This window comes from Pleurodeles waltl, chromosome 8 (genome assembly GCF_031143425.1).
Source record: "Pleurodeles waltl isolate 20211129_DDA chromosome 8, aPleWal1.hap1.20221129, whole genome shotgun sequence".
In the NCBI taxonomy this organism is placed as follows: Eukaryota; Metazoa; Chordata; class Amphibia; order Caudata; family Salamandridae; genus Pleurodeles; species Pleurodeles waltl.
Genome location: NC_090447.1, coordinates 365,375,655 through 365,447,743, shown reverse-complemented (window position 1 = coordinate 365,447,743; position 72,089 = coordinate 365,375,655). Strand labels below are relative to the sequence as shown.

The 72,089-nt window shown below is 46.3% G+C and overlaps 1 protein-coding gene across 1 annotated transcript; it reads right to left on the bottom strand.

The window, feature by feature from the left end:
* Positions 1 to 35,159: 35,159 nt before the first annotated feature.
* IRS2 (insulin receptor substrate 2) lies at positions 35,160 to 64,343 on the bottom strand. Its single transcript, XM_069204245.1, has 2 exons — positions 61,002 to 64,343; positions 35,160 to 37,389 (listed from the first exon to the last, which is right to left on the bottom strand). The coding sequence occupies exons 1-2, from the start codon at positions 64,007 to 64,009 to the stop codon at positions 37,338 to 37,340; spliced, it is 3,060 nt and encodes a 1,019-aa protein (XP_069060346.1). The 5' UTR covers positions 64,010 to 64,343; the 3' UTR covers positions 35,160 to 37,337.
* Positions 64,344 to 72,089: the final 7,746 nt, after the last annotated feature.

Genomic DNA, 72,089 nt, shown 5'->3' with positions numbered 1-72,089 from the left:
ATATGTGCAGTGATGTTTATAACATGACAGATCTTTGCCATTCAACGTAAGGATAAATGTAGCAGCAACTCTTGTATTACAGAAGATAGTGGAGGACTTTCTGGAAGATAGTGCTCATGCACCATTGTCAAAATAATAATCAGCATGGCAATCCATAAAAGGAATAATGAACTTGCTGCAAGATGATTGATATTACGTTATGGTACACAAATGTAGTTGCCACTTATCAGTAAAAGGTGAGCAGCCATCTAATATAACCACGGATTTCAGATGTTGGTGTTTCAGGAGCTGTGAAAGCAAAACAACTCCTGTTCCTTCATTATCAGGACCATCTTGTGACAATGTAATTGCTTGTCATGGAACATAATATTTTGCTTTTGAAGACTTGTAATGCAAGTGCAGTTGATGTTAACGTAGGTTCAAATGTTGAAATCGTTGCTGCGATAAATCACAATTCGATGGGAGTAAAGCTGGAGACTTAGCAGTCCCTCTGATTCAGAAGTCTCTCTCAACACAGCTGATATCTTCTCACGGTAGCTGCCTTGAAAAGGGAAGAGGTTAGTGGACAGAATCAGACACAATTGACTTCTTGATTTGCTTAATTGAAATCTTCCTGTTTCTTAGCACCAGGCAAATTTAAGCAGGATTACTGTGTGCGTGCCTTCTATCCCAATATATAGAACAGATTGTTTGTACAATAGTGCAAAAGGTGTTTTTAAGAATCCTTTCATGAGCCAACTGTCCCAGGTTGGAAAACCACATCAGCAGGTTTACCTTTGGAGTCGTAAAAACACTGCTTATTTATGACTTTTCCTCTGAAGTATTGGAGATTCTGCAACCAGATTAAATTTCTACCTTTCCAGAGAACAATACTTTGGGGACAAACAGGGGTACCCCAAATGGAGGTTTGTACAGTGTGTGTCCACCTAATACAAGATCGGCAGGACTTATAAAGGTCGTGGTAACATTCTGTGTTCCAACCCTCACAGCCCAGTCTTGTTTAAGCATATCATTGGCTTGCTTGATGATTCGGTTTGACTCAGAACAGAACGGATACGAGAATAGCTGGTAAACCCCCAGAGCGGATATCCCATCTGCAAATGTTTTTTGCAGCAAACACAATGCTCTTCTCTGAATGAAAGTTCTGCACTGCTAGCACCACTACTAGGCCCTTCCAGTCATTCATGACTATGTGAGCAGTGACAATATTTTGTGGCTTTTCCCACAGGAGTCTAGAACATAAAGTGATGGTGACCAATACGTATTTATTTTGGCAACGGGCAAAGGGCTGATGTGGTTAACTAATGTTGTCAAAGGCACAGGATCTGGTCTCATAGCAGAAGAGGAGTTCGTCTGTTGAAAAACAGTACACTGATATACATATTACTATGTAGCCTATGTTGCTGTAAAATTAAAATCGTAGCCCTACTGTCTACATGTGCATATGCTATTCCATTATGAGTTGCCTTTACGGGTTTGAACATAACTACCACATATGTAAGAGGTTTGTCCCATGTGCCTGCTATAAATTACATAGGAATATTTTCACCAGTTTAACTAAAAGAATGCTTGTTTGAGAATAACTCAGAGGGCTTCATCCTTTTTAATGTTGCCTACCACTCCTCCATGGTATCTCCATCGATCATGTATTGAGATCATGTTACAAGAGCAAATTAAAAGGTTTACATCATTAACCTACTGGTTAAATCTGCTGCATAGTTTCCTTTGGAATAAGTTCCTTCACCTTTGTGGGCCATTGCATGCTGTATGTGGACAACATTTGCTTTTCCTAAATGTTGACATCTTTTCCCAAACTGGTTTCCTTTTGATTTTGCTTTTGAATCTCTAAATCAGATGGGGGCCATGAACCTCAGCCATCTGTACAGTCAAATCATACAATGTTTCCGAGTGAGTTGGAGTGCTTTGAAGTTTCCATATTGAAAAATTCTCCACACTGTGACACTAGCAACTGAGTATTTTGCTTAGTGCTTACCACAAGCTATGCAGAGTTATCCATATCGAACACAAACATCCTCATTTAAAAGTAAAATGTAACAAGTATGTAGTCTTGCCTATTGACAGTATGAAAAGTCCTGCGTTTTGAGTGTGGGATCATACTTAAATTGTAGGACACTTAAATTCTGAGTCGAAGCCAACTGATCCCTATACAAGTGTAGGCATTTGCAAGGAAAATCCCTAACTAGGTTCCTCTTATTGGCCTGGATTTGCAAATATTTAACCTCTAATATGTTTCCTTGTAGGCCACATGTGACTGCTATATCATCAGATCTGGGAGTCATCAGACCCGGCATCTCTGCAGAGCTACAACTGGCGGGAGATCATTCCAAAACGTGGAACACTCTTCCACCCACCTGTGCCAGATCAAAGACCTCCTTACCTTCAGGAAACTTCCCAAGACCTGCCTGTTCGAGCAGTAGCAGCACCCCCACCACCTCCTCAGCGCCTTGAGACCCTCACGGGTGAGTAGTGCGCTTTACCAATTCCAGATTGATTGACTGATATAAAAGGTATTAGACACTCAGCATAATTTGGCAAGGAAGCCCTTCCATAATTTAAAAATCCCACTAGGGTATGTCATTTGCATATTGTACTCAAGGGTTTGCAAAGTGGCATACTTATTAGACCTGGGTGAAAATGTAATTACACCAGCGTAATCGGTGTAATTTTGTTAATTTTGCATGGTGAGCTTTATGTATAATTGCAGAGATTACACTGTTATGCCTTGTTACGTAAAGAGACAAGTTTGGGGAGAAATCATAATGCAAGATATAGAGAAACAACTCACCATGAATGCAAGCAGCTTCTCCCAATCAAGAGTGGCATTTCCTTTAACGTGGGGTGTCAACAAACATGCCATGTAGTTTTTGTACCCGAGTGTGCTGTGTGGGAAAGTTTTGATTGCCAAACTACAAATCCAAATGTGAGTGGAATCAATTCCAACTGACTGATACGTCCTTCAAAGTTGAGGGTTAACAATAATTTCATCTAGTTACCTGAGATGACCATTCATATAATTTTTTAGCATAAAAATGCAAACCCTAACATGAGCGGCATCGATACTAGCGTACGTTGCAGTTTCTTTAATGTGGATGGGCAACAAACATTTCAGATAGACTTTTCACCCTAGCAGACCGTACGGGTAATTTTTGAGCACCAAACTAAAAATCTAAATACAAGCAGCAGTGTTTTGAATGCAAGCAACCACAAATGTAATTCAAAATTACATTTTTGAGTTGATTTTTACCCAAATGGAACATACAAGTATTATTTTGGGGATGAAACTTTTTTTAAAAAATATGACGTCAGTGCCTTAAAGCTTGGAAGGCTATTGTATGTATAGTAGGAACTTCTTGTTCTTGACCTCAAGTCTTTTCCCTTTGCTTTGTTTAGCCCTTCATCATTTTGGTTTGGGATTTTAGAGGGAAAGTATCACTTTATGTATGTCTGCCACCTGTGCCACATTCACACCTTTGGAATCTTAACTTTTTGGAAAAAACAAGTAAGTTCAATGCAGCAATTTGGAAGAAATTTTGTGTCTGAATAAGGGAAGGCACCATTGTTTAGTTTATTTTTTTATTTTGTATCTTTGATTGTGGATCGCCTATAATCTGGAGTAGGGGCCCATGTGGAATTGACTTCACTAAGGGAAAATGGTTGCACATTTTTAGGTCGAGCACGCAAGCAGTCTGGCCTTTTGTATATGTGGGTTTTTAACCACACCCATCTCACGCCCATCACTATCACTAGTTAATGGGATTGCCTTTCGAATATCCCTTGTTATCATTGGTAAATGCTTTACATTTGTCCCTCCTTGGGGCAGTTTTGTTACTGCCCTGGCCAACAACCATGTTGCACGGCTAATTGCACTTTTGCTGATACTTTTGAATGTGAGCGATCTTCTTTTTCCTTTTGTGTCTCTCCTTCACACTCATGCTCATGGTGGCCGTGGGCTTTGAATCAGCTTGCTTATGTCAACTGTTTTACTTTTTATTTTCAATTTATGTGGCAAGAAAAGTCCAGTTAGCTCTAACTCGTGCAGACGCAAGAACCATTCCATTGCAAATGTTTGTTTGGATGGTGGGGGCCTGGGGTTAAATATAAGTTTTCTCAATTTTCTTATGTGTTTTTTGTGACTTTTGATCAGATGTGTTTATCATTTTACTACACCTTTACTTTACTGTTGGTGGCCTAGTCTTCCCTGCACCATATCTCGTGTGCATTTTGATGTATTTTTCACATTCTCAGTGCTGCTGTGCTACATGTGTTTCAGAAACATTTAGGGACCTGTGACTGTACTTGTATTGAATGATGTAAGTTATTTTATGTCTGCATGTGTCTGTTGGTGGTTAGGGTCCGTCTGTGTGTGTGTGGGGCATGTAGCTAAATATCTCCCTTTGTTCTCAGCTACGTACTTCCCCATGTGCTTGCACACCATTTGTTTGTAGTTAGTGTATGTGTGACATGGTTAATATTGTGTTTTACTTGTTTCCTTCAACTACTGAGAGTTTTGCAAGTCAAGCATTTTTAAAGTTAATTTAATTTTCTTTTTTAGAATAACTGATTTAATGGTGGTGCGTAAAGGGAAGTTCAGTGTGTGGACCCAGATTAATTTTGGTCTTTCTTAATTATCTGTGCAATCCGTACCCTGCAATTCTGCAAGACGTTTTGGGGGGGTACTGTAGGCAGAGCAGGGCAACTATGTTCTTTTCCTCCATGCCTCCTTCTTTGCTGACCATGCAGTGGTGGTAGGTTTGTGTAGCAAGCGTGTGTGTTTGCTAAAGCCTATCATCTTTTTTTTGTTCGCTGTGCCTCCATCTTTGTTTGTCATGTGCCGGTGGACATTTTGTGGGACCAGTGAGTGTGGTGGCCACTTAGTCTTTGTTCTCTAAGCCTCCTTCCATGCTGGTCATGTGGCAACCTCCATTTTGTGAAGTCAGTGAGTGTGTGTGTTTGGTGGCCATTTTTCCATCGTTTCCATGCCTTCTCCTTCAGTGGCCATGTGGTTGATGAGCTACCTAGCATAATGTTGTGCAGTGTGAGTTTCAATCCTTTAGTCTAGTTTTAAAAGCAATTTTCTAGAAACATTTATAGACCGGAGGCCTGTGACTTTGTTAATTTAAAAAAAAAAAAAATCTTGTGGCTGTTTGTAGTAGACAGTTATTGTTTTTACTAATTTATTTGACTTTGCACTACTCCCCTCTGCCTCTCATAAAGTCTAAATGGGCCTTGGAGGAGCAACATCAATTATTTAGCTCATGAATTCAATTTTTGTTTGCCCCCCATAGAGTCCCAAGGGCCCTGAAAGGTCAGCAGCAATTATTTGATTCACTTATTTCATTGTTACCTGTCCCCAACCTCTCATGGGCCTTGATGAGGCATCAGTAATTCTTTAACTTGTTTACTTTATTTTGCCTCACACCCATAGAGCCCCCATGGGCCTCAGAGAAGTAACAGCAATAACTGTATACATTTATTCAATGTCTGCCTGTCTCCCTTTGCCTCTCATAGAGTCCCCAACAGTCCTGAGTGGGCAGTGGCACCAAGTTACCTTTTCCTGTGTAAGGTGTAGCAAAGAAATAGTTGATGCATGGGTACACAACTGTTAAGCATTGATGATTACTTTTATTACAATAGCTAGACTGACCGTCTCACTGACTTAGTTTCATTTTGATTGGCTATTGTTGGACTTTTTTCCTTTTGCAGGGTCATCTCCAATCTTTTTTGCCTCCTAGTTTTTCTGAACTGTTTTTGTTGGCTTTTGAAATCTGGACACTTTACCGCTGCTAACCATAAAGTGCATATGCTCCCCGTGTAAATTGTATTGTGTAATTGGATTTCCATGATTGTCATATTTGATTTACTGGTAAGTCCCTAGTACAGTGCACTAGAGGTGCCCAGGGCCTGTAAATCAAATACTACTAGTGGGCCAGCAGCACTGGTTGTGCCACCCACATTGGTAGCCCTGTAAACAAGGCTCAGACCTTCCATTGCAGTGTCTGTGTGCGCAGTTTTAAACTGCCAATTCGACTTGGCAAGTGTACCCACTTGCCAGGCCTAAACCTTCCCTTTTCTTACATGTAAGACACCCCTAATCTAGGCCCTGAGTACCCCCATGGGCAGCGTGCAGCGTATGGTTAAGGTAGGATGTATACTAATGTGTTCTATATGTCCTGACAGTGAAATACCGTCAAATTTGTTTTTCACTGTTGCATGGCCTATCTCTTTCATAGGTTAACATGGGGGCTACCTTTAAATATGATTAAAGTGTAGATTCCCTTTGGGAGCAGTTGGAAATGTGGAGTTTGGGGTCTCTGAACTCACAATTTAAGGAAGTAGGAACAGTATCAGCCACTCCTCTACTCCCCATTTGTCTACCATCATTGTCATGGTTTTGACAGTTGCATCCTCCTCCTTTGAAATACATAACTGTTGATAGACATGTTTTCCTCAAACTGGCATTGAAGCCATTAGGAGGTCCAGTTTCAGTGGGTGGGCATCTCCTTTCTGAGGGCTTTCACAGGCCCTTTATTAGCTCACTGACTGATCCTCAACTGCTTCCAGGCTTTCAACGAATGACAAAAATTATTACAAATGCTTTAGCAGGTGACCATTATGTTGCTGACTACTGCTTCTTTTTTTAAGAAGTCCAGTGTGATTAGGTTTATGCAATGCACTAAATGCAGGACTTTGAAGTATCCTGTGTCAGCCAGACCTTTAAAAACATTAATACCATTGTCAGTGGCAACAAAATAAAAAACTGAGACCTCTGGGTTGAAACTATTCATATATTTCTGTATTACATTTGTCCAAGATATTTGCAGCTGTATGCATTACCTCCATGACAAATATCACAACTGTTGCATTCTGCTGCATGCCCCGGAACACATCAGCAGCAGTGAGACCAGCAATTAGCTGTCGCTTCACTCCGCATCTGTTGCTTGAAAACTTGTCCTCATGTCTGGTGCCAACATATTGCACCACTTGATTTCTCAACATTGGCACACCAATACAGGGAAAGACTGGCTTGGATTCTTCCATTATTGGGCAGAGGTCTCCAGTAAATCAATAAATGAAAGGAACAAGGAGGGAGAAGGTCAAATGCTAAGCATTTTTGCCGGCTTCCCACTGTATAAATTGACTTTTTATGGTTTCAGTGGTACTGGGATAGTTGATTGTTGTAACTGTCAGCATTGTGCTACCTGCTGTAGTAGTGGCATAGGGTGAGCAGGTAGGCTGCTTGGGCACCTTGAGGTGACAAATTGTATTTTTCCCGTGTGCCATTCTAAAGTTGCTGCAGGTGATCACTGCACACATGTTTGGCAGGCACAGAGCTATTTTGGCTGACACCCTCTATTTCTGCACCACTACCACCTTCTATGAGTTGAACAGCTTCTCACCATCATCAGCTATGTTATTGAGGTGTAGCATGCTGATTTTTAAGATCAGACAGTTGCCATCACTCCAGTGTTATAACGTCCACCTCATGTAACACAATAAATGTTTATTTTTTTCTACGTAAATTGAATATTCTGCAAAGTGCTCCTCGTTTGGCTTCAGTGTAAAGACCTCTCAATATGGGAAGCAGAGGTTTCTTATGATACTAAAGCCTGAAGAACTTTATGAGGTGGAGCAAAGCAGCTGTGTTAGCCTTTCTCTAGGGTGAACCTCAACTTCTGTAAGGGTGGTGGTTGCGGCAGGTTTTTGTGGTCTTCTTTCCTAGATGGAAGCAGGAGGTGTTAGTTGAACTATATGACTAAGAGCAGGTTCAATTTAGGTGAGCTGTACTTCCTTTGTGCCACTCTCACCTCTAACAATTATAATTATCTTTCTCACTTCTAATTCATGATTATAAAATGGAAGGTCAGCAAGAAGGAAATACCAAGAGCCAATTGATCCCATTGCTGTATCTGCTGCAAGATCATTTGCAAAAGGGGGACACACATTTACCACTGTCAGTGTGAAGTGCTTAATCCATTGCTTCAACACTAATTAGACTGCAAAAATAGAATTTGTCCTCCCAAGAGCACATCTGTACCACGAAACTGGAGCCATAGTACATAAAATGCCCCTTTTATGCCTTCACCATGTGTGCATGTCTGTTTACAAGATGTGGTTCATTGATAAAGTGAGTTATCTAGAAGAACTACTGCAAAATCAATGCCAGGGGAGAACTGAAGTGCAGCCTTCAACATCTAGAGAAGGCAGAGCTGTTGCCTCGCAATCTTTACAGTAGAAACCAACACTATCTCCGGCTACTAAAGCCATGTCAAGAACAGCTTCCAGTTAAATGGAAAACTCTGCAGTGAGTTGATTTCATATGTCAGAACTAAAGTCAAGTGCAGAGGTGCATGCATCACAGGCACAGCAAGTGGCAGCACCAATGACAATTCAGAAGACGGTTCAAGATTACCTTGATGACCCAACAAAGACCAAGATCAAGACTCATTGGCCTATTGGCATGGGAACAGTGGCCAGAACTCAGCAGGCTGACAATAAAATATTTATCACGTATCTTGTATTAGGTTAACCAGCCATTTCAGGATTACACAGAGGATGGGCAAGCCATTGAAAGCTCTAGCGAGGCTCAAGCCTGGCTCTGGCTCAGCTTGAGGGCCTGTTGGAATCATAACAAGCTGAGCTTTAATGTAGCTTCTAATTGCTGTCCTCCCTCTACCCAAGATGTGGCATTACAGCCAGAGCTGGTGACTTTGGAACTGGAGACCCAGGTTTGGGTTTTGGTGCATGCCCAACATGCTGTGGATCTGTGCAAATCATGGAATCTCCCTAGTACCTACAAAATAAATATGACCATGTGTAATGTAACTGGTGCTCCTGTAAATCTCTCTAATACATCTGTGTCTTCTTGAAACGTAAAAACAAATGAAAAATGCACATAGGAAAAAACAACGCACCAACATAAAAAGGGAAAGGCAAAAATTACCCATGCAGAGGATCATTTGTACAAAGTGAAACCAGAAAACCAGGATAAATGGTGGTTCCCCGCTTAGATTGTGTGATTTTAGGCAAATATATTATTTTCACAAAGCTCCATTTTTGAGTGATTGCACATGAAAGTAGTTTCAAATATGTGATTTCAGAATACAAGTTATGCAAAAATCTATTGTGTTTGATTTAGTAGACTATAATGTTGGTCTATATTAATCTAGGACATGTACAGGGTTTACATGGCAACTGTTTTGACTCTTTGTTCCCTTTTAATAAGTACTTCTCAGTGCAATGTTATAATGTGATGTATTAATCTCAAAGCTTCAACATATTAAAGAAATACACTTTTTGGTACATTGAAGAGGCTTTATCATATTTTACATGGTTGTTGTAGATCGCAAACATTTTCAGGGCTCAGCTCGTGTACAGGCTCTAAGAGACAAGCCAGACCCTTGGCTCGGCTCTCTGCATTAGTATGTTGGCTCATCCACCCCTAGGATTGGCCTAATCCATAATCAAGAATTAACAGATATCCGAGATAAATTGCAACCCCATCTATGCAATACTGTGAGAAAACTCCCTTTTTGCATGGTCACCCCCATTTTTTGCTGTTTTTTTAGACTTTGCAGACTATGGTACTGTTGTTCAGTTCCCAGTGTATCTGCTGTGACCTGTGGAATATGTACAAATTGGCTAATCCCCGATTAGCATATTTAACTCTCCTGTAAAACCATAGTATATAGTGTAGAGAATACACCAAGGCACAGAAAGTTAAATACCAGTTTTCGACTGCAGCACTTATTGCGCCATCAACTACTGTGACACAGAAAACAGTGTCAAGCCTACTAAAATAGACTGGCTACTGCAGTACAAAACCGCCACCCGACCGGTCAAAATAACCTTTTTTTGATGGGCACAAAATGTCACTTTTAATTACTGATATGTGACCTCATGACGGCCTTGTAGATTACAAGGTAGGGCGCATAGTATTTAAAAGTAGGATGTAGAACTGTAATGTTTATGAAACCCGACTGTGACAAGATTTCAAAAGCTAATTTCAGAAGTAGAGTTCCATTGGTGCTACAAGGAAACCCAGAGCACTGATTAAAATTTTTATTCTGCTGTCTTGGGTTTAGGACAAGCTAGAAAAATAGCTCACCCCTGTTTTTAAATATTTATTTAAATCCAATTCAATCAGGATGTTATTTTTTTAATAAATATTTTGGGAAAGTAACATTTAGAAAGTTACCCTCTCCGTGCCTGAATCAACTGGTGGCAAATTTGCATTAGCCTGCTACAACCTGCCTGCCAGTGCTTGTCCTTAATAAAGTGTGACTACTGATCCCAGATCACACAATGACCTGAGTGTGGGGAATGGGGATCTCTCTTTCTTCCTATTGTAGGGAAACTAGTTAGGGTGGACCCGGGAATTTCATTAGCTTGTAAAGGTGCCTTAACTTTTATTCAGTACATTTAAGGCGAGACCAGCAGAAGACAAACCTTTATTTCCTCACCCAAACAGGCTGACTCCAAACCCAGTGGAAGCAGACCACTATAGATGGGCACAGGCTCTGCACAATGGAGAAGAAAGGGTTACTCATTTTGGGTTTACTGCTGGAAACGTAGGTAGCGTTGCCCAGGGGAACTTTTATGGTTAGGAGTGAACGCAGGGAAAAGAAGAGAACTCCTAATGTCAGTTGGCTGACTTCCTGTTTTTCTACAAGGTCACCAGATCAAAGAAGCCTTTTGTGAAATTAACATTTTCCCACCAAAACCTACTGCTTCAGCAGTACCTTATCTAAAAACTACCTGGTTTTGAGAGAACGTCCTCTGATATAACAGTCAACCTTGTCCCACTGTAAGATTTCAGCTTCCATTCAGAGATTTTAGTTAAAAGGTAAAATCAGGATGAACTTGCCTTAGCGTACCTAACCCAGGCTCCATTGTGGTTGGCCTGAAATAGATTTTTGCACAACTTGTATTCTGAAATCGCATATTAAAATTTCTTATATCAGTTCACCTTATTAAATATTGGGCATTTTAGTGTCATTTTATTACATCTTAATTTAGTTTTACAAATAGGAGTGGAATTGTATTGTGTTGGTTTTGATTTATTTAAAATGCAATTGTTTTTCTAAATACTTTATACATTTTTGCTAAGTCAGTCTGCTCTGTGCCATAGCCTGTCTCCGGTTTAAATTACTGAAACCTTTGCCGAAATGTAGCACTTTGTGACATTATTACTTGTGGTGGACTATCAACCACCAAACTAATAATTCACTTGTTTACAAATACCAGACCCAAAAAGGTCAAAGAGAGCAGGCCCTGTTATTAACCCAAGAGCGAACCTCGTGTCAAGAACATTATAGACTAACATTAATAAAGCCAATAGGACTGGCCGTTTTTTCTAAACTAAAGTGCATTGATTTCACCGAGGTTACATAGCTTCATTTGAAGAAATGTTTTTAATCCCAGTACCTCCAAAACAATCTGAATCATGGTTACGGTTGCACAGATTAAATACTTACTAACAATATTTACTAGTATGACAAGATGAATGGGGTGAGCACATTATAAAAGATATGGAGAGAAATATACAATGTGGAATAAATGCTGGAGAGCCTTGTTTATTGATTTCTACAAGACGGAGGCTCTACTAAAGAGTATTTAGAGAGGGGGCAGCAATAAGGGCACTAAGAAGAAGCCACTAAAAAAACTGGTTAATTTAAAAAATTGGTTGAGTGGTCAAAGAAAATATGCAGATTCTTCCTCCAAAACCTGTCCTTGCCTCTGTACCTCTTTGCCTGGCAAACATAGCTGATGTGATGAAATTGAAGAAGGGTTATTTAACTCTAAGTTTCAGCAATTTAGTAAACAGCAGAGTACAAGAAGTACCATACGTACTGTGGCGCCTGCACACATTCCTTCCTATTTGGATGCACTTGCCAATAAGTACATATGTACTGTGCTGAGAGAGGTACATGGAGCGCCGCAGGAACATCGTGCTAGAATGAACCAATGAAGTCTATAAAGAATCTTTTTACCTTTGCCCAATTAAATTGCAGAATTATCTGCAGCATGGTTCATTCTTTCCTGCTTCACATTTACCCACAGCTTGGGCCAGGGACAGGATTCTCTGTTAGGCTGAAACCTTTTTACAGCTATTCAAAAAGTACTGAGTTTCTTTACCACATGAATGACACATATGCAATTAGTATGGCATTAAGGTGTATTTCAGAATGTTTTCTAAAATATTAGTTGCTTTTATATAAAATGTATAGTAAAATGTGCTGGAAAATGCCAGAGTCCATTTTTACAAAACATGTTAATGGCTATGATGCACTTGTAAAAAGAACAGATGATGGACAGAATGCTGAACAATACAAACATTCACCCCCCAGTCACAAAGATCTGGATTGAATCCATCGTTTTTTTGCCCACCACGCCACCCCAGTTTGGACCCAACCAAAGGCAAATCAGTCTTGACTCTGTTCCCCATGGGAACAGTCCTGCTCGAACTGCCAGGCCAGGTCCTTCCTGGACCAGAATCACGTTCAGATGTGGGTCCTGTGATCACTGTGCCACAGGATTCAAGCTAGCCTGGTTGATGAAGGGTGATACCCTGAAACCGGTCCCAGGATGCTTGCTCCTATCCAGGGAGGACCTGGCCAGGCAGTTAGGGCTGGAATGCCCCCATGGGGAACAGGGTCAAGACTGATTTGCATATGGCTGAGTCCAAATGGGGGTGGCATGATGAGCAAAAGAACAATGGATTTAACCCAGATCTGTGACTGGGGGTGAGTGAAATGTTTCAGCACTACGCTCATCATCCTTTTGTGTTGCTATGATACATGTGTAGTCTTTGCAGGAGAAGGGGACTCACTTGTTGTCCTTCCTTTATTTAAATTGAAATATTTAAATTGTATACAAATTATGAAACTAGGCAATGGTGGCCTTTTGAAGTTCCATGTCATAGTTACTCTCAACTGCTAACCTCATTGATGAAACAGGTGCCTATTCAAAAAGTCATGAGGGGAGATGGCGATCAGCTGTAATGTGCTATTTGGAGTCACTGCTTTGGATGAAGCAAAAGCAAACCTGCTCATCAAAGTAACTGCATGAGCACGGGAAACAACACACAAAAAACTGCATACCTACATGAACATGCCTCCAATTGTACCAATAAAACTATTTAAATAAACTGCCACTCAATTTAGTGGGAGGCATGGGTTGACTGTGGCATCCTTAGAATGATTCACCCGCTACAGGGCATGGAACTAAAATCATTAATGACCCTGCAAGAAGAACTTCAGATGGCCACACAACCACAATGGATATACTGCCTAACTAAAACTCTTGGAATAATCACACAACCTCTTTCACAATCAAGGGTCCATGATTACCTGCACCAATGAAGCTCAAACACAGGTTGTATCAGGACTGTATAAAACACCAATGAAGGAGCTTCATCTCCACTCCCTTAGGATTTACCTGTTGAAAGAATATTCTTATTCAGATTAGAACGAGATACTCGACACATAGTAGGGATCTATGGGAATTAAGACTCAAGTTTAGCTTTATCAAACGTCTCCATGCTCGGTATTGGTCCCACGAAAACTGCAACAAATCCACCCAACCCATACAGCTGTCTGTTGGAGATGTGGACATCAAGACGAGACTTACCATATGGTGCACTCATACACTTCTCTCAACACATTCTGACAGCAGGCGATCCACACCATGAGCACAATCGACGACCTGAACGTATAGTCAAATGCAGAACTGATCTTTCTTGACACTGTAAATGTAAGCGATATATAGTGCTACACATAGCATAGGAGCAATACAGCCCTGACTGTGGCACAATGGTAATCCTCAGAAGGAATCAGAGAACGTCCCATACACATACTGATTGAATACGAGACACGTCGGCACCAGTATCTCAGGACCAAATTATATACCATATGATGGACCAGAAAGGCATCTTTGAAAATATATGGCTCCCCTTTCTTTGGCTGACTCGAATGGCCATAGCAGTAGCTAGTGGTCTGGTCGAGGGTCACCATATCTTACCGTACGGGACAACCATGGTTTCTCTCTCTTTGGGTGTTAATCTTAGTTCATCTTAGATCATATTTTCTCTTGATCATGTAGAATGAAATCCTACTACATGGAAGCTAGTTGAGGCTAATCACAGGCTGTCAATTTTTCTTTATAGTTACCAGAGACATACATCTGTTTATTTATCTTGTAATTTAGGTTCACACATTTATATTGTTTCAATGTCAACATCTAAAACCAATAACAAATAATTGTTGGGTGAAATCATGGTTGGAGAGGTCAATGTTTTATTTTAAAGGTGTTTTGAGGATCAGTGCCTTGCATTGGCAAGTACATCTTAACATGACCTTGGCATGGATTGGGGAGAGAGACTTCTGAACAGCGAATGAGTTAATACCAGTAATGGTTAAGGTTTTCCCCAAAGGGTCACACCAGTAGAGCAGGTACAGGGACAAGAGTGAGAGTCTAAATGTGGGAAGCACAAAAAGAAAAGTCAGACACGGGGGGTAAGGCGGGGAGGAAAGAAAAAAAAAATCTGTCAGAGGCAAGGGAGGGATGCAATGTTCCTGGCAGAGAAAATGCAAATAATGTGGGTTTACCGCAACCTTACTGCAAAATATTTGACTACGTGGTACAAAAATAGGTTGCACACTTTGTAAACTGAAAAGTACATGCTTAATTTGCTCTTTTCTGGTCAATTAGAGACGCGAAGTCTGGGACACAAGACTGACGATGTTGCACCTTCCTGATCCTTTCTTAGCTTTAAACGAAGAGCTGCCGGGCCTACCGACTGTAAAAAAACATTTTTGTTTAAGTCTGAACGGTAGAGGTGAGGTGAGAATAAAGGGGCACAGTGATCTGGCTGCTGACCCGCTGCGGTGCGGCTACTGTTTAAATAATGATGTGATTGTGAAAAGTAGATGCTGGGCCAGGCCCAGCTGAGGATATGCAATATTTTAATTCTTGCACGGAACAGACCATAAAAACAAAGACAAAAAAGCAGAACTCTGCTGCCAAATGCTAGTCTGTGTTAGTCAAGTTGAGCTTTTGATAGCGAGTTAATATCTCACTGTCTGTGGCGTTACCATAGTTTAGCAGTGAATTAAAAACAAAACCATCGAAGGAGAATAGGCCGCACCCAGCTTAAAGAAAAACACAATGGTTAGTTAAAGTAGTCACAGGTCCAAGCAAGGTGTGGCATTAATTCAGAAACGAAAGAATGGCTGCTTATTTCATATCTGCTACTGAAAGTCAATTAAAGGAAATTTGAGGTGTATTGTAATTAAGAGGTTGCAGAGAATGTGCTTTGAGCTGCCTGGCCTTCTAATCTCCAGGCACAGAGAAAATCCAAACCTGTATCCCTTCTTCTATGTCCATGGTACCTTGAGCGTATTGGCCCAAATGTTAGGCGTGATGACAAATAAACGGACGGTTTGGTAGCCGTTAGCAGAAGCAATGGACACATGGTAGCCACGAGGTATAGCTATTACAGTTAAACTAGTAATAGTGTTGCTAAGAAGAAACGTTACGACAATCATGAGATTGACAAGCTTTTATTCGTAACGTGTGTGCGACCCCGATAACAGGACATCCGAAGCGCGTCTTCAACATCAACCGTCTCCCTCTTCAACTTCCCTTCGAACTCCTGTTACCTAGCGATGCTCGAGCCTAGTGTTAACACACACTGTGCGCGAGCATCGCAACACATCTTCCCCCTAACAAAAAGAAAATACAACAATAAAGGAAAAAAAATAAAATTTCAAACACAAAAACAATTTTACCCTCAAAGAATAATAAGTTCACATTCGTAGCTTTACGCAAAACAGACATAATCCTGAAATTTGCTTGGTGTCCTGACTAAACGACCACACCTGCTTGTTTTCCTTGCAGGCACACAAAAATGATTGTTAACAATAGGTACAATAGGCTGTACATTTGATTTATAATCAGGATCATAGGAAGGCGTATACTTCCAATCATCTAACCAGTCAAATTTGCATTCCTTGCGTTCTGGGCTGATAACTTTTCCTTCCTTCCCAACCAACCCAGAAATAACATTCCTACACATGGACAATGATGACATGTGCCAAACCTTACCATCACTTAATAATGCAGAATTACAAAAAATTCTATCTACTTTAAGGGGATCTGAAAATCGATTATTACCTTTTTTTAATGAAACCTGGTTTCTTAACTCTACCCACATCACCAACTTTTATGACTTGTTCTTTACATTTGTGTTTTGTGTCATAGTACATTTTACTTTGCTCTTGGGAACTTTTAATGTTGTGTTTAACTTGTTTAAGTGTCCAATCAGCCTTCTTATCTCCAGAGCTCCAACCCACATTATCTTCCCCAGTGGGAATTCTCCCTCTCATCAACACAAAGGGAGAATACCCTGTAGAAACACAAGGTCTCGTTCTGTATGACCATAAATTTGCATTAATTCACATCTCCAATCCAAATTTTTGTAATTTGCCATTTGGATGACACCCTTGATCACCCGATTGAATCTCTCCACAGCACCGTTCCCTGCCGGATGATATAAAGCCGTAGTATTATGTACAATACCTTTCCCCTGTACAAACTCTTTGAAAATGTGAGACATAAATTGAGGTCCATTGTCGCTTACTATACACTTAGGTAAACCCTCTTTCAGAAACACCTTGTCCAGGAAGTGCACAATTGAATCCACATCAGCCCTATTAACAATCTCAACCTCTGGCCATTTTGAAAAATGGTCAACCAAAACTAATAAATATTTTTGTTTATCATCATACATTATTGGCCCTGCAATATCTATGCCTATCCTTTCCCAAGGTCCATCTGGACACAGAATAGGATGGAGAGGTGGTCTTAATGTTACCTGAGTCTTGTCGGACGAATTACAGGCATAGCAATCTCTAACTTTCCTTTCAATGTCTGAGTCCAAACCTGGCCACCAATAAGTAAACCTAATTTTGTATTTGGTTTTACCAATGCCAAGATGTCCTTCGTGCCATATATCAATAATCCTATTTCTTATAGATGTGGGGGGAATAACCCTGCCATTCCTAAAAATTAGACCACCTTGCAGAGAGAGTTCATGTCTCAATTCCCAAAACACACGCATACTATGATCTAACAAATGTTTATTAGGCCATCCATTCGTGATATATCTGCTAACTACACCAAAGATGTCATCTTGAGGTTGAGCTTGTTCCCAGTCCTCTTTGGTAATACCTGGACAATCAGCTAACACATTGGCTACTGTAAAATTTTCAATATCAGTATCCTCATCACTCACAACAGGTAAAGGCATTCTGCTTAAAAAATCTGCCACCACATTTTTGACCTCAGGAACCTATTGTACACTGTAATTGAAATCTAAAAGTCTAACAGACAAACGAGCTATACGTGGTGATGCTGAAATTAACCCTTTTGTTGTCAACACTTTAGTGAGCAGCTTGTGGTCACATCTTAACAAAACATGAAAACCCCAAATGAACTGTCTGAAATGTTCCAAACCCCAAACACATGCAAGTGTCTCACGCTCGATCACAGAATACCTTTCCTCAGTCGGTGTAATCGAACGCGAGGCAAAAGCTATGGTCCATTCAACTCCCTTTTCATCGATTTGGGATAACGTTGCACCTATACCTTTAGAACTGGCATCCGTTGTGACAACATTTTGCAACATGTGGTCATAACCATGAAGTGGTGGGACATTAGCCACATCATTCTTTATTACTTCACATGCTTCATCGCATGCCTCACTCCAAACAAACTTAACATTAGTTTTAAGAAGTTGACGCAGAACATATGTTTTTTCTGAGAAATTGTGTACGAATTTGACATAAAATTTGGCCAATCCTAAGAAAGCTCGCAAATCATCTTTAGATTGAGGTCTAGGGGCACTTTTGACAGCATTAACTAATTCCAATTTGGGTTTAATACCAGCATCTGAAATTTCATGATTTTTCCTCACTGCGCAGAACAGCCTTTGCGCATCTTCCAGTGAGTTCAGCGCTTTTGACCATATCAATAACCTCTCGTAACTGTGCTTCCCCTCTAGACCAAAGTTTCTCTTGGATATGTGGATTGGCAGTGTGCATTATAATTTGGTCTCTAATGAGTTCGTCATGAAGATTACCAAACTTGCAAGACAAAGCCAAATTCTTGAGTGCAGCAACGTAATCATCAACAGATTCCTCAAATTGCTTCTTCCTATGATAAAATTGGTCAACAGCTACGCACACGGCAGGTCTAAAATACTCCGTAAGATCTTCAAGAGCATGACTAAAAACATCTCCTTGGTCAGGTGCTCTAATTTTTTTGTTAATACTGTTGTAAATTTTCAGGCCCTTTGCACCTAAACAGTGTAAAAGAATTTGCTTCTTCTTTTCTGGAGTAAGTTCTTCTTCATCTTCAAATGTAGAAATGTAATTTACAAAATATTCTCGCCATTCCTCCCATTTTAAAGTAGCTTCTCCATCTTTTGGCAAGAATGGCTCAGGAGCGCTAAGATTCCATGCATTTCCTGAAGCCATGACAAAAATATGATGAAACAAACTTTAAAACAAATATTTTCTTATTTCTGCAAAATTAGCAAGGAGAAAAATATTTATTCATCCAGCCTAGGTCACTAAGCAACTGCAAACCCTGTTTGAAAATGACTAAATAAAAAAATAAAAATAAAAAAACGTGCGCAGGCCTTTCGCACGAGCACGAAGAGACTTGGGGGGTCATTACAACATTGGCGGTATAAAGCACTTACCGCCGTGCAGAAGACCGCCAACCCACCGCCTTGGCAGCGGAATTCCGCCACAGCTATTATGACACACACCACGGAATCCGCCAAAATTCAGACAGCCACACAATCCCGCCACACCAAAGATCAGCGATAAACATGCGGAAACAAATCCTCCACCTCCACGCCAACAGAAACACGCCCATGCTATTACGACACACGAATCCACGCGGCGGTCTTGCAACCGCGGTATTCCATTGGCGGTACACACCGCCGCGCTCAAAATACACACACTCTTACAAAACACAGCCACATTGGACAATTACAAATACACACACCTGATACACATACACACACCACTCCCACACACCCAACTCAATATAAAACACACACCCACATCACCCACAAACCCCTACGACCCGAAATTAGAGAGAAGGTCAGAGAGAGACAGCACAGAATAGAGAACCCCATCACACAGAGGCCCACTACACCATCACCCACACAACATCCACGCACAAAACACCACATACCACTACACTCACCACAACCATCAACACATACACCACCTCACACATCACACACACCACCCCATGGCACGCCAAAGACACCCCCGCTTTTCCGAAGAAGAGCTCAGGGTCATGGTGGAGGAAATCGTACGGGTAGAGCCACAGCTATTTGGCTCACAGGTACAGCACACATCCATAGCCAGGAAGATGGAGCTATGGCAAAGAATAGTCGACAGGGTCAACGCTGTGGGACAGCATCCAAGAAATAGGGAGGACATCAGGAAGAGGTGGAACGACCTACGGGGGAAGGTGCGTTCCACGGTATCCAGGCACCACATCGCGGTTCAGCGGACTGGCGGCGGACCCCCACCTCCTCCCCCACAACTAACAACATGGGAGGAGCAAGTCTTGTCCATCTTGCATCCTGAGGGCCTCGCAGGAGTCGCTGGAGGAACGGACACTGGTAAGTCAAATCTTAACTATCATATCCCCCACCTTAACTGCATGCTATCACACACCCCCACCCTCACACCCTCCCCTATCACCCTAACTCCTCACTAATGTGCCCATAACACCAACCACCCATCCCAACACCAAGACCTGCATGACACAACTAAGCATGGATACCCATCACTAAAGCATGCCCACTGCACATACCCAGAACACCCCCCAACCATCACCACACAAGCCCCCACACAGGAATGCCTGCACTGGTGTACACGCACACCCAACCATTGCACACCATGAAACACACACATGCAATAATCATGTACTTATACCCCACAGGAACCCGAAGGACCGTCACCACACCAGAGGGTCCAGACAACACCACTCCACCCCCAGAAGAGGCCCACAGTGACAACAGCAGCTCTGCCCTACTGGATCTTGATGACCAGCCCGGACCATCGTGGGCCTAAGGACAGTCGGTTCCCCTTGCCCAGCCACAGCCCAACACTGACCTTCCACCCTCTGGTAACACCAGCACAGCACCCACCCAGCGGGCCCATACCTCCCTACTCAGGACAGGTCAATCAGCGGTGTGTCCACCACTACAGGGCACCCAGGCTAACCCACCACCCCAACAACAACAGGGACCTGGGGGCAGTGGTAGTGGGCACACGGTCCAGGGGATGGAGGCACAGGAACACAGGGGAACTGGGAGGGCTGCTGTGCGACAGAGGGAGGACAATCCAAGGGAACCTACTCTGAACAAGGCCCTCTTCTCCATCATGGGAGCATACCACCACTCCCAGGAGACGATGGCAACGGTCCTGGACAAGTTGCAGGAGACCCTGTGTCTGCAGGAGGAGCAGTATTTGGGGTTCAGGGAGGAGCTCAGGACCATCGGCTCCGCCCTGGGCACCATCGTAGGGGTGCTGACGGACATTCAAAAGACCTTGAGGGACACCGTGGCACTCCAAGGGGCCTCTGACACTAGCCACGACGATGAAATGCCCACCACCTCCGCCGGCGCTAGTGGACAGGACGCCCCACCACAGGACCAACACACCAGCACCCCACCCCCTGGAGACGGACAACCACCACGAAAGCGGTCCCTGAGATCCAGGAAAAGGACAGAGCAAGATGGCAAGACCCCGCCAGGAAATAAGAGCACCCTGATTGTCCCCCCACTGTCCCACTTTGTTACCCTGTCTAAATCGGAACTGCCCCAGCTCCACTTCCAATGGCCAGATGTGCAATGTACCTGTTAGACTAATAGACTGGACCCTGCCATGGACATTCTTCCACCATAACCCATTCCCATTTCACAACCCCCCTTCATGTTTATGCACTTAAATAAACAACCTTGAAACACTGATAAAACTGGAGTCAGTCAATGAATTTGAACTTTGTATTGTCAATTACAGTGTCAAAAATGGTTACCCATTGGAAGGCCAACATACCAATGTCACACTTCACAAGCCTTTCAAGGGTGAAAGCTGTTGACACGTAGGTTACCACATTTGTGAAACTGAAATGGAAAGGGACAACTCAGTTAACAAATAGTGAGTGAAATGTAGGTACAGGATAGAGGTAGACGTGTGAAAGTTAATGCTATGTTAAACCTGAAAACGTACTCACCTGTGTCTCACTGGAAATATTGCTGTATGACTGACTCCCTGTTGTCGTTTTCTTCTTCATCAGCTTCATCCTCATCACTGTCCACAGGCTCCACCGCAGCTACAACACCGTCATCTGGATCATCCTCCTGCAGAAAAGGCACCTGGCGTCGCAATGCCAAGTTATGGAGCATGGAGCAGGCGATGATGATGTCGCACACCTTCTTCGGTGAGTAGAATAGGGACCCACCTGTCATATGGAGGCACCTGAACCTGGCCTTAAGGAGGCCGAAGGTGCGTTCGATAACCCTCCTAGTCCGCCCATGGGCCTCATTGTAGCGTTCCTCTGCCCTGGTCCTGGGATTCCTCACTGGGGTCAATAGCCACAAAAGGTTGGGGTAACCAGAGTCCCCCAATAGCCATACACGGTGCCTCTGGAGTTGAGCCATCATATCAGGGATGCTGCTATTGCGCAGGATGTAGGCGTCATGCACAGAACCAGGGAACATAGCATTTACCTACGAAATGTACTGGTCTGCCAAACAGACCATCTGTACATTCATGGAATGATAACTCTTCCTATTCCTGTACACCTGTTCATTCCTGCGGGGGGACCAGAGCTACATGGGTGCCATCAATGGCACCTATGACGTTCGGGATATGTCCAAGGGCATAGAAGTCACCTTTAACTGTAGGCAAATCCTCCACCTCAGGGAAAATGATGTATCTCCTTACGTTTTTCAGCAGGGCAGACAACACTCTGGACAACACGTTGGAAAACATAGGCTGGGACATCCCTGATGCCATGGCCACTGTTGTCTGAAATGACCCACTTGCAAGGAAATGGAGCACTGACAGCACCTGCACGTCAGGGGGGATTCCTGTCGGATGGCGGATTGGTGACATCAGCTCTGACTCCAACTGGGTACATAGTTCCTGGATTGCGGCACGGTCGAACCGGTAGGTCACGATCAAATGTCTCTCTTCCATTGTCAACAGGTCCACCAGCGGTCGGTACACCGTCGGATTCCGCCATCTTCCAATATGTCTCAACTGACGGTGCCTAAGAAGGACAAAAGCGAAGAAACTGTCACCATTCCTTCAGATATGTACCCACAGTCACACACAAGACTACAACAGACAATTAACCCATCCGGGAAAAGTTTTTGAGTGTAGGCCTCGGTATGTGTGACGCAGTAGTAAATGAAGCCATGTGGGCCCCTGAAATGGCGGCTGCCTGACCTCTAAACTGGGACAATGGAATTGTGGGGTAACTGCGCTGGCGTTGGACACCGTCGCGGTAGGCGGTCGTAGAGCGCGGCGCAATGCTGCATTGGTTAACATTGGACCCTATGGGTCCCAGGAGCCAATGAACAGGTGCGCTGGCGGTGATGATGCGCCCCGCCGCGGACGTCACCGCCGCGGACGTCACCGCCATTTTCTATCTGTTCACTCACTAGATACCTGACCTTCGACAGGAGAGGACCTACACTGCTAGTGCTGCTGTGACCTCGGTCTGGAAGCGACGATGGCTGCTGCGTCTGGGGAAAGGGCCCCTGCCTTCACTGCACAGGAGTTGGAGAAACTTGTGGATGGGGTCCTCCCCCAGTACACGCTACTCTACGGTCCTCCAGACCAACAGGTTAGTACACAGGGAGCACGTTGTATGGGCTAGGCCTGGGTGGACAGGGCTGGTTGGGAGGGCGAAGGGGGCACAGTTCTTACAACAGAAATGCATGGGGATGAATGGGCCACATGGACAGAGTTGGGAGGGGCCCACTCACATTGACGGTGCAGTAGGTAATGACTGTTCCTCTTTCCTTGTGCATGTCATGTAGGTCAGCGCCCACCAGAAGAGGGACATTTGGCGTGCCATCGCCATGGAAGTCCGGACCCTGGGGGCCCACCAGAGACGGGGCACCCACTGCCGTAAGAGATGGGAGGACATTCGCCGCTGCAGCAAGAAGACGGCGGAGGCTCAGCTGGGGATGGCCTCCCGTCGCACCATGACCCCCCTGAAGTTCCAGATCCTGGCGGTGGCCTACCCGGAGTTGGATGGGCGCTTAAGAACATCACAGCAGACACAAGGGGGTGAGTACAACCTAATTCTGTGGACTTTGCGTGCAGTGGAGGGGTCTGGGTGGGGGAGGTGGGCTGTGGGTGTCCCTAGGCCAGGGCGAGTTAGGTAGGCAAGGCCCCTTCGTAATGTAGGCCATGTGGGACTCTACCCCAGCTCAGAACAGAGGCAAGTTGATGTATAGTTGCCCCTTTGCCATCCATGTGCGCAGATTTCTATCATTGCCATGTAGGCCATATCCCAGAAATTGCATGTGCAGAGGGCAGGAGCACGGCGTAATGCATGGGGCTGCTGCGTCTGTCTTGTCCGCCAACGGTAGCGGTATGCCATGCACTAAAACTCTCTTTCTTCTGTCTCCCCCCCTTTTCCTGCTCTCCCTGTCCTTTTGTACATCAGCATCAGGTGGAGGTACAGTGGCACCGGAGCACGAGGGAGCTGCATCCCACATGGCCATGGAGGGCCACACCACAGACTCTGAATGCACCAGTGGGACGGAGGGCAAGGGGAGCTTCACGTCAGCCACAGGATCACCAACCAGCGACACGGACTCGTCCGCCGATGTGAGCTCCCCTGTGGTGGCAGCACCATCTGTGCACCCCACTTCTACAGGTACAGCCGCCACCTCCCCTACCAGCACCGCCCTCCCAGCAGCCCCTCAGCCTTCGCCCCGTGCCCGCTCACCCAGGAGGGTGGGCATCACCTTCGCCCCAGGCACCTCAGGCCCTGCCCCTGTCACCCCTGCTGCCCTCAGTGAGGATGCCATTGACCTCCTCAGGTCACTAACTGTTGGGCAGTCTACCATTGTGAATGCCATCCAGGGTGTAGAACGAGAGTTGCAACACGGTAATGCATTCCTGGAAGGCATTCATTCTGGTCAGGCTGTCCTTCAGCGAACCCTGCAATCTCTGGCCTCAGCACTGATGGCAGCCATTGTCCCTGTGTCCAGCCTCCCCCCTCCAACTTCCTCCACCCAGACCCAATCCCCTGTACCCCAGCCCATCCCAAGCACACCTACAGACCAGCAGGCACACAAGTAAACACCCAAAAGTAGCTCACGCAAACATAGGCACACACAAACCACAGGCACTCACACAAGCATCACACCCATACAGACACAGCAACATCCACTGTGTCCCCCTCCTCCTCTTCTCCCTCCTCCCTCCCAGTGTCGTCTACACACACACCTGCATGCACCACATCTACAGGCACTAGGACTCGCACCAGGACACCCAGCACCCCAAGCCGCTCACCTGCACTCACCACCTCCACTGCCATTTACACGTCCCCTGTGTCCTCTCCCAGTGTGTCTGTGACGCCCCCTCCCGAAGTACACAAACGCCGGCAATCACTCACTCAACATCCATCCACCTCACGACAGCCTCCAGTACCTGCACCTGCACCCAAAACACCTAAAGTGACACCTCCTACAACCACCTCCTCTACCTCCACTCCCAGACCCCCTCCAGCTACCCATCCCAGTTTCCGTCAGAAACTGTCCCTATGTCAAATTGACCTGTTTGCCCCCACCCCCCTCCAGTTCATCAGTCCCGTCATAGCGCCTCAGCCAAAAAGCCTTCAGTGCCAATGGTGCATGTTCCAGGTTTTTGGAGTGCACCGTCCACCAGGGCAGGCAGTAGGACCCAGAGCCAAGGCACTGGCAGCCCACCCCCTGTAAAGGCTCCAAAATTGGAGAGTGGACGATGGGACTGTGTCAAGACTCCTGGTGGGACAACAACTGAAATGGGATCGAAGGCGATTGGTGAGTCAGCTGTAACTCCAAAGAAGGTGGGGAAGGTCCCGAGGAAGTCTGCCCAGCCTGTTGTGAGTGTCACGGCGGAGAAGTGCGCCATCATTTCCGGCGGTCGAGACACAACTGCCAGCACCGTCGTTACTGGTCAGGAGACCACCGCCAGAGTCACAGCCCAGGAGGACCCAAGTATCGTCACTGGTCAGGAGACCACCGCCAGAGTCACAGCCCAGGAGGGCCCAAGTATCGTCACTGGTCCAGAGACCACCGCCAGAGTCACAGCCCAGGATGGCTCAAGTATCGTCACTGGTCAGGAGACCACCGCCAGAGTCACAGCCCAGGAGGGCCCAAGTATCGTCACTGGTCCAGAGACCACCGCCAGAGTCACAGCCCAGGAGGGCCCAAGTGTCGTTACTGGTCAGGAGACCACCGCCAGAGTCACAGCCCAGGAGGGCTCAAGTATTGTCACTGGTCCAGAGACCACCGCCAGAGTCACAGCTCACGAGGGCTCAAGTATCGTCACTGGTCAGGAGACCACCGCCAGAGTCACAGCCCAGGAGGGCTCAAGTATCGTCACTGGTCAGGAGACCACCCCCAGAGTCACAGCCCAGGAGGGCTCAAGTATCGTCACTGGTCAGGAGACCACCGCCAGAGTCACAGCCCAGGAGGGCTCAAGTATCGTCACTGGTCAGGAGACCACCGCCAGAGTCACAGCCCAGGAGGGCTCAAGTATCGTCACTGGTCCAGAGACCACCGCCAGAGTCACAGCCCAGGAGGGCTCAAGTATCGTCACTGTTCAGGAGACCACCGCCAGAGTCACAGCCCAGGAGGGCCCAAGTATCGTCACTGGTCCAGAGACCACCGCCAGAGTCACAGCCCAGGAGGGCCCAAGTATCGTCACTGGTCCAGAGACCACTGCCAGAGTCACAGCCCAGGAGGGCCCAAGTATCGTTACTGGTCAGGAGACCACCGCTGGAGTCACAGCCCAGGAGGGACCAGGATCCCACAGCCCCGCTGGGCAATGATGGAACTTTAAGCCACACACCAATGTCCAGTGTGGAGATCGTCATGCCACACAACAATGTCCAGTGTAGAGTTCGTCATGCCATACACCAATGTCAGTATCCGAACCGCCATGTCAGAGCACCGCTGAACAGGGCAAAGACCGCCATGTCAAAGCACTGCTGAACAGGGCCAAGACCGCCATGGTGAAGACCGCTGAACAGGGCAAAGACTGCCATGGCTAAGCATCGCTGAACAGGGCAAAGACTGCCATGGCTAAGCATCGCTGAACAGGGCAAAGACCGCCATGTCAAAGCACCGCTGAACAGGGCCAAGACCGCCATGGTGAAGACCGCTGAACAGGGCAAAGACTGCCATGGCTAAGCATCACTGAACAGGGCCAAGACCGCCATGGTGAAGACCGCTGAACAGGGCAAAGACTGGCATGGTGAAGACTGCTGAACAAGGCAAACACCGTGTGGGTATGAATAGTCCGCCACATCAGGCATACTTCTCCCATGTGCAGCTGGGACAGTGACAGGACATGAACTTTCACGGGGAGACTCATCCTGCCTGGTCACCAGTCCCACCCAGTACCAGTAGAGAACTGCAGATACTTGCGAAAATGTAGCTTTGCTTTCCCCAGGATGGTCTAGTGGGCAACCCACCCACTGTAAAGACTTGTGAGACTGTGGCTTTGCACTCCCCAGGATCTAACAGTGGGCAACCCACCCACTGTAAAGACTTGTGAGACTGTGGCTTTGCACTCCCCAGGATGTAACAGTGGGCAAGCCACCCACTGTAGAGACTTGTGAGACTGTGGCTTTGCACTCCCCAGGATACAGCAATGGGCATGGAGCCCCCTCGTGGATCTGGCTTCGCATTCATCTGGCTGAGGTGCCCCCCCTTCCCTTCCCCCTGAGGTGCCTGTAGTGTTTCTATCTGATGCCCCGGCAGTGTTCTCTCCGATTTTGGTCAGGTATCTATTGTGGGCCTCGCCCATGCATTTTTGGACTGTTGGTGCACAGACATTGTTGTGTACATATCTGCACTACTTCTTGTATTGTATATTTAAATATGACAGATTTCGAGATACATATCAGTATTATTTTGTATGACATGTATATTGGCACATTACAATGTTTGACCGCAATTCGCTTTGTCTTAGCATTCTTCCTGGGGGATTGTGGGTTGTTAAATGCTTCCATTTTCTTACGATAATGGCATTACTCCTAGTCCTACTCCCTCGCCTTCCTTTTAACCAATGAGGCCTCCCGCCTCCCCCCTAGACCCTCCCTTCCCCTTTCAAAAACCCCCCCCACCCTTATCCCCTCCTGTACAAAAACCAAGCCCAAGCCGCAACTCGGACAGTCCGTACCGGGAGGGTGGGAGGGAACGGAAAAGGAAGGCGAGGGAGTAGGACTAGGAGTAATGCCATTATCGTAAGAAAATGGAAGCATTACCTCCCGTCCCTACCTCGCCTTCCTTTTAACCAATGAGACATAGCAAGAAAAACACACAGGAGACGGACATCGAGTTGCAAGACCCTTATTTAATATCCTGCACCAAGAACATCCCAAACAGTATCTCATAGAGGATAAGACCCGGTGACCAAACACCGACTCCAAACCACCCAAGTCCGACAGCCTATAATGACGCACAAACGACGAAGGAGAAGCCCAAGTGGCGGCCCTGCAAATATCCACCACTGAAGTCCCCTGAAGCTCTGCCACCGTCGCCGCCATGCCTCTGGAAGACCTCCCCTGAATCCCTAGAGGAGGAACCACCTCTTTCAAGGAATAGGCCAACAGAATCAAAGATCGAACCCACCGACTCAAGGAAGCCGTGGAAGGTTTCTCACCTTAGCGCGCCGGACCAAAAGTAACAAACAGTGAATCCCCTGTACGAAAAGGAGCCACCACCCGCAGATACTCCAACAAAACCCTACGTACATCCAACAAATGCAAACGGACCTCCTCCCCTGATGAGGGATCCGGACAAAATGAAGGAAGGATGACCGCCTGCCTGGAATGGAACGAAGAATTGACTTTTGGAATAAAGGAAGGCACCGGAACCAGAACCACCCTATCGGGAAAAATCTTACAAAAAAGGAAAGGAACATGCCAATGCCCCCAATTCCCCCAACCGATGAGCCGAAGTAATGGCGACCAAAAAGAACGTCTTCAAAGATAGACGTCGCAAATCATAGTCCCCCAATGGGTCAAAAGGGGCCCCCGTCAACACATCCAAAACCAAGGACAGATCCCATGAGGGAAAAGAACGTACCGGGCGAGGAAATAAATTAATAAGCCCCTGAAAAAATCCAGGCATCAATCGCCCTTCAACTTGAAGATTACGCCATGGTCTGAATAGCCGCTCACTGTACCCGAAGAGAAGCCACTGACAACCCTAAACGAGCACCGTCCTGCAGGAACTGCATCACCTCAAAGAGAGAAGCGCAGGAAGGATCCAACTCACGACTTAAGCACCAAGACGAAAACACCTTCCACTGTCTACCATAAGAAAGCAAAGTTGAACGTCTCCATGAAGCCAGCAAGGTAGAACTCAAAGCCACTGGCACCTAACAGAAACGCCCTGAATAGTTGAAACGGAGGGAACGCATATAAAAGGCCCTGCGGCCAAGGACATGACATCCCGTCCACCTCCCATGCTTGGGGACACCGAAACCGGGAGCAGAAGCACTCCACTATCGCAGTCTCTACTGACGCAAACACATCCAGCACTGGAAGACCCCAAAGCCGAACCAGATGCCGAAACAGAGACCTCCGGAGAGAGAAAAGTTGAGAGGAAGGAATCACTCTGCTCAGTAGATCTGCCCGAACACTTACCACTCTCGCCGAATGACATAAGCCTCGGCCACTAAGTCGTCTGTGCGAACCAGAACCGCCAACCCCCTCAGGGAATCCTGGAAATGGACCAGAGCCAGGAATATAGCCCGCAATTCTCGCCAATTAGATGACCGACTCGCCTCCCGAGGGGACCAAAACCCCCGAATCTGAGCTGACCCCATCCATGTCCCCCAACCGGAGAGGCTGGCATCCGTCGTCACCACCACGGGTCTCAGAGGTGACAAAGACACCCCTACCCTCAGGTGGTCTGCATCCAACCACCATTGCAACTCTCTGTGAATCAATCCGGACCCTGGAACCCCGTCCTTCAGAGAACCGGACCCTGGATCCCACCTACTCAAGAACCACGTCATCAAGCACAGGGGATGGAAACGTGCCCAAGAACCCAAAATATCACTGACGCCAAATGTGCAGTCGCAACCATAGAAGAGCTCGGGGAGCAGACAGTAACCATACCTTCTTTACCAAAGCCTGGAGAGCATCCAACCTTTTTTTTTTTTTTTTTTTTTTTTCGGACACAGTCACCAACCCTAGAATAGGCTGAAACCGAGCCCCTAGAAAAACCAGATCCTGGGACGGCACAAAGTCTGATTACACCCAATTGATCAAAAACCTGTGTTATTGCAGGACCCCCAGAACTTGGGCCACCTGCCTCTGCAAAAGGTCTCGTGAATGGGCATGAATCAAAATGTCGACTAGATAAGGGTGCAGAAACACCCCTTCTGAATGAAGCAAAGCCACTAGAGGAGCCAGCATATTCGTGAAAATTCGGGGAGAAGATTTCAGACCGAAAGGCAGAACGCAAAACTGGAAATGATCCTGCCCCACAGCAAACCTCAGGAACTTTTGAGAGGACCATGCCCCCGGTACGTGTGGGTAAGCATCCGGCAGATCCAGTGACACCAGAAAATCCCCTTGCCTGACCAATGGAAAAATAGTCCGAATGGACAGCATGTGGAAATGCACTGTCCTGATCCAGGTATTCACCTCCTTCAGATTGAGCACCGGTTGAAAATCCCCCTGAAACTTTCCGCACAAGAAACAAGACCGCATAAGTGCCCTGACCTCGGTCGTCTAGCGGAACATGGGAAATGGCCCCCATGACCAGTAAGTCCCGCACTCCGTCCAATAATGCTCCACTCCAAGACCCCTCTGAAGGCAGAGGTGTGGGATGCACCCCGGAATCTGGAGGAACCGCCACAAAATCTATGACATAACCATTGGTCACCATGTCTAGTACCCAATGATCGGTTACACTGTCCTCCCAAGCTGAAAGAAAGTGACACAGTCATCCCCCAACCGGCCCTCTGCCAGGCCCACAGCGAATGCCAGGACCCCTTCTTGAAACCACCCCGGGTCTCAGGAGTAGACTTCTTAAGTGAAAAACACGGATGCAAACGCCGTCTCCTAAACGAAAACGATTTAGCAACCCTAGTAGGAGAAGATCTGGAATGCTTCTTCCACCCTTTACCCAAAGAAGAAACCCCTTTATAAGGTAAGGCATGCTTCCGCTCCTTAAACGCCTTGGAAAGTATGGATGGTAATAGTTCTCCAAACAAGTTACAACCCTCAAACGGCAGTCTCAACAAGGCCGCCGTTTCCCCTGGATCAGCCTTCCATGAACGCAACCAGAGGGACCTACGAGCCCCAATCAAAGACCCAGATGCCAGAGCCGAAGTACGGACTATATCTGAAGACACATCCACCTATAATCTGGCCAGCTGTTCCATACCAGCCAGGAGCTCCGAACACTCCGCCCCTTCCTGTACAGCCAGTTTATCAAAGCCTTGAACCAATGATTGTGACGCATAAGCAGAATAAATCCCTGCCTTCAGCGCCAGATTCTCCGCCGCAAAAGCCCTCTTAAGACCTGAATCCACTTTACGGTCTGTGGCATACGTAGGCACACAATCCTCCGGATTGACTGCCGTTTTGCCAATTAGAGTAGCCAGAATAGAGTCCAGGCGTATTGAAGGAGGAAAAACCCCCTCACCCTCAAGTAAGTAAAGTTTCTGAAGGAATCGTGGAACCTGAGCCTTCTCCACATCCTTCCACTCACGAAACACCATATCCTTCACAGGTCCCTGGAAAGGCATGGCAAACATAAAAGGCGTCTGATATTTGAGGAAATAAATGAGACTCTGAGTTTGTAGGTTGAAACACAGGGAAACCTAAACTGTCCCGAACATGTGTCATCACTTCCCACATTACCTCTTCTGGAAACCTATTTCCCCCCAGATGACGTTGATGGGGCCTCATCCTCACTCTCCGATGAGGATTTCCTTGCCGCTACCGATGAGTGCGCACGCTTAGACTGATCAGTCCTGGCCACGCCAGCTTGCAGTGCCCTGGTGACAGCCATTTCACCCATATCCTGCACTTCCTCACTAGACATGAGGGGAGTACCCCTGCCAGGTACCTGTGGGTTCTCAGGAAGAGCAATGCTACCCTCCCCTCCCACCTCCGAGGAGGAAGAAGAGACAACCACGTCTCTTTGCTGGAGCTTTAGGCATGGTAACCAAAATAACACTGCCTTTCATTCCAAAACACTACCCTACATATAGGACCCTGGTCCTCCCTAACAGGGCTCCACCAAACCCTAAAAAGGTCACAATCCTTGTAAAAATCCAAAAAACCACGGGCAGAACGCCCGTCCTACCTGACCAGCATCCAAAAATTGAAGTTCCTCGGTCCTCGCGGCTCCGCGGCGCGGAAACCCGGAAACTAACGCCCCAGCCACAGAGGGCCGGCTGACCCCGTCAGCCGGCCCCCAGTACACGCCTCTCGAGCAGCCATGCCGTTCGCTCAAGACGTGACCCAGCCGTAGCACTCCTCGCGGAGCACCGCGTCCCGAGGAGTGCCTCCATCGACGACCTCCAGGCCCCGCCGTGCAGGTAAGAAAGGGAAAGAAAACCGTCTAGCGTGGGCTAGACAAAAGAACAGGAGGGGATAAGGGTGGGGGGGGGTTTTGAAAGGGGAAGGGAGGGTCTAGGGGGGAGGCGGGAGGCCTCATTGGTTAAAAGGAAGGCGAGGGAGGGACGGGAGGTAATGTAATATTTTTGACTGCATTGGTGTGTATGTTGTGATATGCGAGGGTGGGGGTGTTTGATGGGTGTCCCCCTAACTTTTGCCTCCCCCTTCCCCCGTGTCGTAGATGCAGTACTCAACGGTATCTTCTGTGCCTACGTCGCTGTTAGTCGTAGAAGAGCAGAAAGACAAAGGCAGGTAGGATTTGGAGTTCCAGCTCCATGGAGTCGTCGTTCCTCGTAGAGTGTGTTAAGGTGAGCGTTTTCCCATAGGAAAAGCTGTTTCTGCCGTGTTTTTATCCACGGAGAATCTGCCCCGGAAAAGGTGGCGGATTGGCCTGTCATAATAGTGTGGGCGGTACATTGTCTCCCGCCTGTCTGTTGGCGGTGACCGCCGCGCTGTTTGTCTGTACCGCCGTGGCGGGCGATGTGTTAAAGTGGCTGTCTTTGTTGGCGGTTTCCACCAGGGTCGTGATTCCCTTTTTTTGTCCGCCGGCCTGTTTGCGGTATTTCCGCAGCTTTAACACCGTCCGCCAGGGTTGTAATGACCACCTTGGTTGCTTGACAATGTCAGACAATTTCAAAGCGCGAGATGCGGCGCGAAGACGTTTTCAGTCTGGTTTGCTTGGCAACAATAACAACCGATAAGCTCATAAAGTAGCACCAGGACGTTTTTACGAAAACGCCGAAAGAACAATGGTAAACAAGGTATTAATCCTACCGCTACAGCAATCACAAAGTTCTGTTGAAAACGGCAGGAAAATATCAAGTCATACAACTTCCTGGAGATCCTGCCTCAAACTGTGAAGAAATGTGCTTGATGGACGTGTGGGTTCTTCGTCGGGGTCGCTCGTACGCTCTTTTGTTGTTACGACAATCATGAGATTGACAAGCTTTTATTCGTAACATGTGTGCGACCCCGATATCAGGACATCCGAAGCGCGTCTTCAACATCAACCGTCTCCCTCTTCAACCTCCCTTCGAACTCCCGTTACCTAGCGATGCTCAAGCCTAGTGTTAACACACATTGTGCGCGAGCATCGCAACAAGTGTTAATAGCCTAACAGGTCTGTTTTGTGCTGCATTGGCTTTCGCAGGGACATGCACAGGGAAATCTCGTGGTTGCCGCCCTGCTTCCGTGTAAATGTGGTCCAGTGGGTTTGGGCACCTAAAGGAGCACTGGCAAGTTTCGTCACACCTACCACCATAGGGTGCTTAGTGAGCGAGCCTGACCACTACAATGGGGCTTGGTGGGGTTCTCTCCCCCTCCCCCACAAAATAAGAGAATTTGGGACGAAATGGCAAAAACTGTGCTTTCCGCGTCACATTTTTCATTTTATATTCAACTGTATTCGATTTTACCCTCTAACAGTTCCTCTCATCTCTCCATAGCCCCTCCCTCACATATATTTTATTTGTGTTAGAGTGCCTCTCAGCAGCTTAGGGTGTTGGGCACTTTACATCATACACACAGAGACAATGAATAGTACATTGTAGATCAGTGTATAGAAAATGTTACGTAAGACAAAGAGGACAAACAAGGAGTAGGATTCACATCATCCACACGGATAGCCATTGTTTGAGAGTGCTTGTTCGGCGGAAGCATACAGGTAGGATTCAGACGCAACACTGTGGTTATGGTTGACTTTACTAATAACACTATTTCTACCCAAGCAAAACCTTTGTAGCAAAATTAGGATAATCAAAGACTGGGTAAAAATACAAGTTTCTAAACTGTACCGTGCAGTTTCAATGCAGTTATTTGATGGCAGTTCATACCTCACTGTGCTAGATTATGATCGTAATTTATGAACAGAACAGTGATCAAAGGAATCCTGTAAGAAAAGCAGCATTCCTCTAAGCCATGCATACAAAATACTGTTCTGTGATCTGTACAGTGCACGTTCTTTGCAGCTAGCATATTAACCCCCTTAAATCCCTGTGCTATGTTAGATGACAACAGTGCCACTAGACAAAACCGTAATCTCTCTCCAGCAGGTACATTAATCACCAGTGTTATAGTGGCACTTTTATTCTTGCCTGTAAACTGCTGGATATACCAAGAACACTGCAGCGCTGCTACTAAAGCAACCTCCGCCCCCTCCCCTCCCACACCTGCTTCCAGCCTCCTGGGGAAATACCCAATGCCTGGTACCTAATCTGGTCTTGAAAAAACAAAATAAAATAAAAACAAATTTGTTCAGTGTTCACACCGAGTTGGACTACTTTTTAGGCAGAAGTGTACAAGCAAAATGTTAACATTCACAGCAAAGCCAGCAAATGGCTGAAGTAGGCTGACCCATGGCACCAGGTTGTACGTTGTCCTCGGTGGGAGGAAAATGTGAATTACAGTTGAACAGATGAAGAAGGATGCCATGAACCCTATATGTATGTACATAGGTATGCACTTTATGATTATGTTTTCAGAATACAGGAGGCTAGTGAGACAGCTAAAGTGGTCTCCAGGCTTCCAGGTGTTGAGGGGCACCGAGAACGTGGGATCAACAGATAAATACAGAAGTTCTGTGGAAGAAAACCTAGAGTTAATTGGGGGGGGGGGTGAGGAGAATGAACAAAGACAGGCTAAAATGGCACGATATGTAGTCGAGCTGTATGGTCTGGAAGCAATTAAGATGGGAATTATATATTTCTCGGGCTTCTTTTAACTTATTTTCGTGAGAGAGCAATGGATTCTTCCTCCACTGTGGGCTGGCATGAACATACATTGAGGATAAGGGAGGAGAGACTGGGAGAACCAAACATACTATGCAAATGAATTAATCATCACCCCCAAAAATAGAAACTACAAACTCAGAGCTATACACGAACGTTCTGTTACCACTAAAGGGAGATAGAAGTCCAAACTATGAGATGTGCCATAATATTCCCTTTATGTTTCCGAATGTTGGCGAAAAAACAATATATTGTCAGTTATAAAATAAGCATTTGTGAAAGGAGCACGATTTTAGTCGCTGAAATCACAGGCAAGCTCATACCACTTATCTACCACGATAATAAGCACTCAAGACATTTCCTTTCATAAATAATTTAGTTTATTGTATTGCATATGGCTATTAAGAGAGCATCCATGATCAATAAAGACTAAATACAATGCACTGCTCTAATTTCATTTATTTTTGTCAGCAGCATCACAAGTCCCTATATACACAACATGTACATTGGAAGACACAGCAAGATAAGTTAAGTCTCTTGTCATCACAATTGCCAGAAATATATTTAAATTCTTGATACCCAGAAATAATATATACCTAAAAAAGTATTTTACATGTTTTAAGTTAAGTCAGGCAAAAATGTATAAAGTCCCAATATACATGAAGAATTTTAGCAAACATAATTTATACATTTTGGTTCCATTCTGTAAACTAGATTATGTAAATATTGCATATGCCATTTAATGAAATGTAGAGGAGAGTATATAATTTAGCAAGGTTTCAAGTTCTTTTCAAAGGATGCAGTAAGAATATAAATCTACTTTGTTGTAGTGGCATGATCAAGTTTCTAGTAGTTTCAAAATACAAACTGATAGGAGGTGATGGGGGGAAGCAGCATTCAATTATTTTTGATGCTGCAGATCATTAAAAAAACGCTAACCAGCAAAGGAAGAAACATTCATACAAAATTCCACAACTGTCAATTATTTACAGAACACTATACATTGAAATTGACCTCAGAGCATATATTCCATGGTACATGCACTGGGTTGTCTAAGTATCCAGGTCAATAATATCGACCTACCTGTAGAATATCGACTACCAAACGATCATCAACATAAACACAGATAAGAATAGTAAATTTACTACCATGAACGATATGAATTAGATTTTGTGGAGTCGATATAAGCACATGTTGATATTAAAAAATGAATATTCTGGTAGTGCACTCACGCATTTCTGCAATAAGAGACACACTTAGTTCAAGGAATATGGTGGGGTGAGAGAGGAACTGAAAAGCGCAGAAGAAGCGCAGTCACTATACATTCATCTGTGTCTTATTATACAATCCTCTGTTCTAAAAGATCAGTTTGTCAAAAGGAAGACTGCAAGGACATTAAATAACTAAATTTCTAAGACCTTGATACTTCCGTCCTCCAAAAAAAATAAGATACTCTCCATAAAAATTTACAGTATTTGTACAAACTTTTGACAGAAAACTCATATGGTGCGTATAACAACATTACTTGCCAGAACAGGCACGAGTGAGGTACCAATACAAAATATATACCATTATTAAAATCAAATATATAAGCAGTCGAAAAACATTCTGCTGTTCTGGTGCAGTGCTTTCCTCACTGTGAGGTCAGTCAGGGCACAAGTGTTTTGCTTTTGTGTTTTTTTTTTTAAATACTGAAAAAATATCTACTTGTCCTGACTATAAATAAATAACAGGCTGATTGCAAAGCCTTTTTAAAATAATGCCTTCTATACAGTGTGCCAGAATTGGTCATTTTTACTAAGTACAACAGAGTACCTCTTGTTTGCCCACAGCGTTGACTTTCCTTTGCCTGCTTATTCAATGCCTCCAACGAGAACGGGCAGAAGAAACTCTTACTTGGAACAAGGGGCCTTTGCACAAATAATATTAGAAAATACATACAAAATGTAAGACATTCAAGTTCTTTTTTGGAACTTTTGCTTTTTCAGCAATATTGTGTAAGCATTGTGGATCCTTCATTAATGCCCAGCCAACAATACTTCATGCAGATGTCAGTGTCCTAAATTGGCTCCAGTCCATACGTAAACACTGTACTTAGATCCACACAGCAGCTGATTACAGTAAGGCTGACACCGGTCCTTGAGGAACATTCCGCATAAAATAAAAGCAGTCCCCTTTCATGTGAACAATACAAATATCTGGGTTACTCTGAACCGAGGTAGGGCGGTGGAGGTCTTAAAAGAGGGTGTAGGTCAGTAAATACCAGATTTTACTGCTTTTCAACGGGTTAGAAAAACTCTCCCAGCCTGCTGAAGAATAAATAGAGTTCATCTTTGCAAAAAGGGCTAAAAGGCATTGAAAAAAGGCTAGTCAGAAAGGAAATGTGATTGTCTATGTAAAAAGAAATCTTCAACTGGGCTCTTTACATGACAGCAACTCAGCGGTAAGACGTCTGGCACAGAAAACCAAATGAGGCAGGTCGCCCATCTTTGTGTTGATCAACTGCACTGTTTAAAAAAAAAAAAAAAAAAAAAAATACCAAAACACAGAAATTGCTCAAAACAGAAAAGTAAACGTGGAGCAGCTTCAGTTGCAAACAGATGGCAGGTAACCTTCGTTTCATGTTGTACTCTGTGGCGCAAGGTCATGAGATAAAATCAGGTCCTTCCCCCTGAAAAACAAACAAAAGGAACATTACTAAATTGAAGTCCGATTAATACTCGTCAACAAATAGGTATACACAAGATGTTTACAGTTTTACCAGGATTAAAACTATGTGATCTAATGTTGGATCTGTTGTTACTTTTAGTTTTAGCAGAATTAAGGCTAAAAACAAAAATGACAACTTTACCCACCCCATTTACATTTGAGTATTAGGACAGCTACACCTATGATTAACGTGCAAGTATGCCTACTTGTCATGTCAAAGAGAAAGGAGCTGCAGTAAAGACATTAAAAAAAAAAACACTTAGCAATCCAAAGTTTGTTGAAAATGACAACCATTCAGTACCACAGAACCTGATAGCCTGCACAAGGTAAAGATGTAAGTCTGGGGAAGGGGTTGTACCAAAGATCAAGACCAGGATGAATCTAAATGCTCCAACTCCCCTGGTTAACAATGACTCAAGACAAAGGGCCCGATTACGTCCTTGGCAGAGGGGATTACTCTGTCCCAAATATGACGGATATCCAGTCTGCCCCATTACAAGTTCCATAGGATATAATAAGTGCTTTAAATGGGCCGGTGCTGTCCGGTACTGAGTACCAGCACTTTTTTATTTTGAGATGGAGAGTACTGGCACATCTCATGCAAAACCTAATACTTTTCATTGGAGAGTACCGGCACTTCTCGGAAACAAGCAGGTACTCTGGCACAGAGTACCTTCACTTTAATTTTTCCATTTCAAGCACTGGATATAATGGAACTTGTAATAGGGCGGGAAGGATATCCATCACATTTGGGACGGAGTAATCCCCTCCACCAAGGTGGTAATCAGGCCCAAAGTGTTAACCATTGATGTAAGTACTTGGAAAAGAGCAGTTTCTGCCACCCCCTCCACGCCCCTATATTATCTTTTCTTTAGCACCGACTCAAGCCACCAGTTGTTTTGCACTACTGTTGTTACCAATTATTTGAAATAAACTGTGTGCACTTTGACTCCTCCCACAATAGAATGTCTCTCACCATGTGCTACTGGCTATTTGTTGTATCATTCCACCTCCTTTTAAGTGTTCGCTTACAATACATAAGGGACTATCTTACATCTCAGAAGCACAGGGAATCATGGCACATTCAGTACTTCCTATATACATGTAGAGTTACTAGAAGCCAATCGTTGGACGTGTTTTTTTCACAGTACTAGTCTTTTTAAAAAATATGTATATATATATTTTATTAAAGACTAGAAATGCAAACTAGACCTACCCACTGCCAATCATTGCTTTGGGGGTTTCAAATGTATTAGCAAAGGCTTTTCTCAGCACAACTTTTTCCAATATGTTGATAATTATCTGAAATTCCACAACCATAATTTATCCGAGCTACACTGACACACAGGCTGCAGATTATTGCACTCTATCCTCAAATACTTTCAGATGGTTTAAATGTTACCAGACTGCTTCTTGGGTGGACATCTCATGATTTCAAACATGTATCACGAAACTCCACAACAAGGTCAAACACACTCGGGGGTCACTTCACAAATATAGCAGCACAAACCCTGCATGATTTAAAAGGCCGCAAATTCATAGAACCACAGTGAGTGTGACCCTTGGAGTGAGTAAGGCTGACTCACCCTACGAACTTTCTAACCTGGATGAAAGGAGTAGACAGTCATCTTGTCGTCTTTATTACCTTGTCATCTTAATTACCATGTTTGAACCGGGTGGCCCATTAGGCTCCAGAAAAGGTAGATTTTAAGTCGTATTGAACTGCACACAAAACGACTATGCACACAAGAAACAGTAGAAAACGTACAGGAAAGGACACCGAAAAAAAAGTTTCTGGATAACCATTTCTAAAATGTGCAGTATCATAACCACACGTTAAAAGAGTACCAAGACTACTGAAATATTTAAAGTATCCAAGATAGTTAGTAACACAGTGGGCAATGCCCAAGTACAAATTGGCAAGTGTCTTTTCGATAACACAGGCTATTGAGAAGAGAATCCCTGGGCAGTGAAAAACAGGCAGCCTGCGGCAGCCTGAACCACGCAGGAGTAAAAAATGAGACCTGAAGGGCTGAAAGGCCCTTAAAACTATTCTAACTCCAGCAAACCTCCAAAACTGTACACGGCCCTACCACACCAGCATCTGTTTCCATTCTCTGCACCACTAATACTCTGAAGCAGGCTGGGGGCAGGTGCGAAGTAAAACAATTAAAAAACAAGCACTGTCAAAGCTAACGTGTGGTTCAAAGCCTATTTAAGCATGGCATCTACTAGAAGTACATATGCCAGATGCAAGTCATTGGAAGCTGTGGCAAGAGCCAGGCAGCAGTGCCTGGGGATCAGCCAGGTCCTTGCAAGTTAAAAAAAATATATATAAAAGAAATGCATTCAAAATAATTCAAACAAAAAAGAAACCCACACAATGGCCTACAAGTCCCTTGCACTGGCTACTTTCTCGGTGAGTGACAATCTTGTGCTTGGGCATGATGTCATCACTTAATGAGAAAGGAACAAAAAGCTGCAGTGAACTAGCCTACTACTCCATGCAGAATTCTTTGGTGTGTGGCACCATGTGAATGACACTGAAACAGACCAATGGACCGACTGGCTGAAACCCTCTTTAATTAAGCGTATGCACAGATTTCATAAAATCAAATGATGAACACTAAAGCCATACCTAATGAGTAAAGTCTTACATCTCTGGATATCTCCATGGGCAGTGTGTGGAGTAAAACACCTTAAAAATAACTAAACGCACATCTCTAATGATACCCACCACATCTTTGATGCATCGAAAGAATGTGGTAAGGAATACAGATGAATGGTATAGTTCCCTATCTCCTTAAATGGACAGCCCCAGAAAACAGCCTATCAACAGGTCAATTAAAGAAAACATGAGGGATTTAAACACAACACCAAGTATGGTTATCAACAGGTCAAGAACTCATGGAAGTTTCTCTAAATCGGAAGACACAAGCTCTTGCTCACCATTAAAGGCAAGTCAAAGTCTCTTCACAGGATCTACATCACCTAATGAGAAGTTTACTTCCAAAGCAGAAGGCCTTTTTGATAGTGAAGGGAGATTCTGAAGTTATAATGCCTAAACTTACAGAGTTTAGATCCCTGATATAAATAAATACTATATATAAATGAGTGGAACAAACGCTACTTACAAATAGTGAAACTGTATGCAAATTACTAGTCCCCTTTGTCATCACAATAAGCACGGTGACATTCTGGTTTCTTTTTATTAAAAAAAAAAAATATGTACGGTGCCCTTCCAACCACAAAATAAACTGGTCCTCAAACCCAACTGCTCTACTCGTTTTATTGCTACTTGGTTCTCCTCTTGCTTGAAAGGTTTATCAAGCAATGGAAGGTTAAAAGGGGCCACTATCCGCAGGAGTGACAAAGTGCTCACTTCTCATCAGGTCATGGGTAAACAGGAAATAGGGACCACATTGCATCCATTTTCTTGCGATAATGGCATTACTCCTAGTCCTACTCCCTCGCCTTCCTTTAAACCAATGAGGCTTCCTGCCTCCCACTAGACCCTCCCCTTCCCTTTTAAAAATCCCCCCCACCCCTACCCCCTCCTGTACAAAAACCAAGCCTAAGCAGCAACTCAGACAGTCCGTACCGGGAGGGCGGGAGGGAACGGAAAGGAAGGCGAGGGAGTAGGACTAGGAGTAATGCCATTATCGCAAGAAAATGGACGCATTACCTCCCGTCCCTCCCTCGCCTTCCTTTAAACCAATGAGACATAGCAAGAAGCACACAGGAGACGGACACTGAGTTGCAAGAAGTTCAATAACATGCACAAAGGCCACCAAAACCCCACCCCTAAGACTTCATAGAGGATAAGACCCGGTGAACCAATACCGACTCCAAACAACCCAAGTCCGACCGGCCAGAATGCCGAATGAACGCCAAAGGCGAGGCCCAAGTGGCGGCCCTGCCAACTTCCACCACTGAAATCCCCTGAGACTCTGCCACCCAAGCCGCCATACCCCTGGTAGAACGACCCCAAACCCCTTGATGAGGAACAACCCCCATCAAGGAAAAAAACAAACAGAATCAATGATCTCACCCCCCGACTCAAGGAAGCCGTGGAAGGCATCTCCGCTACGGGCCGGCCCAAAATGTACAAAAAGCGAATCACCCTTACGGAAAGGAGCCACCACCCTCAGGCACTCCAACAAAGCCCTGCGTACATCCAACAAAAGCAAACGAACCACCTCCACCAAAGTGGGATTCGGACAAAAGGAAGGAAGGATGACCTCCTGGCGAGCATGAAAAGAAGAATTGACTTTCGGGATAAAAGAAGGTACCGGAACCAGAACCACCCGATCCGGAAAAACTTCCCAAAAAGGAAAGGAACAGGCCAAGGCCCCCAATTCTACTAAACGGCGAGCCGAAGCAATGGCCACCAAAAAGAACGTCCTTAAGGAAAGAAGACGTAAACACAGTCCCCCAGAGGTTCAAAAGGATAATCCATTAAAACCTCCAATACCAAAGAAAGATCCCCTGAAGGAAAAGAACGTACAGGGCGAGGAAACAAATGAAAAAGCCCCTGAAAAAATCCCGGCAACAAACGACCCTTAACCAGAAGGCTGCGCAACGGACCTCAAAATGCCTGAATAGCCGCCCACTTTACCAGCAGAGACACCCCAGACAACCTCAACTGTGCACCGTCCTGCAAGACCCGCATCACATCAAAGAGAGACGTGCCAGTAGGATCCAATACATGCCTCAAGCATCAAGAAGAAAAAAACCTACCACAGCCCACCCAAGAAAGTAAAGTGGAACGCCGCCTGGAACCCAGTAAAGTAGAACTTAAAGCCACTGGCACCCCCAGACCCGTCAAACCTCGGCGGGCCATTCCCAGGCAGTCAAGTGTAACCTCCCCTAAGACCACAACGAGAGGCCGGGAAACTCCAGGGGAGACGGACACAGAGGAAGAGGCCACATCCGACCGGATGCCCTCAGCCGCAGCAATGGGAACCAATTCGCCCTAGGCCAATGGGGAGCAATCAGGACAACCCTGGCCCCCAGAAGCCACACCCTTAACAGCAAAGGCCTGAGTAGCTGAAACTGCGGGAACGCATACAAAAGGCCCCTCGGCCAAGGACACGACATCCCGTCCACCTCCCAGGGTTGGGGACACCGAAAACCGGGAGCCGAAATGACCGAGCTACGCGTTTTTCTCGGACGCGAACACATCCAGCACTGGAAGACCCCAGAGCCGAACCAGATGAAGAAACAGTGAACTCTGGACGGAGAAAAGTTGAGAGGAAGTAACACAATGCCCGAACGTATGCAGCCCTGAGAGCAGAAACCCACTCCTGAGCCCACACAAAAATCTTCCAGGTCAGACCGAACAAAGCCCTAGACCAGGTCCCCCCATGAAGTATGACATAAGCCCTGGCCACTACGTTGCCCGAACAAGCACCGCAGAACCACCAAATGACCTTGCAGCCGCAACCATAGAAAAGCACGGAGGGCCGTCTGTACCACAACCATCCACACCATGGACCGGAGCACCACAAACTTCTTCACTGACACTGCCACCAAGCCAAGAAGAGTCCGAAACTGAGACTCCAGAAAAAACAGATCCTGGGATGGGACTAAACCGACAGCCCCCCGTTGAATAAAAAAAAAACGTGGTTCTGCCGGACACCAGAACTTGGGCAACCTGCTTCCGAAATAGGGCCTGCGAGGTAGAACGGAGCAAATGTCGTCCAGATATGGATGAGTAAACACCCCTTCTGAATGTAGCAAAGCCACCAGGGGGGCCAGTACCGTCGGAAAAATCTGAGGAGAAGTCTTGCGGCCGAACGGCAGAACACAAAACGGACAGTGCACCCGATCCACAGCAAACCCCAGGAACTTTTGAGAGGATCTTGCCACAGGCACGTGTAGGTACGCAACCTGCAGATCCAGTGACACCAGAAAGACCCCTCGTCTGACCAATGGAAAAATAGTCTGAATGGACAGCATGCGGAAATGCACTGTCCTGATCCAGGTATTCACCTCCTTTAGATTGAGCACAGGCCGAAATCCCCCTGAAACTTTCTGTACAAGAAACAAGACCGAATAAGTGCCCTGACCCCGTTCGTCTAGCGGAACGCGGGAAATGGCCCCATTGACCAGTAAGCCTCGCACTCCGTTCAACAATGCTCTTCTCCGTGACCCCCCTGAAGGCAGAGGTGTGGGACGTACCCCTGAATCTGGAGGAACCACAACAAAATCTATGACATAACCATTGGTCACAATGTCTATTACCCAATGATCGTTAACACTGTCCTCCCAAGCTGACAGAAAGTGACTCAGTCTTCCCCCAACCGGCCCTCTGCCAGGCCCACAGTGATTGTCAGGACCCCTTCTTAAAACCACCCCGGGTCGCAGGAGCCGACTACGTAGGCGAAAAACGCGGCTGAAAACGTCGTTTCCTGAATGAAAAGGATTTAGCAACCCTAGTAGGAGAAGATCTGGAATGCTTCTTCCACCCTTCACCCGAAGAAGAACCCCCTTTATAAGGTAAGGCATGCTTCCTCTCCTTAAATGCCTTGGAAAGCATGGACGGCAATTGCCCACCAAATAGGTTACAGCCTTCAAACGGCAGTCTCAACAAGGCCGCCTTCTCCCCTGGATCAGCCTTCCAGGAACGCAACCAGAGGGACCTACGAGCCCCAATCAAAGCCCCAGAAGCCAGAGCCGAAGTACGGACCACATCTGAAGACACATCTGCCAACAACCAGGCCGCTGCCCCATACCAGCCAGGAGCTCCGAACACTCTGCCCCATCCTGAACAGCCACTGCCAGTTCATCCAAGTCCTGCACCAACGACTGGGCCGCAGAAGCCGAAGAAATACCTGCCCTCAGAGCCAGATCCTCAGCCGCAAAAAGCCCTCTTAAGCCCTGAGTCCACACTACGGGCCGTGGCATCAGCAGGCACACAATCCTCCGGATTGACAGCAGTTTTGCCAATCAGGGTAGCCAAACGTGAATCCAGGAGGACCGAGGGAGGCCATACCTCCTCACCCTAAAGTAAAGAACGTATCTGAATGAACCGTGGAACCTGAGCCATATCCACATCCTCCACTCCCAAAACACCATATCCTTCACAGGTCCCCGAAAAGGCATGGAAAATTCAGACCGCGTCTGATATCGTGGAAATAAGTGAGAGCCAGCGTTGGCAGGACTAAACACAGGAAACCCCTACATGTGCCATCACAACCCACATCACCTTCCTGGAGCCAAAATCACCCCCAGAGGACGTAGAGGGAGCATCCCCTCCCACACTCTCAGAGGAGGACTTCCCTGCAATTGCAGGAGAATGGGCAGCCCTAGCCCCACTAGGCCAGGCCATCCCCGCATGAAGAGCTCTGAAAACAGCCCCCTCGAACATCTCCTGCACCTCCTCCCTGGACATGATGGGCGCAGCACCACCACCTTGAATCAGGGGGCTCCCAGGAGTGGAAATGCCATCAGCACCACCCTCCTTTGAGGAGGAAGAAGAAATAATCCTCCTAAGAAATTTTAAGGGTGTAGGCGGGAGTCGTACCACTGTACACAGGTAACCTGCTGCACCAAAGGTACTTGACCTTGCCACTGAGCTCTAGCACCTGGATTCCGGCCATTAACTGAATCTGTAGGCACGATCTCATCCACAGATAAAATATACAGGGCCCAGGAACAATATCCCAGAACCAATCCAAATAAAGGATAAAACAAGAATTACAGCCAAAATGCGGGCAGAACGCCCGTCTTACCCGCACAGAAACCCAAAAACACTCTTCGGCATCCCTCCGTGGCGAAGAAAAACCGGAACTGAACGCCCCAGCCACCAAGAGCCGGCTGACCCCGTCAGCCGCCTCCCAGGACGCGTCTTACGAGCAGCCCCGCCTGCTCAGAAAAGACGCGCCCGGCCGAAGCACACCTCGCGGAGCTCCGCTTCCCGAGGAGTGCATCCAACGATGACCTCCAGGCCCCGCCGTGAAGGTAAGTGAAAAGGGAAAGTCTAGCATGGGCTAGACAAAAAGAACAGGAGGGGGTAGGGGTGGGGGGGGGTTTTAAAAGGGATGGGGAGGGTCTAGTGGGAGGCAGGAAGCCTCATTGGTTTAAAGGAAGGCGAGGGAGGGACGGGAGGTAATGCCATTTACCACGTGTATTACTTGAATCCAGATAGTATCTGAACACCATCATGCTTGATTCTCTGTGCCCCCTGGGACAGGCTTTAATTGACAACCAAAACCTGGCCTGTATTTGCAACGGCAGGTCAGGGGAAAATATAGCGGGGTGAATAAGTTGCTAGTATGCAACTTTAATACATTTTAACTATTGTGGTTGTGAAGTATCTTTAGTAGAATGGCTACAAAATAATAACTTTCAATTAATACAACAGCTGTCCTTTCGGGTATAGATGACCATTTTAAAGAGGGGCAAAATGTACCTACTTTGAGGGTACCATAAAACAGAGTGGCATTTACAAAGAGGATTGGCCAGTGGTTCCAAAAGCGAGAAACTTCACACGACCCAGCTAGTAACTGAGGGATGTAGGTATGTCTTTAGGGACTGTGAGGCGGCATAATTGGATGTCGGTAAACAGAGGTTAAATACCTGTGGAACACACGGGTTTATGTCTATTTTATCGACTTCCTGTCAAAAAAGAGCCAGAGGGGGCGTGTGATAGTGAAAAAACACTACTTGGCATTAATATCTAGGCTACATGGGGAGGAGAAAGTGCATTGTATATGCTGTTTGTGGGGGAGGGGAATTTGTGCTCCTAAGTTACCAGAAGATGCCAATCAGCCTTGACAAACGTTACAAATAAAAAGCAGACTGTTTTTTTCTTCTTGCACAATAATTCACTTAAAAAAGGGGAGATATGCCAAAGAAGGAGAGGGGTGGATGAAAATTACTCCTAAACGAGATGGGCTACCAAGTGCTCGGTTAGGATTCTTCTGTGCGCATGGGTAGACGCCACTGGCTCTTATGGAAGGCGGTTTTAGCACTAACGTCCCTCTGTGAAAAGAACTCGAATCCCTGTTCTCTCAGAAACAATGTAAAAAGCATTGTCAAAGCCAACAGGCAATAGGTCTGGCTGACATTTCGACTTAAGATTTAAGCATTATATTAGCCTGCCACACGGAAAAACAAACCACAGCACGATTCCTCTCTAAATAGACTGCCTATATGAGAAAGAATGTAATGTGGGATGAAAATGTCTTTCATGAAATACAAAGCAAGTACTCCTTTAGGGGAGCCAACAGCATGAGGTGAGAGAGAAATAATAATTTGGGTGGAGCCAAAGCCCATTCTTGCCATGTTTATTTTAAAGCATTAGTCATAGGAGGTAAGCAAACATCTGTGATTTCAAACCAGACCTCGAAACCCCCGAACACAAGACAGTGCATCAGGCTATCGTCATTTGAGGCAAGTGTGCACATCCATGTTACCAGACACTGGGCACTGTCAAAAAACGGTGACGTGTGCTTCAAGTAGAAAGTACAAACACACTAGGGCTGCACATGTGAGCCAACCCGTATACGAAAACAGGATTACATAGATTTCTTGCAGTACCAGAAATTGTACGTATTGTAATTCAAAAATATACTTTATAGGGGAGGTAAACTGAAGAACACACCCCATCCCCCAACGACCCTGAAATCTGTTTCACGGTTACCATGCTGCACATCAGTTCTTCCAACAGCAATATCCAGACAGATGGCAAGGCTACAACGACCGAATCGTTATCAAGAAAGAAGAAAAAAAAAAAAGAAAAAAAAAAAATCAATGAGGCTTCCAAAAAGATGCCTAGTGAGAGAAGAGGGCCTATTCCACTATAATAAAGTAAAGAGGATAATCAACTTTAATATAGGCAACCAGCAATGAGTGCATTTAGTCACGTTTGCAATAAGATCATCTCTATAACTTGAGCCATGGGCTTAACTTTTAGTTTAATTTTCACAAAACAGTATGAGGGACATCCGATTATCATTACTGTTGCCACTTAACAAGCCTGCATTTGTCATCAAAAGATTGGGCTATAGAGAAAAAGGCTGCAAAATCCGACAGAGCCCTTTTCCTAATCGAGGGCTTCTTCAAACATATTGCTCCAACTCCCGCCTCACCCCCCACCAACCTGCGCTCCCCCTCCCTCCCCCCCTCGCCCAGCCCCACACACACAAAAGTAGGAACCTAAGTAGAGCAATCAGAATGATTCAGAAACATAATTTATTCCTCTACTACCAGATATTTAACAGTGGTGCATAAAACAAAGTGGAGGGTCAAGGACGTTATATAGAAACTATCATGCAGCCTGCAGGGCACAGGTAGTGAACATACATCTATCTGCCAACAAGACACGACACGCTTTCTTTAACAATTACAGCAGCATTGGTACACATGCTTACAATACTTAAATACTTCCAAGTGGCTGCTTCAGGGGGTAAAACACTGGGTGCCACAGCGAGCCTGGGGTACAAAAATCAGGACTTCTGGACTGCAGCCTTAACACATTAGAATTGTTCAAGGGGATCACAGCACTGAGAAGTAACATAGGGTAGGGAAAACTGAGGAAAGCTAGAAATGTAACCAAGACATACATCATTTAGCTACTAGTCTGGTATGACAACACCCCACGACTGACGCTTCAAAGATGAAAACATCACTGGGTGGTCGTGCTTGTGCCTTACTTAACTCCAACCAGGATAACAAGCTCCTGGTACACAGCAGGGCTACATTCGAGTGTTCTTTTCAAGGCTTGAGGTGCCATCGACCTGTCAGAATGCCGGGCAGACTTAAAACTGCTTCGACACGAGCTTACAGAGCGTTCAGTTATATATGCACCTTACCCAAACTGCTCATGCGCAAACCACACTGAAGGAAGGAAGGAAGCATAAAAGCACCGCTTGTCTGAAATTCAAAACTAATCAAAATACAATAGTCAATTCATGTGTCCATATACTTCTCAACCATAAGAGGATGAGAGGGGCAACATTAACCAAAGGGGGTGAGACAAGAGTGGAGGGAATAAGTAAAAGCGCGTCTGGGGCAGCCCAATCATTGCTTTCTCACACTTTATTTTTCAGAGATTAACTATAGGAGCAAGTTAAAAGTGAAGGCGCATTTAACAAGCAAGAACTTTATTTGGAAAACATTCACATGCCTGAAAAACAGAAACATACACATCTGCTTTGGTTTAGGGGTGTCAGATCTTACATTAGCAAAAAACGTAAAAAACCGAACCAGCGCTCAAATGTCAAAAAGTGGTCGGACACCATTAAAGGCATAAACACTTCTTTTTTTTGGGGGGGGGGGGGTGTACATTTTTTTTAATTTATTTTTTACACATCTGCGAAGTTCTAAGAAAAGTTTACAACTTTGAGAGTGTTGCACTTTTTCCTCTTTGCCATGTTATGTATTAAAGTATGAACTCTGGCAACAATTTAGGTTGGACAAATCCTTAAAACAAAAAAAACAAAAATTGTGCATAATATATACGTTGCAGAAATCAGTTTTTTCTATGCATTGTCACGGAGTGTAAACATTGTGCAAAATATAAATATTCTGCATACATTCGCCAGCTTGGGTTGGCTCGATTTGAGTTAAAGTTATCCCTGCAGTACAGTAAAGAGTGCTGCAATGAGGATATAAAATAGGTTAAAGGGAAAACTGACACCATTCCAATATTCACAAAGGAGTAAAGTGCGAAACTTTATAAGACACTTTGGACATTCCAATTCAATGGACTTTCAAGCGGTATCTTATCAATTTGAAGAACTCAAAAGAGCTTTCAAGAATATTTACAGAAGATATTTCGGCCATTAACTAGAAAGTGTGGCTATTAAAATAAAGGAATGAGACAAAAATCTTCCAGCAAAAACCTATAACTGGATCTCAAAGTTAAACATCTGGGAAAGGACTTGAGAACATATTTGTATAATTAGCTATAAAGATAGTGAGCAAACTTCGATAATTACATTATAAAAAAAAGCTGCATGTCAGTTAACCATGAGGATACTTCTCACATAACTGTATAAAATGCAGTGCATTCATATATTTCAAGAACAGGAGTTAAAACCCGTTGAACGACTTTGAATCACTCCTTATGTACTACTGCATTTGTATCAAAACAAAGCAAGTCTACTTGGCAGAACATTAAGGAAGCATGCAGCTTGTTTTGTACACAGGAAGCATAAAATCGACAGCTGTTACCAAGAACAATGTATATCAAAACAAACCCATACGCCATCCCCCCCTTACACCACTTATTGAAATGGGAGACCACAATGCACGTGCATGCTCACTCGCAATGAGATGCCTGCAAAAAAAAGGAACCCCTAGAACTAGTTTCTTAAAAAAGGTAAGAAAATTATTTCGAGAGGAGACTGGCAATCTTAGCGAAGCGCCACTGGCATTTGGGGCGTTCACGGCAGAGCCAAATATCAGCCATGTTTTTTTAAAGTGCTCGAGTATTTAGTTAGCATCCTTACGTCCTGAGAAAGGCCCACTAGATTCACCAGTTCACAAAAACTGTTCTCCCCAGATTTGTTATGGGTAGGCTGAAAACAGCCAAGTCGTTCTGGTTTGCGATTTGGAGCACACAGGGGCTGTCGAATACAGAATAAACAAGGAGGTTGATTAGATAACTAGACATTCTTAATATAGCAAATACACCCAGTATCTAGAAGTAGTTTAGGCAATACTAAAAAGGAAACAAGCATTGGCAAAGCCAGTGAGGCAGGCTTCACATTTTGAGTCTTGAATAAAACATTTGAAAGGAGGACTGCTGCTGTGAAAAATAAGAACAATAAAAATATGACTTTCCTATACAATGCATTTATGAGTCAAAGAGTCTAATGTGTGATGGTTCAGATGACCTTTGACATATGTTTGCCACCTTAGATGCAAACAATTTGTAGGCTGTTAAGACAGCATTACGAACCAGTCACAACTGCTGTCACCTAAATGTTCACTCCAACCCTCATCTTGCTCGAGTTTGTTGAAGACTGACTTAGCTGCTCATAGAACCCTGCTGGAACACATCAACTATTTCTCATGGGGTGTCTAGTCACCTCTTTCGTCTGGTGCACATCATTAAAAACGGAAGTGAGAGTCAAACAAGACACCTCGGTTTGAGAAGGCCAAGTAGTTATCTGAAGAGCAAATTAGGATTTCCAGATATCCTGTCATTCTTAGTTCCCCCTCATGGATATTGCATGCGCTTTAGCTTCAATCATCACTCACAATTCCGCAAAACCAAACCATAAAACAATAACAGTGCTGGTGGCTTACATGCAGACCGGAATGCAAGGCCAAAAGAGCTGACACAATGGCGAAGGCTGGTATAAAAGTGCACCCAAGCAGAATGAACATTAGTAAACATTAGTACTGTCCGACCTCAGCGCAGTTTTCTCCACCTCCTTTCTTTTAGAGATGTGGGAACATCTTTTTAAACAATTCGACAATAAAAAGGAGACGTCCTCCGCAGCTACCACAGTGCTTACAATGCTGTCTCAAATTTGTTTCAAACACTTCTCTTCATACTAGTACTCCATACCCGATTTTAAAGCAAACCCGTGGTTCGCAGTGAGAGCCATGGTAAGGTTCTAAGTCGTCCCCACAGGTTAACAAGCCTCGGGCGCAACATCATCACAACTCTGCAGTAAATGTTTGACTTCATCCTTCGGGTGGACCTGAACTCCCCCCTCTGTGCCACACTCGTGGGCTGTAGGATTAGAGCCTTGAGAAAGACTGCCCTGCAGCCTACCATTTGCAACGGCCCAGTGCAGAGGACGAGGGTATTCGGCACATTTAGGAACAAAACATTCTCCTCGAAGGTAGCAGGTCTAAAGGATTTCAGCGAGATGGGCACCATTGCTCCTTGGAATCAACAAACTCTGTCTATTGAAATAATCACAGTACATCTAAGACTAACTGGGTTTCATTTTCAGTACTGCTTGGAACAAATCTCGTTTTTCATGCATCAGACAGCTTTGTACATTTTAATAAAAAGAAACAGATTTTAAGATGCAGAGGGTAAATCGTGACAGAGGACAAAGAGAACCCTTGACCTAAGGGGTGGAGGGAACCAATCAATGGTTCAGATGGAGGAAGAGTTTGAACAGATGTGGAATTGGGCCCTAGAAAAAGTCAACACAATCAGATAAGTTGTAGTGTGCCCCACAGTCTATTCTCATGGCACATGAGATGTGTTTTTTTTTTAAAATCTATATTTAGATGTAGTTATCATCATGCTACAGCTCTCAAGTTACCTCAGACAATTTTGCCATTTTCAGCCAAATGGGCTCTGCATGAAGTCCAGCACGCTTAAAGCTGTTGGCTAGAATGGGCTGTATGTACTACCTATGCCACTCAGCTCCTTGGAGGAGTACCTCTTATTTCTAGACAACTTTAAATATGGAGAAAGCATAAAGACCATCTGTACATGGCATATTTAAAACCAATACTGCGAATGTGCAATCTCACTCACACATGCACACAATACTGCCTCCTTTCACAAACAGGCAGAAGCAAGATGCCAGACAGAAAACAAACACTTTTAATTTAGGGATGCCACTGGTAAATGCAGCATTCAATGACAGGACAGCCGAATTCACATGCACCCCATCAACTTCTTGCCTCTTGCTGACACGATCTACCAGATCGGCGTACAAAGGAGCAGAGAAATGACCTTGTAAAAGATTCACAAGCACAGATACAAAGGATTACCATAGCCAGCTCAAGGTAAACGGAATCGACTGCGAGTCGTTTATTTATAGGTCACGTCAGTGCCACTTCCACGGGAGAAGCCCATTGTTTTCAGTGCTTTTAGTACTCCAGTGGTAAAGTTGGCCAAGGGAGTAACCTGTAATGTACATAACTTACAGGATTAAGAAAGTACCCCTTCACCTACTGCAAGTTTTGTTTTTGACCTCATTTCCCATCAAATCTTAAAGTGATGAAAAGTTTATTTTTAAGACACTTTGTTCCCATACACCTAATTATGCAGAAATGTCCGTGAGGTTTTGCGTGCCCCTTAAGAAAAGCGGGAGCGCCCCAGGCACAGCCATTTAACTTGTCAAAGTATTGATAAACAGGAAATTCCAAACATAGAGGTTACATTCCGGGCCAAGAGGTCATTATTGCTATTTTGGAACGTCAAGATCGCTCAAACTGGATCGGGCTTTCATGTCATCTGGGCAATTTTTTATTCTGTGGCTGGTCACAAGATTGTCCACCAATTCAATGAACTCTACGTTTTTTTTTAGATTTGGTGTGTGTTCAACTATATAAGGAACCCTTTTCAGAACTGTACGAACCTCCTGAGAAAGACAGTCCTGTGAATAGTGGATCTCTGGAGAAGTAATAACTGGACCCTGCTTGTGAGCATTATCGACCAAGGCCACTGAAAAGAAAATGGGGAATTCGTATATGTCTAAAATTAACCCACCTAACTTTCTGCAGTGGGTCCTCTTCCAAAGATCGAGTAACCAAAAAAAACTGTAGGAATGGATCAAAGCACTTATGTCAAAGATGGTGCACATAAGAAGTGCTTGTTGGTATGCAGATCCTAAGTGTGCCCTGCACTATTACTATCATTTTGAGTGGAGAAACTGTCTTTGAAAAGTCTTGTGGTAAAACAGGTTGCAAGTCATAAGCAAATCATGCTTTACACACGCTCTTCTGCATTACAATTGACTAAGAAAGTTGAAATTATACATCTCCATGTTTGACTAGCAAACAAAAAACAAAAAAAATCAATTTGCCTTCATGTAGTACTCCAACACATGGCAACATGTATAGTTTAAAGTAAAAGAAAAAATGAAAATTTGTACAAACCTAAAAATGAGTCGTCCCCCCAATTCGTAAATTACGGTTAATTTTACAGCAGTGAAACTTCATAAACTTGCTTTCACATGTTGTGCGAGTGCTTAAGAAATGAGTCATTTGAACATCAAAGCCCCACACCAACAGCACCACTGAACCGGTCTTGCAGGCTGTACTGCAATTTTAAGTCCGTACAAACTGAAGAATGTCGAGTTATGTTCGAGTTCCATCTCACTTTTTCTGGTGGAAACAAGTTCCTAAGTAGAGTAATGCTTGCCTAACGGCCCCTTTTTTGTCCACTAGAAACAGACGCGGTAAAAGGTCGACGGGTTGTAAGTCACACACCGCTTACAGCAGCGCCAGATGAACAATGTAAAATAGACCTTCATTGAGAGGGTTCAAATAAAAGCAGAGGGGGTGCGAACTCTATGCAGCCAACGGTTTTTCTCAATGTGCCTTGGCGCAGAACGTGTCACTGGCACCAGGAAGGTATTTTATGATAATGCGTACCCATGGGAAACTACCTAAACAAACCCACACCAGGATACCAGTTGCGGTTTGTAATGTTTACATAATTGCATATTTGCTTTCCGTGTACTCTTTATCATACGTAGAGCGCAGGGCCGTGTTCTCTGACGCCACGCGCACATAGTTCCTGTTGCAAAAGAAATGCAGCGGCTGAAAAGTACAAACTCACTACACAGTGGTATTCTTGAATGGGAGGTAGTACGTTGTACCCGCATCTTAACGTTGCTGTTTTAAATTTTAAAGGGTAAGTCTTTTTTAATGGCATCAGTGCCTTACCACACACACATTTTGACCAAAAGGCTATTAGGAAATTGCATACTGGTGAGAATTATTTAAAAAATAGCCTTATGTTAGAGGAGCTATTCGGCAAATTACGTCATATACTGCGTCAAAAACATCTACATATCTTGAGAGTTGTAGTCCATGCGGGCTGGGTAACTAAGTGGATTTTTCTGCAAATTCCCACTGAATACATATGTTATATATTTTAATTTTCAATGCACGGACATTCAATTCCACTTTTGCCACCCTCTATATTGACATCAACGTTTCAGTGCAGTATTTAGAATGGCTTCATCAGGACGCTTTGGAATGCAGGCTGATCGTCAGAACGAGTTTAGCAAAAGCTCATTTGCTTCTTCTATAGCCCCGACAGGCCTGATAGTAATCACTGCGCATTCCGCGCAAAGCCAAGGCATCTTTTGAAAGTCTCAGGAGCCTTATGCCTCCGCCATTATCCGCGGCGAGCCCTGCCACTCCTCGCTGAAGGACGGCATCTCCCCACTTTGTTTAGGCGGAGGCAGATGGTCTGCAATCATTAGCCTATTGTCAGCGGTGATGCGGGCCTAGATTACTGGTGTGCGCTGCGAGAAAAAGCAGGTGCACGGCCCTGGGGCTGCCATCTGCCAGGAAGGAAGTGTTCTCTTTGAGGCGCTTGAAAAGACAAGGACGGATGCCGAAAGTCCATTGACTCTCCCCCCACAGACACATATATGCCCCCTCCCCCAATACCGCGGTGCTGCATTACTGCCACAAAGAGGGGCTGTGGCTTGGACCTGTGTTGGACGGTCCTGCAACTTCTTTCACAAACATTCTTCTACAAGGAGAACTCGCAACAGCTCACCTACGAGCTTAACGTCAGCGATGAAAGGCAGCCTGGCCTCACGGACAAGGCAGCACTTGTTCTAGGAGAACCGAGTAATGCGGTATAATTCATGCAAACTTACCAGTCCACTGGGACAGGGGGGAATTACATTTTATGGACCTTGAAGCTCACTTTTCATACTAAACATTGCGCGCTGATAACGCGTAATCAAGACGTTTTACATTAACCAATTTATTTACTCAAAGGTTCAGAGGTTTTAGTAGCCACCGTGGCTGCAATCGTGTAATTCATTCAGTGGCATTATAGAAAAAAAACAAAAAACTGCAAAGCTTAACTATCAAATGCAAAAAGTAACGCCCAACAACGCCAACCGTATATGCTAATTATTTGGATGTCAATAAGCTGACATGTACACACAACAATACCTCAATTATAAAACATACAACAGCCAGCAGCGCACAGACAGAATAAAGCGCCCACAGCTGTCTACCATTAGATGTCACACAGCACCTTCCAACAGCACACACTGAAAGAGCTCTCTACATATACACAACACAAAATGAATATGTAATCAACATGCATTAAAAACCAACAGCACTTACTACCACCAGCTTCCTATCACATGTACTCCTGCTGGGCAAAGGCATCCCTGTCAAGCCGAGAAATGCTAAGCAGTTCCAGAAAACCCTCAGGTCTCGACAATCAAACGCGCACAGTTCATCAACACCTACATAACAAGCGGGCTAACTGCACATCTCCACAAAGGGTTTGCAGCAGAAATGGAAGTTATAACCTGGGACACTGAGTGGCGTTGGGAACCCGTACTGATGGCAGATTGTGGGCTCTTCAAGTATTACCCAACAACACCACCACCAATTTAAACTCCAACCCACAAGGCTATACCAGATTAAAATATTGTCCTCTTTTAATTTTATAAAATATTTATTGCAACGTGTATACTGAGTGGCAGAAGAAAACCTAGGACCACTTTGACAGCCCACACCTGTAAAAATGAAAACTAAGCAACCCTCCCAAAATTCAATGATGTGAAAACTGGTGTGTTCCAAGTTAAGCATCTGAAAGCATCTCAGCACTAAGTACCTTCCTACTCGCACGCCTGAGAAAGCGTACCAAAGCACGTTTATGCCACAGATCACGTTTCAGCCTCTAAAATTCCACATCACAAGATCAATCAAACCTATAGCTTCCTTGACAACAGCAAACAGGCAAGCTTTCCCGCCGACGAGATGCTGTAAACGTTCACTAACAAATGGCTTAACCCGCGTTTACCAAGTTGGAGACATCAAGTGCTGGGAAGATAGTATCAGCGCAGGCATTTCCTTTGCCCTGAGAAGCGGCTGCTGGCCCACCTGGGAACAAGCCCTCGAGACAAGAGCTACAGACACAATCTACCTTCAAGAACTTCACCGAACCGTCAAGGACCACAGCCAAGAACGGCAATCACCACAACGCTTTGAAGTTGCCTTTGTTCAACAAGAGCAGGCTGGTCTCTTCCATTCAAAGCTTAGTTACTATTACATGGTCTGTTCTGAATGCAAGTAGAGAAATCAGTAGAAGACACCATTAAAAGCCAAGAGCGTAAGCTAAATGATTTCTATTTTTGTATATTTCAGGCGAAGTTCAGACTATATAATAGATGACCATGTTTAATTAAAGTAATTTGCTTTGAAATTCCATTTAGACTATAGCTACCTGTGTGTAATCCTGGGGGACCGTTTTTAACGGAAATATTAACAGGATCTTGCTGGGGGAAGAATAAGGCCAGCTTTTATCATTTGTATCACCAGATCGGGGGTCTGGCTACCAGTTTTTTACAAGTAAAATTTTAGCAGAAACTAGTTTTCTACAAGGAACATTTTGCAAAGGAATTAAGTAGAGAGGCCTCGGGTAAAAAAAAAACATATCCACCAAAATGGTGTGGACCAGTTAAGACAATGAACACACCAATGGCTGCATTATAGTAATCATGTCATTTGGAACATGCCTGCATGCTATAGACACTGAGAAGTACTTCCAGGCTCTGTTTTTAGGTCTGGCTTGAGAGTTCATTGGTCTCAAACCCTATTGTTGCCATTTATTTAAAATACACAGAGTGAGCTTTGGTTCCAGGCAGAGGACAATTCTCAGAATCTGTTTCTTGGTTCTTTGGGATATTACTGCGCTCTTACAGAGTTCTTGCCTTGCGATGCATGAGGGTCCATTTTGTATCCAAAAGTACACTGAATCGTCACACTTAATAGATGTCTTATCTGATAGATGCATTGTATACAGAAATCAGTTTGTCTTGTTTTAGCTGCAGAAGGCGTTTAAAACATTTTAGTCTGCAATATACAAAGTAGATTTGCTTTGCTAGAACTCATTTCCATTTTCTAACCAAGGAGTCATTTGCGAACACAATAAATGGTCGAGTTATTAACATGCAAGAATTTTAAGTTCATTCATTGTTTTCAAAGAAAGGGTCCTTGTGTTTAAATTCAGTTCCCCTGTGTAAGCCCACGCTAGTCCTTTCTTGAAAACTGAACACGAACAATCGCATCCAGTTAGAGGGAAAAAAAAGCATAGGCACCTCGAGGAGACGAGGAGTCCTGCTCTGACAGGAGTGTGCTGGCTAAACCAGAGAAGGTGGGTTCTCGGTCATACGGGCTCTGTACTCTGTGTGCAATTATTTTTTCAAAGTCACGTGAGATTGTGAAAAGGCGCCACCAGAGCGGTTTCATCGGGTTATTTTAAGAACAGCTTATTCCTTGACGACAACCACCACACGGGCACAGTAGGAAGCGGGTAACGAGCTGGCTTTACACTGGCAAGGAGTGTATACTGGAAATGGACGGTTTTAACAACCTCGAATCTAGCGCGAACAGGCCCTGGTTAATGTTTCTAAGAAGTCCCGAGCTGAACTCTCCAATATGTCTGGTTCATGTGACCCTGCCTCGCGGAACCGAGCTAGTGGCCTCTCCGGCCACCTACCAGGGGTCTTTTCAGCCAGTAAAAGAAACACGCGCTGTTTGTGTCTGTAAAGTTGTTCATGGAATGCACAAAATATGCTTTCCCATATCCTCACCAGATGGGAGTCCACATAACCCTTCCGCAAACCAAAGCTACTCATGGGGGTGTCAACACGCATCCGTTAAACGTGATTTTAAACACGTTTCTGGCTTCAAGTAAAAAAAGAAAAATAGGAGGTATGATGTTTAATTAAAAGCTTTATAACGCTATGTTTTCCGTCACGTTTTTTTTATTTAGGGTTTCTACTATACTCGAGAAGTGAAGGACACCAGTGCCTTCATGAATAACACGCAATGTCGCTGTGCAAATACATTTTCATTCAGAAACGATGTGCGGCCACTCTGTGAATGGCTTCTATCAGGAACGCAAAATGTGGGAGGAAAAGTCCCCCAAACCTCCTGCTACCATTAGCACCTTAAGCTTAAAGAGGTGATAGCGCCCAGATTCTTCTCAATCTCAGCCTTGGCAAGACACACACGACTACATTTTCAGGGTTTAAATAACCTCCAGTACGCATGCGCCGAAATACCAAAACAAGGAAAGCTGTGGGCGTGTGGCACTTCCGCGACAGAACAGCAGGGGCTCTGGGTGAAGCGTGGAGACGGGCAAACGGTCACCATGACAACGAGCTTTTATTACCATAACGAAGAGGTGGTGAGGAGAAAGGGTGATTTGGGAGGGGCTTCTTATGTAGTGACAGTAATTGTATTGGGTGGTCGAGCGAGCGATCGATCTTAAATAAATCGGGAGGATTACAAACTCTTTACATTACATCTGACCTTCACCCTATCTGTTTGGGTGGTAAAGATGAATCCAGTCTATTCGAAGAATTAACCACCATCGCCTTCTTTAGAGTAAAAACGGTGTACATGCAGTATACACTGCTACCGACAAGCTTGAGTGCTTCCACAGAACAAAGAACCCATCATTAGAAAAAGGCGGCATCCCACCTTGTCACCAAACAAGCCCCACCCCCTCCCCGAAGATGCACACAAACACGTGCCCACCACAGTGACAATTCAAACCAAATATACAAACATTCAGCCAGAACAAGCATTGACTAGACTCACCCTATCCCGTTGTAGTAAAGAAGCACGGGTAGTGCCTGAAGAGATAACAAGACAACTCACAGGCGTTATTTAAGGTTACTCTACCCACGGGCAAATGACATTTCTTTAGGTTTTCTTCTCGCTGAAACGCACCCAATTTTAAAGTGCAGTGACATTTAGGGCCAGATGTACCAAAGGATTTTACCCATTCTGTGTCTATGGGAAAAAGCTTTCATACATATGGCCCTTAGGAACTAGATGACTGCGTGGTCTAATATGATATAACTTACTTAGGTATGCAACATAAATGCACCTGATGTATGAGTGACCAAGAAGCATTAAAGATGTTTTAAATAAGAACATTCCGCCCCAAAACCATAGACTCCAAAATCAGACGTCAATTTAAACGCCTATTATCTATTACACAGTACCTAAAACACATTCAGAAAAGAGCATATTGCTCCGCTATCTGACGGCCACGAGATCCTCTTCCAGGAAACCAGGTGATTGGAGAGTTTCCTGTACAGCGGTAGGCACTAATGAATGGCTTCCTGTCGGCGGCTCTGACCACCGCAACCAACGCAAAGTGATGCGCACGGCGTGGCCAAAACTAACAGGCCCGGCAGAAAAACGAAGCACCCTCCACGTCTCAGCTACAACATTTCCAGCTGTTTCCCGTGCAGGCATATTTCAAAAGGCATGCATGCAGTTCATGCCTGCGTCAAGCAAACCTAAACTCCTACATTACCGTTAATGTGACACTAAAACAACATTTTGTGTGGAGCAAAATGCAACTCGACAGATGTTGATACTACCAATCACCAAAAGTACACACAAGACTCCCATCAGACATTTACCTAAAGTACACCGAACGTAGTGTCAAAGACGCTAGTCTCATAAACAAGGCGCCCGCGGTCCCGTCAAAGCGACGTTTACACTTCATTTAGAACAGTAGAACATACGAATAAGCGCTGCGGTGGCTCGTCAGGAATATGACGCGCTATACAAACACAATAAAATATTGACCACACTCCATGGCCCAAGGATCATAGCTTGAACCAATCACAAATACATCTACATAACACAAATTGTCTCTGCCCAGGAGCTGTCTCACAGTGAATGGGTAGAAGCATCACGAGGTGCAGTCGAAGTCGTCATGTAAGGGGACCCCTTCAGAACTTTAATTCGGCTTGGGGTCTACCCTGCTTACGGCCCTCTTCTACTGGATGGTCAGGTGACACACACACCCCTAAAGCATCTCAGTTTACTTCAAAATGTAAGCTCACTTCGTTAGCATATCTAGCACCTCGCACTGCGGTGTAATCCTGCACACACCCACCCAGTTCAGAAGTACCGTTTACCCAGACCGGGGAGTCGGACAGAGGTTATGTCCTTGGCAACAGTGTGTGGAAGGCACAAGGAGAAAGTGGAATAGGTTTTACTCAGTTGTTGACACGTGTGATCCCAGAATACCCTCTCAGTAGGTCCCGCCCAGAGGCAGTGCTGGTAGCATACGCCAAGGGCTAGCACACAGGAGGCAGCTGATTGGGGAGTTTGTGGCACACGTATGTACGCTCCTGGGAAATCAGTGCCTTGCCCACGGACACAGGGTGAAACATCTTCTATGAGGTTGAAAAATATTGTCCTTAATTTGGACCGCCCACATTGAATCATCTGGATGATGGTGAAGGCCTCACCCCAGAGACCGTGTTCGGGGTACACATCAGTGTACACAAAAGGCAGCGATAACGACCCACTGAATTTGCCAACAGCTAGACCCAATCACAATGCTTGTTAAAAACACAGCATATTTTGGCAAGCACTATGGAACGTGCCAGGGCATTGGTCTGGCAGGTGATCGTTCGGGGATACCATGTGCTACCCAGATCCTGTCACACATTCGTAGTGTTTTTTTTAAAAGACACGTGTTCCTATATGGAGGATTCACTTTACTCAAAGAAATGTGTCCATTTAAAAATCACTACAGAAAGTGATCCGAATACACCATACATCTGCCCACAGAAGGCCCACTTAGAATATTACTGGGAGAAAGAAGGCATTTCTCACCTTTTGCCACTGGCAGCCGCCTCCCTAAAGGTGTGCGTCAGGAAGAAGTCCATGCTGGCATAGGCGGCGCCATCACTTGCGGCCAGCAGAGGGTGCGCCTTACCGCTGGGATCAGCCCACTCTGCCGTGATGTGTATGTGGTTGAGTCCATTTTGGAAGCCAGCTGATGTTTCCCGGCACATGGGGCTGCCCCCACGGGGTTCAGAGGGAACAGTGGACTCGGGTGAGCTCTCCCCAGGGCCCCTCCTCGGCACTGACACGTTCTCCACGGAGGCTGAACTGTGGCGCTTTGGGTTGTGCGCAAAGGAAGGCGACACTGGGGTCACTGTGGTGGTGGACGAGAAGGTCTCAGAGCTGTGCCGCCTCCGGCCGCCTTGGGGGTCCGCACGAATCACTTTGGCGCCACGATCGGGGTCCAAGGGCAGGGGAGGCGGGAAGGTGACCGCGGGGTCCAACAGGCTGAGACGCTGGACGCCGGCGGTGGGGCTAGACAACAGAACGGCGGTCTCCGGCTTCGGACAGATGGGCTGTGGGGGCGTGGGGAAGCTCATCTCTGTGTAGTCATCGTCTTCCTGAGGCCGTCGCACGGGAGAGGGAGGACCGGAGCCCCTGCTTCCAGGGGACGCGGCCTCGGACTCCAGTGACACCGGGCCGGAACGAGGAGAGGGGCCACCACAGTCCAGATTCATGTAGTCCGAGCCAGGCGAGGTGCCCCCGGCTGGCGAACAGCGCTCCCCAAAGTCAATATTGATGTACTCGCCTCCGGGGCTGTGAGGCTCGGGTCCCGCAGGGTGCTCTGTCATACTCGGTAGGGTCCGCACAGTGTCCAGCGCCAATCGAGTGGGTCGCACTGCCCGGCAGCGGTGGTGGAGGATGCTCTCTGTGCCAGGCCGGCAAGGGGACCGGGCGAGCGCCGGATCCTCTGGCTGGAGGCGACCCGGGGAGTGCATCAGCACGTACTGGTCGCTGTCGCCGTTCACCTGGGGGTGGAAGAAGCAGTCCGGGGGGGTGGCAGAGGCCTGGCTGCCAGGGGACATGTTTAGGTAATCGCCTGCACTATTGAGCCGGCTCTCGGGGCCACACAGCATCCGCATATAGCCGCTGTCCTCTGGTGAGCTCTCACCAGTCTTGTAGCCATTCAGCTGTGGGGGGCTATCATTGCGGGGCCGTAGGATCTCCTTGGGTGCAGAAACAGTGCAGCTGCTCATGGGCATGTAGTCCTTAGTGATAAGAGCCGCTCCGGGTACCATGTGCATGTAGCCATCGTCGCCAAGGTGGGCAGCAGATCCGATCGCCACGTCGCCGTAGTCCTCGGGGTAAGGGTGATAGGGCATCTTCGGAGAGGCGGTGCGAGAGAGGTGGCCACGACAGGCGGCCCGGAGCAGGGTGGCCTCGTCCAGTGAAGCGGATGAGACCTGCGGAGTGCTCCGCTGGCGGGCCGGTGTGGTTAGTGAGTAAGTACGTTTCCTCTGTGCCGGATCGAGTACCTCCTCCCTGGAGAGGCGGCAGTGATGGCGGGGCCAAAGTCCGGCCCCACTTGGTGGTCGCTCCATGCACATGTAGCCGTTCATATCTCGGCCGGGGGTGGGAGGCGTCTCGGCCACAGACTCCGGAGTGCTGCTGCGGTGGTGGTGCGGGAGCCCAGTGCGCAGACAAGGCCGCCCGGCATCTGCAGGGCTATAGCTGTACTCGTCCAAGGACATGAAGCCGGCGTCGCTGGGCGAACAGGAGGTGGAGGCGCCGCAGCTGGATGGCCGTGGTGCAGCGCTGCTCTCTGAGCCGTGTCCACTGCTGCTGGAACACAGGCTGATCGGGCTGGCAGCCGAGGGTGGGGAACGGGGCACTGGCATTGACATGGAGCGGCTGTGCTGCAGGGCCCCCGGGGGCGGCAGGCGGGACTGTGGGTAGAACAGCGGGCGAGGTCCTGCCATGGTGTTGGAGCGGCTCAGATGCGTCCTCAAGGCCCCTGGACTCAGTATCACCACCCGGTCCCCCTCGCTGGCCGTGCGCACCCGTGGGCAAGGGGCGCTGGCGGGTGGCGTGGCAGAGGAAGAAGAATCGGTGCGTGCTCGGCGAGCCGGCAGACCCGTCTGGCTCGGGGGCGGATGGCTGTGGGTGTGTCGCCGAGGAGCCGGCACGCTGATGGGGGTGGACTGACTCTGGCTACGCGGGCGCAGCTCGGCCAGCTCCCGCATCGCTCGCATGGCCTCCAAGATCGTCTCGTGGATGCTTTGCGCCACCACTGCGTCGTCCGCCTGCATCCATAGCTCGCCAGGCCCGGTGGCCGCGGAGCGCCCCAGCTCCATGAAGAAGAAACTGTCCGAGTGTCCGCAACGCCGGATGTTCATCAGCTGTAGTCGGGCCGCGGGTGTCTCGGTGTTGGGTCGCACGAAGGCCACAGAGCGGGCGGAGAGGCACAGGCGGTGCAATCCGCTCAGCTGGCGTGTCTGGCCCAGGCCCTTGGGCTTCACGGTCACCTGCCACACCTCACGATACACCTGGCTGGCCGGCGTCACCAGTCCGTAGTCGGGGTCCTCAGTGGCGGCGCCACAGCTGCTACAGGGCCCCCCGGCCTCAGGGCTGCCGCCCTCCTTGCAGGCGGAGCAGCCCCCGGCCCTGCCCTGGTTCAGCAGCTCGCTTAGCGCCTGATACCAGCACTCCTGCTCGGCCTCGCTTTCTGCTGCCATGGCCAGGTACTCATCGCGGGTGTAGAGAGCGACAAGATGCCGGTGCTTGGCGTCTGCTCGCTTGTTGACGCTCAGACAGGAGGAGTCGAGCGCAATGCTGCGCTTGGGAGGCTTGCTGCGCCACTTCTTTTCGCTCTCGTAGTACTCGAGCCGTGCCGGCTCCGCGGGTGCTGTTCCTGGCCCCAGCAGCACGAAGAAGCGCTTGTGGCCGTGTTTCTGCTTACGCAGGTAGCCGCTCTTGCGCACGCTCTGCCGACTACCGCTGCTGCCCTGGAACTGGGCGGGCGACTCCGGGGAGCCCGTCAGCGGCGAGCTGGCCATCCTCGCCGGTCGCCGGGCTACCCCACTGCCGGGGTCTTTAATGGTGCACTCGCGTGGGCTCCCCAAAAATCAGGAACTGGCTCTCAACCACTAGCTCCAGGTGCTCCGTGGGCTGTGTGAAGCCTGATCCCGGCAGGCTGGCGCGGAGCTGGTGTCGGTAACAGTTTGACAGTAAATAACACGCCGTACAGAGGGAGTGAGCTAAAGAGCAAAACAACATGTGACGTGGGAAGTCTCCGGGGGTGCGGGAGGGGGCGAGAGCAGCGTGTATGCGGGCGGGACCAGAGCTGGGTGGGCGAGGCTGTCAGTTCCGGACACCTTTGCGATTCCATTGATTCGCTTGGAGATTGATGGCAACCGCAGCCACTGAAGAAGCAAGCCGGCTATTACGCATCTTGCTTGCCCTACCTCCTCTACCTTTTGGAATAGATCCCGCCCCTCTTTGACAACCACCAGCTTCTGACCAAAACAAGGTTAGGTAAAAACAGGCAGGGTGGGTGGGGGCTTCCATTATACGGGATTGTTTTTGTTTATTCCTCTCATCTTTAAATTGCATTTATGTAGCGCTTACTACCCCTGACGAGGCGCTGATTTTGTATTCCTTTAGCTCTATACGCGTAATTCTACAGTGACCGTCAAGTCCAGGGGCCCACACGTGATACTAAATAGCAACCTGTTCATTGTCTATTCCCGCCCTCCGGAATATTCATCCTTTGGAAAGTGCATGCATACCACAAAACCCGATTGAGATAGGAGACTCCCTATTTTTAAGCACATATGGCTTTATTTTACGTATCTCCCACCCAAAATCTCCTCCGCATTAATAAGTTAATAGGGAACCTCAATACCTATTTTTTTTCAAAATCTCCCGTTTACCAGATTCAAAATATTGGCATGTATGAAAGTTACACGCGACAGTAGAGGTTTGAGGGGTGTTTTAGCGCCAACATTGTAGTGCTGCAGGTTTTACTTCTAGGCACTCAGGAGGCTGCAACGATACATGGCGGTGGACTGTACTCCCCCTCTCGCCCTCAAGACTGAGCACCGGAACAACACCGGAATCACATACTAATTATTATGACTGTAAAGGGGGGCTTCCCTTGTCGAGGTGTCGCGGCACCCCGGCAGTCACCGGGTCTGATGGGGTATGCGTAGTAAGCTCCGGGCCCGCCCCCTGTTCTCGTGCTTCTCCCAATTTGGAAATCCGCAGTGTTTACCCTGCGCGTCAGCGCCCTCCCCATGGCTGACGTCTGCGCAGGGCTATTTTTTTCCGTCGCTACCAGGACGCCTTGCGCTCTGCAAACCAGAGGCCCCTGGAGTTTGCATTTCTCGTCTTAAATTCACAAAACAAAAACAGGTCCCGGCCGTTCTGACCACTGTCGTTAATGGATGGTCAAACGCTGCCCGGAACTATCGCTTTTCCTCCGTGGTCTCCCTTCACGGAAGCGCAAGTGGTGACGGCAGAGTGCCGGGTACAGGCAGTCTCGTCACTGTTACCTGCGGCGGTGAGTCAAGGGACGCGCTGGGAAAAAGTGCGTAGCACTAACAGGGCCATGGAAAAGCACACAAGCCAGTACCGGGTCCTGCACTAAAAATAGTTCCGGTGACGCGCGTCCTTGTCCCAATCTATTGTGCCAGGAGCGTGATTTTAAAAAGGGAAACGGTTGGAACAGGTCTACTGTCGGCATCAAAAGCGCTTATACAGTCTGGCAGCCCACCAAGCACTACTCTGACACTTTAATGTCTGGTCCACGCTTTTGGCGAAAGCGCAAAAGAAGGCACCAGGATACATTTTATTTATGTAGGTGTTTTTCACCAGGTACTTTGTGCGTCAGGCCAATCGCAATTAAGACCCTAAACGGAACAAATGCATAGCACTGACAAGGAGAGCCATTCCTCCTTTCGCATGTTGACAACAACCATCCATCTCACAGTGAAAAACAGACCTGTTCGAATTAAAGTTTTGTCGGCATCAGCAGAGCAGGCAGTGCCATCTTAAAAAGATCTGCTTAAAAGGTGTGTACACATTTATGTAACCGAGATGCAGGACAATCCAATATTTACCTTTTAATTACAATTGTCATGGAATGCGTTTGTGATGCTAAATACGCATATTTCACTGTATTGAAGGAAAGCGCTTGGGTCATTCATGCCACCTGTTAGCTTATAAGCGCTATAATGTAAAGACAAGTCGAAACCCCTTGAACTCGTAGTGGTTTTGATCAGAGGTAGAAGGACGTAGTATTACATTGAATCGTGGCGCCAACGTCAGTGCAGCCGCTACTAAAGAAATCAACTTATTTCCTGTTCGATGGAAAAGGAACAAACTGTTCAAAGAACAACTGAGCACACACGGAATAATGTTTCCTCCAAGAGAAGGTAGCGGTGAGGGGCGCCTGCTCCTACTTCCCGAAGCCCCGATACAAGAAGGCGGGCAAAAAATCACTCGCCGCCTCTTACAGTTCAAAACACAAGCTCTGAAACTCAGCTGGAGGAATGCGTCTGGAGGCCGCGCAAAGGATGTCGGTTGGAGCAGCGTTAAATCCCCGCCCCCCCTTCTTGCTACGATACAAAGGCAATATCGTTTTTCGCCAGTGTCACCAATAATGCCAAGGATCGCCACGTTTAATGCGGTCTGGCGTGCGGTGAAGTGCCAGGCGCTCGGGGCTGGCATCTGCAGTGCAATGGACTGTGATGCGTTCACCCATCCCCCAAATAACACGAGGAATTCCCAAGAGCAAAACGCCAGCTGGGAGAGGGGTGGCACTGACAGCTGTCCGTGTAATATGTCCAAAAGGTGACCTTTGAAGCATTCTTATCGGACGGGGTGGGTTCCTAATTTCTGACCCACAAGTGTCCCTGAAGACATAGTTCCTCCATCTTGTTGGTTGGCACACACATATTCCTTGTTCTGCCAAATAAGAATCGCGGTTTCTTTTAGCAGTGGCGCAGCAAGAAAGATACGCCCCCTGGTCCAAGCTAGGAAAATACCCCCGTCCCCGCCTTCCAACGATGAGATAGCAACAAAAAAAAAACAGCCACAGTTTGGCTACAGTGGCCCCCAAATAAATACCCTTGGAACCGACTGCGACATTTACTGCGCCATTGATAGCTACGCCACCCCCTCCTCTTTCCACTGAAACCCATTTGAATGTGTATATATTTATTTATATATATGTGTTTATATATTTATTTGCCAAATTACCATAATCTGGCCTCCCCAGAGCGCTGGGCCCAGGGTTATCGCCGGTCTATAAAATCATAAGGAGGCTCAGAAAGAAAGACGTCAGCTAGAGCAGGTGTTTTTGAGTTGTTTACGCACGAAGTCGCACCAAGCCGCTCTGTTCAGTGCCCACCCCTCCCCATAAACCCATGCACAGAGGAGGCGGAGACGGAGACCCGGCACACTGCGCAGTGTTTTCCTTCTGGAACCCTCCCAGCTTTGCTTTAGATGTGCGCACACAGCAGCTTGGAAAGAGGGGTGGGGGCACTTATGTCTGTCCACCCGCACGCCTTTAGTGGCAGCTCAAGGATCCTGGATAAATAATGCAACAGCCTAGGGATGCGTGGTTCTTACGCAGCGGAATAAACGTGCCTTGGCGGTGGCTTCCAGTCATGCTCTCCAGCCGGAATATGTGACACCAGTCTTCACTGCAGGAAATCTGACAGGACAGCGACTCCCGGTGACAGGAACGCGCTAATGCCACACAGACGTTCCTTTAACATTTTAATCTTTCGTTCTGTCTTCTTGTGGGATAATTCCAACTACGTATACAGTTAACTGGTAACTGTTTCACATGGTCTGAAATAAAACAGTTACATACCACAGTCATATATCAACAACATACGGTCAGAGAGAAAACTCTGTGGTTGCATTTGCCTTAGTTATAAAGTTTTTACAGGGATATCACGCCCCCGCTCTATTTCTTTTCACGCTGGTCACGGCTGTTTGAGAGCACTCTTCTTTGGAGAGTAGTGGACAAAAAACACATCGACTCAGTCGTGCGCGCTTATATGTAATATGTTAACTAACGCCTCTCTCTAAACAATCATCATAAGGGCAGTTTATGTAATCCGGACTCTGGTATTTTCAGCGCTACAAAACAAACAACAGCGCGCACAGGTTCTACGTTTTGTCAGAACTAAAACATCAGTCTTTACAGCTTTTATAATTAACTTTTCTTTCGCTGATTCCAAATACTTTGTGTGAGGCAGAGCGTTCCCTGTCGGAAGTGGCTTCTACTCTTTCGATAACAGGATGACGGGGCTGTTTCCCATTCTCCCATTCAAGGTGGTGCTGACTCGCCGTTCCCAAAACGCCCACTGAGGAGCGTTTTTCATTACTTGTTTTTCTAAATTTATTGAAAGGTTTTTTCTGCTATCAGCTCTGGGAAAGCTGGCGCCCGCTGGCGATGTTTACACAGATTCTCCGAGCGCCTGTCTGTTTTCTTTCTTTCTCTATGTTGCTTCTCAGTCCTGTCCTGTCTCCAAACGCTCGCTCCTGGCTCCCCGTCCCGACACACGACAGGAGGCAGAACAGGACATAGCCTGCACGCACCCAGTGCTCAGTTTCTTTTTAGTTTTGCCAAGTGTCCACAGTTTCGACGACAAGGGTGCAGCAGCACAACTCAGTGGAGACAGACACTGGGACGCCCGGCAGATCCCAATAAAGAGGTTTTTCAGAAAGGGGGGTTTGGGTGGGGGAGCCTGGGCAGTGTTTGTCTGTAGCCTGACTCTTGCAGTTCACAACACTTTCTTTCCTGAGAAGCGTAGCGGTTGTACCTTTGAAGCTGACGCCCACCCTCATCCCAATAAAGGAGACCACACTTGTTTGTTTGGAGGACTAAAGGCAGCAAGCAGTTTATCATGGGTGCTTTCACTCACAGGCAGTCTATTAAAAGTCACTTTGCTGTCCTCATTTGAATAGAAAATAGGTACATAGTAGTTCCTTCCTGTGAAATAGGTTTATTGTAATTACTTCACATGAATTTCCATGCTAGGCACTCCTTTCTCTATTGGCTGACCATTCTACAATTGCCATCAGAGGTTTCATCCAATCAGGCATACCAAGTGGGGCTTTACAATAATAGCCAGTGCTTTAAATGAAAAAAAACATAAGTGCAGGTACTCGCCAACTGGACTTATGAACAAGGGGTGAAGTTTGGGATGGGACAGGGGGTCGGGCTATGTTTCTGACTTGTTCAGGCTTTATATGCAAGAAATCTGCATGCATTGTAAGCATGTTGGAGGAGAAGTGGACAAATATAATTATCTCGGCAATTATACCAGGCTATAAATAGGACTGACACCCATTGTCCAGACACATACAAAAGCAACATGTGATCTTGATGAGGCTAGCAACTCTAACTGAATCCATCAATCAAAGCATTTGTAAAGCGTAGCACTATCACCCCTTAGGGTACCTGGGCTCTCAGAGTGCCATGTTTCAGTCGAAAAGCCACGTCTTTAGTCTCCTTCTGAAGTCTGCCAGGGAGGGAGCTGTTGGGAGGTAGAGGGGCAGGCTGTTCCAGGACTTGGCTGCTGTGTAGGAGAAGGAGTGGCCTCCTCTGCAGCTGCAGGGTGTGTGTGTGTGAGGTTTAGCAAGGTGGAGTGTAGTTGTTTTGCTGGGACGTAGAAGCAAAGTCAGTGGTTGATGTGGGACGGCCCTAGGTTGTGGAGAGCCTTGTATGTGAGTGTGAGTATTTTGATTTGGCATCTCTTCAGGATGGGGAGCCAGTGGAGGTTCCTGAGGTGTGGAGTGATTCTTGAGCACTTGAGGAGGTTGAGGATGAGTCTGGCTGTCATGTTCTGTAGAGTCTGGAGCCTTTTAAGTAGCTGGGAGGACAAACCGCATAAAGAATGTTGCCATAGTTGAGGCGGCTGGTGATTAGGGCATGCATGACTGTCTTTCTGGTGTTGGTAGGGATCCATTTGAAGATTTGGTGGAGCATACGGAGGATGTAGAAGCAGGAGGAGGCAACTGAGTTCACTTGTCGATTCATGTATAGTTGGCAGTCGAGGATGAAGCCGAAGTTTTGTGCGTGGTCTGATGGACAGGCTGTTGGTCTGAGTTCTGCTGGTCACCAGCTGTGGTCCAATACAGAGGTGTTCTTCTTAAAGATCAGGACTTCCGTTTAGTCGGTGTTTAGTTTGAGGCAGCTGTTTTTCATTCATGTTGCTTTGTTGGTCATGGCTTTACAGAAGTTGCCTTTGTGGGGGTCTTCAGTGAGTGAGAGGATTAGTTGAATGTTGTCGGCATAGGAGACTTTATTTAGTCTGTAGGATCTGACAATGTCTGCGAGGGGGGTCATGTAGATTTAGAACAGAGGAAGGGAGAATCCTTGGGGTAAACTGCAGGTGATATTCTTGGGTGTAAAAGTGAGGGGGTGAGGCGGATGGTCTGCATGCGGCCTGAGAGGAAAGAGGCAACAAATTTAAGAGCGTTTTGTTGAATGCCTATGTTGTGGAGTCTGTTGAGAGTGTGTGGAATTAGACCAGTGTTCCCTCAATTATCAGTACCGGGTAGGTAGGGTTTTGTGATAGAAGGAGAGAAATGTGTGAAGAGTGTCTCTAAAAGGGGTGGCTGTGTTAAATAAGGGGGGAAGTTCCTTTACGGACAAGGTGGTCTCACACACATAATAGTGTCTTGCTTCATCATTTGACCACCTAGCCCCACCCAAGTGAGATGATACTACTTGGGCGGACTCAACCTCTTTGTTAAAAGAACAAGAGAGAGTGCTGAAATTAATCTTACTGGATAAATATCAGGGATCCAGATAGGGTTAGAATAAAATTACCATACATGTCACCTAATTCAACTGATTAAACTTTAATGGAGGTGCATGTTGGTAAAGTTAAAACGAGGGGGAAAAAAGGCTCAACCCCAACTATCCCACACCTTCAGTGGTTAATGGATATATAGATTTCTTTTGGGAGTTTGTGTGGGATAGCATCACTCCCTTAACTCTCTCTTTGTGTTTTTTGAGAGTGTGTGGAAGACAGTTTCAAATGCTGTGGAGAGGTCCAGAAGGATCACAGCTGCCAACGCTCCTTGGCCGAGGAGGGTCCTGATGTCAACTTTGGCGGTCATCAGTGCAGTCTCAGTGCTGTGGTTGGCCTAGAATCTTGATTGTGAGGTGTCGAGAAGGTGGTTTTGTTTGAGTTAGCTGTTGGTTGATGGCTTTTTAGAGTACTTTGGAAGGGAAGCAGGGAGATCGGGCTGTAGTTTTTGAGGTCACTGGGGTCAGTGGAGGGTTTCTTTAGGAGGGGTCTGACATCTGGGTCCTTCCATTTGTCCTGGAAGGCTGCCGTGGAGATGGAGGTGTTGACCATGTGGGTTAGTTCCATGCTTATAGTGATGGCTCCAAAGTTGAAAAGCCAGTGGGCAGGGATCGGTGGGTGCCTTGAAGTGGATGGATGACATGATGGCGGTGGTGGTCTGTGTGGTAATCAGGGACCAGGAGGTTATCTTGTGGCTTGTGTTCACTGCTTGAGAGATGTCTAGGCTGGAGGTGGAGGGTTGGGGGTCAAAATTGTTGTATATGTTGGTGATCTTGCTGTGGCAGTAGTCTGAGAGAGTGTTGCAGAGTTCCTGGAATCGGTTGATGATGGTCTCTGTGGTTATCAGGTTAGAAAATTTCTTGATTATTTTGAATAGTTCTTTTGTGTGGTTGGCTGCGGTGTCGATGCAGGCAGTGATTGCTGCTATTTTTGCTGCCTTGATGTGGTGATGGTAGTTGTTGAGGGCTTCCTTGTATGCAAATCTGTTGGAGAAGTCCTTGATCACGCGCCGTTGTTTCTTGAGTCAGTGGCAGTCGCGTTTGGATTTTCTGAGCTCTGTCATGTACCATCTCCCTGGCTTGGAGGTGTTGTAGAGTTTAGCTGGTTTTAGCGGGGCGACTCTGTCAGCGGATTTGGTGATCCAGGTGGTGAAATTTTGGATGGCCTGGTTGATGTTGAGGTCTGCCGAGGGCTTGGGTTGTGTGATGCCTAGGGTCTGTGCCCATTGGGTCTCTGTTACCTTGCCCCAGCTTCAGTGGGGGGTTACTGAGGTGGTGTGCTGACAATTTGAGATGGTAAA

Excerpts from the sequence above, each read along its gene's own strand:
- IRS2 (XM_069204245.1), bottom strand. The coding sequence starts at position 64,009 with ATGGCCAGCTCGCCGCTGACGGGCTCCCCGGAGTCGCCCGCCCAGTTC. Across the intron at positions 37,390-61,001 it reads GCGGCTGCCAGTGGCAAAAG|GGGGAAGGACCTGATTTTAT; the intron begins GTGAGAAATGCC and ends TTTGTTTTTCAG.